The sequence below is a fragment of the Argentina silus genome, assembly GCF_951799395.1.
Source record: "Argentina silus genome assembly, chromosome: 7".
Lineage (NCBI taxonomy): Eukaryota > Metazoa > Chordata > Actinopteri > Argentiniformes > Argentinidae > Argentina > Argentina silus.
This window is the reverse complement of record NC_139661.1, coordinates 5616154-5687616: the sequence shown is the minus strand read 5'-3', so window position 1 is coordinate 5687616 and position 71463 is coordinate 5616154. Positions and strand designations below refer to the sequence as shown.

The 71463-nt window shown below is 43.7% G+C and overlaps 3 protein-coding genes across 4 annotated transcripts; 1 reads left to right on the top strand and 2 right to left on the bottom strand.

The window, feature by feature from the left end:
• Positions 1-35501: 35501 nt before the first annotated feature.
• sec14l8 (SEC14-like lipid binding 8) lies at positions 35502-54885 on the bottom strand. 2 transcript variants are annotated; one of them, XM_083673202.1, is made up of 12 exons: positions 54749-54885; positions 53695-53770; positions 47206-47249; positions 46263-46325; positions 45741-45929; positions 45476-45571; positions 45267-45327; positions 45053-45136; positions 43959-44065; positions 39050-39189; positions 38667-38836; positions 35502-37543 (listed from the first exon to the last, which is right to left on the bottom strand). In XM_083673202.1, exons 1-12 carry the CDS (start codon positions 54800-54802, stop codon positions 37404-37406), a joined length of 1224 nt encoding a protein of 407 aa, XP_083529328.1. In that variant the 5' UTR covers positions 54803-54885; the 3' UTR covers positions 35502-37403. The 2 variants fall into 2 exon arrangements, with proteins under 2 accessions (XP_083529328.1, XP_083529329.1); XM_083673203.1 differs by lacking the exons at positions 53695-53770; positions 54749-54885 and adding an exon at positions 51620-51756.
• A 551-nt stretch (positions 54886-55436) lies between these two features.
• Positions 55437-58614, top strand: rnf215 (ring finger protein 215). Its single transcript, XM_083673196.1, has 10 exons — positions 55437-55707; positions 55924-56079; positions 56186-56257; positions 56805-56890; positions 57000-57054; positions 57246-57350; positions 57527-57643; positions 57801-57944; positions 58209-58311; positions 58479-58614. The coding sequence occupies exons 1-10, from the start codon at positions 55468-55470 to the stop codon at positions 58499-58501; spliced, it is 1101 nt and encodes a 366-aa protein (XP_083529322.1). The 5' UTR covers positions 55437-55467; the 3' UTR covers positions 58502-58614.
• A 2740-nt stretch (positions 58615-61354) lies between these two features.
• ascc2 (activating signal cointegrator 1 complex subunit 2) lies at positions 61355-69472 on the bottom strand. Its single transcript, XM_083673195.1, has 19 exons — positions 69332-69472; positions 68626-68733; positions 68309-68467; positions 67811-67984; positions 67234-67363; positions 67018-67085; positions 66814-66927; positions 66517-66629; positions 66088-66162; positions 65867-65971; positions 65679-65747; positions 65457-65531; positions 64885-65134; positions 64324-64520; positions 63923-64042; positions 63083-63307; positions 62075-62162; positions 61724-61818; positions 61355-61536 (listed from the first exon to the last, which is right to left on the bottom strand). Exons 2-19 carry the CDS (start codon positions 68710-68712, stop codon positions 61365-61367), a joined length of 2316 nt encoding a protein of 771 aa, XP_083529321.1. The 5' UTR covers positions 68713-68733; positions 69332-69472; the 3' UTR covers positions 61355-61364.
• Positions 69473-71463: the final 1991 nt, after the last annotated feature.

Below are 71463 nucleotides of genomic sequence, written 5' to 3'. Positions count from 1 at the left end.
CGCGTATCTAGTAGAATGTTCCTTGAGTTTTTCAGTTGGCTTTTGCTTGCAAAATGATACAGAATTCCAAGAAAGGTGTGAAGAAATGAAGGCAGAGTACAGTGCAAGTTTTCAGGGGTCACGACTAATTCATATTCACACTGGCATTGCAAAGCACTGTGGGTAAAAAGCACCACTAATCCCAGCGGTGGGAAACTGAAAGGGTTCGAGGCCCATGCCATCATCGCCTGGTCGAATCCCACTTGACAGAGACTAGGAATTCCTTCTCACTTGACCATATGGATTTGGAGGCAACGCTCCAGGATCCCCGCTTGACAGATCTCGGCGGGTTCAAGGTTCGGTTCCCAGCACCTTTTCTTCACAGATTAGCAGTCTCATGTGAGACTATCAAAAATTGTCAAAGACAACTGTATTTCAAGTCATCCCGACGGGGTATTGGGTTAAGTTTTCAACTAGCAATAATCACACCTCAGGTAGACTTCATAGGTTACGATATTGCCTCTGCGAAAGGATGACTGAACGGCGTATCACCATTTTGAGGTCAATTCCCAGCAAGGCGGCATGGCTAACGGTGTTCTTTTAAGGTTTCGCGTATCTAGTAGAATGTTCCTTGAGTTTTTCAGTTGGCTTTTGCTTGCAAACTGATACAGAATTCCAAGAAAGGTGTGAAGAAATGAAGGCAGAGTACAGTGCAAGTTTTCAGGGGTCACGACTAATTCATATTCACACTGGCATTGCAAAGCACTGTGGGTAAAAAGCACCACTAATCCCAGCGGTGGGAAACTGAAAGGGTTCGAGGCCCATGCCATCATCGCCTGGTCGAATCCCACTTGACAGAGACTAGGAATTCCTTCTCACTTGACCATATGGATTTGGAGGCAACGCTCCAGGATCCCCGCTTGACAGATCTCGGCGGGTTCAAGGTTCGGTTCCCAGCACCTTTTCTTCACAGATTAGCAGTCTCATGTGAGACTATCAAAAATTGTCAAAGACAACTGTATTTCAAGTCATCCCGACGGGGTATTGGGTTAAGTTTTCAACTAGCAATAATCACACCTCAGGTAGACTTCATAGGTTACGATATTGCCTCTGCGAAAGGATGACTAAACGGCGTATCACCATTTTGAGGTCAATTCCCAGCAAGGCGGCATGGCTAACGGTGTTCTTTTAAGGTTTCGCGTATCTAGTAGAATGTTCCTTGAGTTTTTCAGTTGGCTTTTGCTTGCAAAATGATACAGAATTCCAAGAAAGGTGTGAAGAAATGAAGGCAGAGTACAGTGCAAGTTTTCAGGGGTCACGACTAATTCATATTCACACTGGCATTGCAAAGCACTGTGGGTAAAAAGCACCACTAATCCCAGCGGTGGGAAACTGAAAGGGTTCGAGGCCCATGCCATCATCGCCTGGTCGAATCCCACTTGACAGAGACTAGGAATTCCTTCTCACTTGACCATATGGATTTGGAGGCAACGCTCCAGGATCCCCGCTTGACAGATCTCGGCGGGTTCAAGGTTCGGTTCCCAGCACCTTTTCTTCACAGATTAGCAGTCTCATGTGAGACTATCAAAAATTGTCAAAGACAACTGTATTTCAAGTCATCCCGACGGGGTATTGGGTTAAGTTTTCAACTAGCAATAATCACACCTCAGGTAGACTTCATAGGTTACGATATTGCCTCTGCGAAAGGATGACTAAACGGCGTATCACCATTTTGAGGTCAATTCCCAGCAAGGCGGCATGGCTAACGGTGTTCTTTTAAGGTTTCGCGTATCTAGTAGAATGTTCCTTGAGTTTTTCAGTTGGCTTTTGCTTGCAAAATGATACAGAATTCCAAGAAAGGTGTGAAGAAATGAAGGCAGAGTACAGTGCAAGTTTTCAGGGGTCACGACTAATTCATATTCACACTGGCATTGCAAAGCACTGTGGGTAAAAAGCACCACTAATCCCAGCGGTGGGAAACTGAAAGGGTTCGAGGCCCATGCCATCATCGCCTGGTCGAATCCCACTTGACAGAGACTAGGAATTCCTTCTCACTTGACCATATGGATTTGGAGGCAACGCTCCAGGATCCCCGCTTGACAGATCTCGGCGGGTTCAAGGTTCGGTTCCCAGCACCTTTTCTTCACAGATTAGCAGTCTCATGTGAGACTATCAAAAATTGTCAAAGACAACTGTATTTCAAGTCATCCCGACGGGGTATTGGGTTAAGTTTTCAACTAGCAATAATCACACCTCAGGTAGACTTCATAGGTTACGATATCGCCTCTGCGAAAGGATGACTAAACGGCGTATCACCATTTTGAGGTCAATTCCCAGCAAGGCGGCATGGCTAACGGTGTTCTTTTAAGGTTTCGCGTATCTAGTAGAATGTTCCTTGAGTTTTTCAGTTGGCTTTTGCTTGCAAAATGATACAGAATTCCAAGAAAGGTGTGAAGAAATGAAGGCAGAGTACAGTGCAAGTTTTCAGGGGTCACGACTAATTCATATTCACACTGGCATTGCAAAGCACTGTGGGTAAAAAGCACCACTAATCCCAGCGGTGGGAAACTGAAAGGGTTCGAGGCCCATGCCATCATCGCCTGGTCGAATCCCACTTGACAGAGACTAGGAATTCCTTCTCACTTGACCATATGGATTTGGAGGCAACGCTCCAGGATCCCCGCTTGACAGATCTCGGCGGGTTCAAGGTTCGGTTCCCAGCACCTTTTCTTCACAGATTAGCAGTCTCATGTGAGACTATCAAAAATTGTCAAAGACAACTGTATTTCAAGTCATCCCGACGGGGTATTGGGTTAAGTTTTCAACTAGCAATAATCACACCTCAGGTAGACTTCATAGGTTACGATATTGCCTCTGCGAAAGGATGACTAAACGGCGTATCACCATTTTGAGGTCAATTCCCAGCAAGGCGGCATGGCTAACGGTGTTCTTTTAAGGTTTCGCGTATCTAGTAGAATGTTCCTTGAGTTTTTCAGTTGGCTTTTGCTTGCAAAATGATACAGAATTCCAAGAAAGGTGTGAAGAAATGAAGGCAGAGTACAGTGCAAGTTTTCAGGGGTCACGACTAATTCATATTCACACTGGCATTGCAAAGCACTGTGGGTAAAAAGCACCACTAATCCCAGCGGTGGGAAACTGAAAGGGTTCGAGGCCCATGCCATCATCGCCTGGTCGAATCCCACTTGACAGAGACTAGGAATTCCTTCTCACTTGACCATATGGATTTGGAGGCAACGCTCCAGGATCCCCGCTTGACAGATCTCGGCGGGTTCAAGGTTCGGTTCCCAGCACCTTTTCTTCACAGATTAGCAGTCTCATGTGAGACTATCAAAAATTGTCAAAGACAACTGTATTTCAAGTCATCCCGACGGGGTATTGGGTTAAGTTTTCAACTAGCAATAATCACACCTCAGGTAGACTTCATAGGTTACGATATTGCCTCTGCGAAAGGATGACTAAACGGCGTATCACCATTTTGAGGTCAATTCCCAGCAAGGCGGCATGGCTAACGGTGTTCTTTTAAGGTTTCGCGTATCTAGTAGAATGTTCCTTGAGTTTTTCAGTTGGCTTTTGCTTGCAAAATGATACAGAATTCCAAGAAAGGTGTGAAGAAATGAAGGCAGAGTACAGTGCAAGTTTTCAGGGGTCACGACTAATTCATATTCACACTGGCATTGCAAAGCACTGTGGGTAAAAAGCACCACTAATCCCAGCGGTGGGAAACTGAAAGGGTTCGAGGCCCATGCCATCATCGCCTGGTCGAATCCCACTTGACAGAGACTAGGAATTCCTTCTCACTTGACCATATGGATTTGGAGGCAACGCTCCAGGATCCCCGCTTGACAGATCTCGGCGGGTTCAAGGTTCGGTTCCCAGCACCTTTTCTTCACAGATTAGCAGTCTCATGTGAGACTATCAAAAATTGTCAAAGACAACTGTATTTCAAGTCATCCCGACGGGGTATTGGGTTAAGTTTTCAACTAGCAATAATCACACCTCAGGTAGACTTCATAGGTTACGATATTGCCTCTGCGAAAGGATGACTAAACGGCGTATCACCATTTTGAGGTCAATTCCCAGCAAGGCGGCATGGCTAACGGTGTTCTTTTAAGGTTTCGCGTATCTAGTAGAATGTTCCTTGAGTTTTTCAGTTGGCTTTTGCTTGCAAAATGATACAGAATTCCAAGAAAGGTGTGAAGAAATGAAGGCAGAGTACAGTGCAAGTTTTCAGGGGTCACGACTAATTCATATTCACACTGGCATTGCAAAGCACTGTGGGTAAAAAGCACCACTAATCCCAGCGGTGGGAAACTGAAAGGGTTCGAGGCCCATGCCATCATCGCCTGGTCGAATCCCACTTGACAGAGACTAGGAATTCCTTCTCACTTGACCATATGGATTTGGAGGCAACGCTCCAGGATCCCCGCTTGACAGATCTCGGCGGGTTCAAGGTTCGGTTCCCAGCACCTTTTCTTCACAGATTAGCAGTCTCATGTGAGACTATCAAAAATTGTCAAAGACAACTGTATTTCAAGTCATCCCGACGGGGTATTGGGTTAAGTTTTCAACTAGCAATAATCACACCTCAGGTAGACTTCATAGGTTACGATATTGCCTCTGCGAAAGGATGACTAAACGGCGTATCACCATTTTGAGGTCAATTCCCAGCAAGGCGGCATGGCTAACGGTGTTCTTTTAAGGTTTCGCGTATCTAGTAGAATGTTCCTTGAGTTTTTCAGTTGGCTTTTGCTTGCAAAATGATACAGAATTCCAAGAAAGGTGTGAAGAAATGAAGGCAGAGTACAGTGCAAGTTTTCAGGGGTCACGACTAATTCATATTCACACTGGCATTGCAAAGCACTGTGGGTAAAAAGCACCACTAATCCCAGCGGTGGGAAACTGAAAGGGTTCGAGGCCCATGCCATCATCGCCTGGTCGAATCCCACTTGACAGAGACTAGGAATTCCTTCTCACTTGACCATATGGATTTGGAGGCAACGCTCCAGGATCCCCGCTTGACAGATCTCGGCGGGTTCAAGGTTCGGTTCCCAGCACCTTTTCTTCACAGATTAGCAGTCTCATGTGAGACTATCAAAAATTGTCAAAGACAACTGTATTTCAAGTCATCCCGACGGGGTATTGGGTTAAGTTTTCAACTAGCAATAATCACACCTCAGGTAGACTTCATAGGTTACGATATTGCCTCTGCGAAAGGATGACTGAACGGCGTATCACCATTTTGAGGTCAATTCCCAGCAAGGCGGCATGGCTAACGGTGTTCTTTTAAGGTTTCGCGTATCTAGTAGAATGTTCCTTGAGTTTTTCAGTTGGCTTTTGCTTGCAAAATGATACAGAATTCCAAGAAAGGTGTGAAGAAATGAAGGCAGAGTACAGTGCAAGTTTTCAGGGGTCACGACTAATTCATATTCACACTGGCATTGCAAAGCACTGTGGGTAAAAAGCACCACTAATCCCAGCGGTGGGAAACTGAAAGGGTTCGAGGCCCATGCCATCATCGCCTGGTCGAATCCCACTTGACAGAGACTAGGAATTCCTTCTCACTTGACCATATGGATTTGGAGGCAACGCTCCAGGATCCCCGCTTGACAGATCTCGGCGGGTTCAAGGTTCGGTTCCCAGCACCTTTTCTTCACAGATTAGCAGTCTCATGTGAGACTATCAAAAATTGTCAAAGACAACTGTATTTCAAGTCATCCCGACGGGGTATTGGGTTAAGTTTTCAACTAGCAATAATCACACCTCAGGTAGACTTCATAGGTTACGATATCGCCTCTGCGAAAGGATGACTAAACGGCGTATCACCATTTTGAGGTCAATTCCCAGCAAGGCGGCATGGCTAACGGTGTTCTTTTAAGGTTTCGCGTATCTAGTAGAATGTTCCTTGAGTTTTTCAGTTGGCTTTTGCTTGCAAAATGATACAGAATTCCAAGAAAGGTGTGAAGAAATGAAGGCAGAGTACAGTGCAAGTTTTCAGGGGTCACGACTAATTCATATTCACACTGGCATTGCAAAGCACTGTGGGTAAAAAGCACCACTAATCCCAGCGGTGGGAAACTGAAAGGGTTCGAGGCCCATGCCATCATCGCCTGGTCGAATCCCACTTGACAGAGACTAGGAATTCCTTCTCACTTGACCATATGGATTTGGAGGCAACGCTCCAGGATCCCCGCTTGACAGATCTCGGCGGGTTCAAGGTTCGGTTCCCAGCACCTTTTCTTCACAGATTAGCAGTCTCATGTGAGACTATCAAAAATTGTCAAAGACAACTGTATTTCAAGTCATCCCGACGGGGTATTGGGTTAAGTTTTCAACTAGCAATAATCACACCTCAGGTAGACTTCATAGGTTACGATATTGCCTCTGCGAAAGGATGACTAAACGGCGTATCACCATTTTGAGGTCAATTCCCAGCAAGGCGGCATGGCTAACGGTGTTCTTTTAAGGTTTCGCGTATCTAGTAGAATGTTCCTTGAGTTTTTCAGTTGGCTTTTGCTTGCAAAATGATACAGAATTCCAAGAAAGGTGTGAAGAAATGAAGGCAGAGTACAGTGCAAGTTTTCAGGGGTCACGACTAATTCATATTCACACTGGCATTGCAAAGCACTGTGGGTAAAAAGCACCACTAATCCCAGCGGTGGGAAACTGAAAGGGTTCGAGGCCCATGCCATCATCGCCTGGTCGAATCCCACTTGACAGAGACTAGGAATTCCTTCTCACTTGACCATATGGATTTGGAGGCAACGCTCCAGGATCCCCGCTTGACAGATCTCGGCGGGTTCAAGGTTCGGTTCCCAGCACCTTTTCTTCACAGATTAGCAGTCTCATGTGAGACTATCAAAAATTGTCAAAGACAACTGTATTTCAAGTCATCCCGACGGGGTATTGGGTTAAGTTTTCAACTAGCAATAATCACACCTCAGGTAGACTTCATAGGTTACGATATTGCCTCTGCGAAAGGATGACTAAACGGCGTATCACCATTTTGAGGTCAATTCCCAGCAAGGCGGCATGGCTAACGGTGTTCTTTTAAGGTTTCGCGTATCTAGTAGAATGTTCCTTGAGTTTTTCAGTTGGCTTTTGCTTGCAAAATGATACAGAATTCCAAGAAAGGTGTGAAGAAATGAAGGCAGAGTACAGTGCAAGTTTTCAGGGGTCACGACTAATTCATATTCACACTGGCATTGCAAAGCACTGTGGGTAAAAAGCACCACTAATCCCAGCGGTGGGAAACTGAAAGGGTTCGAGGCCCATGCCATCATCGCCTGGTCGAATCCCACTTGACAGAGACTAGGAATTCCTTCTCACTTGACCATATGGATTTGGAGGCAACGCTCCAGGATCCCCGCTTGACAGATCTCGGCGGGTTCAAGGTTCGGTTCCCAGCACCTTTTCTTCACAGATTAGCAGTCTCATGTGAGACTATCAAAAATTGTCAAAGACAACTGTATTTCAAGTCATCCCGACGGGGTATTGGGTTAAGTTTTCAACTAGCAATAATCACACCTCAGGTAGACTTCATAGGTTACGATATCGCCTCTGCGAAAGGATGACTAAACGGCGTATCACCATTTTGAGGTCAATTCCCAGCAAGGCGGCATGGCTAACGGTGTTCTTTTAAGGTTTCGCGTATCTAGTAGAATGTTCCTTGAGTTTTTCAGTTGGCTTTTGCTTGCAAAATGATACAGAATTCCAAGAAAGGTGTGAAGAAATGAAGGCAGAGTACAGTGCAAGTTTTCAGGGGTCACGACTAATTCATATTCACACTGGCATTGCAAAGCACTGTGGGTAAAAAGCACCACTAATCCCAGCGGTGGGAAACTGAAAGGGTTCGAGGCCCATGCCATCATCGCCTGGTCGAATCCCACTTGACAGAGACTAGGAATTCCTTCTCACTTGACCATATGGATTTGGAGGCAACGCTCCAGGATCCCCGCTTGACAGATCTCGGCGGGTTCAAGGTTCGGTTCCCAGCACCTTTTCTTCACAGATTAGCAGTCTCATGTGAGACTATCAAAAATTGTCAAAGACAACTGTATTTCAAGTCATCCCGACGGGGTATTGGGTTAAGTTTTCAACTAGCAATAATCACACCTCAGGTAGACTTCATAGGTTACGATATTGCCTCTGCGAAAGGATGACTAAACGGCGTATCACCATTTTGAGGTCAATTCCCAGCAAGGCGGCATGGCTAACGGTGTTCTTTTAAGGTTTCGCGTATCTAGTAGAATGTTCCTTGAGTTTTTCAGTTGGCTTTTGCTTGCAAAATGATACAGAATTCCAAGAAAGGTGTGAAGAAATGAAGGCAGAGTACAGTGCAAGTTTTCAGGGGTCACGACTAATTCATATTCACACTGGCATTGCAAAGCACTGTGGGTAAAAAGCACCACTAATCCCAGCGGTGGGAAACTGAAAGGGTTCGAGGCCCATGCCATCATCGCCTGGTCGAATCCCACTTGACAGAGACTAGGAATTCCTTCTCACTTGACCATATGGATTTGGAGGCAACGCTCCAGGATCCCCGCTTGACAGATCTCGGCGGGTTCAAGGTTCGGTTCCCAGCACCTTTTCTTCACAGATTAGCAGTCTCATGTGAGACTATCAAAAATTGTCAAAGACAACTGTATTTCAAGTCATCCCGACGGGGTATTGGGTTAAGTTTTCAACTAGCAATAATCACACCTCAGGTAGACTTCATAGGTTACGATATTGCCTCTGCGAAAGGATGACTAAACGGCGTATCACCATTTTGAGGTCAATTCCCAGCAAGGCGGCATGGCTAACGGTGTTCTTTTAAGGTTTCGCGTATCTAGTAGAATGTTCCTTGAGTTTTTCAGTTGGCTTTTGCTTGCAAAATGATACAGAATTCCAAGAAAGGTGTGAAGAAATGAAGGCAGAGTACAGTGCAAGTTTTCAGGGGTCACGACTAATTCATATTCACACTGGCATTGCAAAGCACTGTGGGTAAAAAGCACCACTAATCCCAGCGGTGGGAAACTGAAAGGGTTCGAGGCCCATGCCATCATCGCCTGGTCGAATCCCACTTGACAGAGACTAGGAATTCCTTCTCACTTGACCATATGGATTTGGAGGCAACGCTCCAGGATCCCCGCTTGACAGATCTCGGCGGGTTCAAGGTTCGGTTCCCAGCACCTTTTCTTCACAGATTAGCAGTCTCATGTGAGACTATCAAAAATTGTCAAAGACAACTGTATTTCAAGTCATCCCGACGGGGTATTGGGTTAAGTTTTCAACTAGCAATAATCACACCTCAGGTAGACTTCATAGGTTACGATATTGCCTCTGCGAAAGGATGACTGAACGGCGTATCACCATTTTGAGGTCAATTCCCAGCAAGGCGGCATGGCTAACGGTGTTCTTTTAAGGTTTCGCGTATCTAGTAGAATGTTCCTTGAGTTGTTCAGTTGGCTTTTGCTTGCAAAATGATACAGAATTCCAAGAAAGGTGTGAAGAAATGAAGGCAGAGTACAGTGCAAGTTTTCAGGGGTCACGACTAATTCATATTCACACTGGCATTGCAAAGCACTGTGGGTAAAAAGCACCACTAATCCCAGCGGTGGGAAACTGAAAGGGTTCGAGGCCCATGCCATCATCGCCTGGTCGAATCCCACTTGACAGAGACTAGGAATTCCTTCTCACTTGACCATATGGATTTGGAGGCAACGCTCCAGGATCCCCGCTTGACAGATCTCGGCGGGTTCAAGGTTCGGTTCCCAGCACCTTTTCTTCACAGATTAGCAGTCTCATGTGAGACTATCAAAAATTGTCAAAGACAACTGTATTTCAAGTCATCCCGACGGGGTATTGGGTTAAGTTTTCAACTAGCAATAATCACACCTCAGGTAGACTTCATAGGTTACGATATTGCCTCTGCGAAAGGATGACTGAACGGCGTATCACCATTTTGAGGTCAATTCCCAGCAAGGCGGCATGGCTAACGGTGTTCTTTTAAGGTTTCGCGTATCTAGTAGAATGTTCCTTGAGTTTTTCAGTTGGCTTTTGCTTGCAAACTGATACAGAATTCCAAGAAAGGTGTGAAGAAATGAAGGCAGAGTACAGTGCAAGTTTTCAGGGGTCACGACTAATTCATATTCACACTGGCATTGCAAAGCACTGTGGGTAAAAAGCACCACTAATCCCAGCGGTGGGAAACTGAAAGGGTTCGAGGCCCATGCCATCATCGCCTGGTCGAATCCCACTTGACAGAGACTAGGAATTCCTTCTCACTTGACCATATGGATTTGGAGGCAACGCTCCAGGATCCCCGCTTGACAGATCTCGGCGGGTTCAAGGTTCGGTTCCCAGCACCTTTTCTTCACAGATTAGCAGTCTCATGTGAGACTATCAAAAATTGTCAAAGACAACTGTATTTCAAGTCATCCCGACGGGGTATTGGGTTAAGTTTTCAACTAGCAATAATCACACCTCAGGTAGACTTCATAGGTTACGATATTGCCTCTGCGAAAGGATGACTGAACGGCGTATCACCATTTTGAGGTCAATTCCCAGCAAGGCGGCATGGCTAACGGTGTTCTTTTAAGGTTTCGCGTATCTAGTAGAATGTTCCTTGAGTTTTTCAGTTGGCTTTTGCTTGCAAAATGATACAGAATTCCAAGAAAGGTGTGAAGAAATGAAGGCAGAGTACAGTGCAAGTTTTCAGGGGTCACGACTAATTCATATTCACACTGGCATTGCAAAGCACTGTGGGTAAAAAGCACCACTAATCCCAGCGGTGGGAAACTGAAAGGGTTCGAGGCCCATGCCATCATCGCCTGGTCGAATCCCACTTGACAGAGACTAGGAATTCCTTCTCACTTGACCATATGGATTTGGAGGCAACGCTCCAGGATCCCGGCTTGACAGATCTCGGCGGGTTCAAGGTTCGGTTCCCAGCACCTTTTCTTCACAGATTAGCAGTCTCATGTGAGACTATCAAAAATTGTCAAAGACAACTGTATTTCAAGTCATCCCGACGGGGTATTGGGTTAAGTTTTCAACTAGCAATAATCACACCTCAGGTAGACTTCATAGGTTACGATATTGCCTCTGCGAAAGGATGACTAAACGGCGTATCACCATTTTGAGGTCAATTCCCAGCAAGGCGGCATGGCTAACGGTGTTCTTTTAAGGTTTCGCGTATCTAGTAGAATGTTCCTTGAGTTTTTCAGTTGGCTTTTGCTTGCAAAATGATACAGAATTCCAAGAAAGGTGTGAAGAAATGAAGGCAGAGTACAGTGCAAGTTTTCAGGGGTCACGACTAATTCATATTCACACTGGCATTGCAAAGCACTGTGGGTAAAAAGCACCACTAATCCCAGCGGTGGGAAACTGAAAGGGTTCGAGGCCCATGCCATCATCGCCTGGTCGAATCCCACTTGACAGAGACTAGGAATTCCTTCTCACTTGACCATATGGATTTGGAGGCAACGCTCCAGGATCCCCGCTTGACAGATCTCGGCGGGTTCAAGGTTCGGTTCCCAGCACCTTTTCTTCACAGATTAGCAGTCTCATGTGAGACTATCAAAAATTGTCAAAGACAACTGTATTTCAAGTCATCCCGACGGGGTATTGGGTTAAGTTTTCAACTAGCAATAATCACACCTCAGGTAGACTTCATAGGTTACGATATTGCCTCTGCGAAAGGATGACTAAACGGCGTATCACCATTTTGAGGTCAATTCCCAGCAAGGCGGCATGGCTAACGGTGTTCTTTTAAGGTTTCGCGTATCTAGTAGAATGTTCCTTGAGTTTTTCAGTTGGCTTTTGCTTGCAAAATGATACAGAATTCCAAGAAAGGTGTGAAGAAATGAAGGCAGAGTACAGTGCAAGTTTTCAGGGGTCACGACTAATTCATATTCACACTGGCATTGCAAAGCACTGTGGGTAAAAAGCACCACTAATCCCAGCGGTGGGAAACTGAAAGGGTTCGAGGCCCATGCCATCATCGCCTGGTCGAATCCCACTTGACAGAGACTAGGAATTCCTTCTCACTTGACCATATGGATTTGGAGGCAACGCTCCAGGATCCCCGCTTGACAGATCTCGGCGGGTTCAAGGTTCGGTTCCCAGCACCTTTTCTTCACAGATTAGCAGTCTCATGTGAGACTATCAAAAATTGTCAAAGACAACTGTATTTCAAGTCATCCCGACGGGGTATTGGGTTAAGTTTTCAACTAGCAATAATCACACCTCAGGTAGACTTCATAGGTTACGATATTGCCTCTGCGAAAGGATGACTAAACGGCGTATCACCATTTTGAGGTCAATTCCCAGCAAGGCGGCATGGCTAACGGTGTTCTTTTAAGGTTTCGCGTATCTAGTAGAATGTTCCTTGAGTTTTTCAGTTGGCTTTTGCTTGCAAAATGATACAGAATTCCAAGAAAGGTGTGAAGAAATGAAGGCAGAGTACAGTGCAAGTTTTCAGGGGTCACGACTAATTCATATTCACACTGGCATTGCAAAGCACTGTGGGTAAAAAGCACCACTAATCCCAGCGGTGGGAAACTGAAAGGGTTCGAGGCCCATGCCATCATCGCCTGGTCGAATCCCACTTGACAGAGACTAGGAATTCCTTCTCACTTGACCATATGGATTTGGAGGCAACGCTCCAGGATCCCCGCTTGACAGATCTCGGCGGGTTCAAGGTTCGGTTCCCAGCACCTTTTCTTCACAGATTAGCAGTCTCATGTGAGACTATCAAAAATTGTCAAAGACAACTGTATTTCAAGTCATCCCGACGGGGTATTGGGTTAAGTTTTCAACTAGCAATAATCACACCTCAGGTAGACTTCATAGGTTACGATATTGCCTCTGCGAAAGGATGACTAAACGGCGTATCACCATTTTGAGGTCAATTCCCAGCAAGGCGGCATGGCTAACGGTGTTCTTTTAAGGTTTCGCGTATCTAGTAGAATGTTCCTTGAGTTTTTCAGTTGGCTTTTGCTTGCAAAATGATACAGAATTCCAAGAAAGGTGTGAAGAAATGAAGGCAGAGTACAGTGCAAGTTTTCAGGGGTCACGACTAATTCATATTCACACTGGCATTGCAAAGCACTGTGGGTAAAAAGCACCACTAATCCCAGCGGTGGGAAACTGAAAGGGTTCGAGGCCCATGCCATCATCGCCTGGTCGAATCCCACTTGACAGAGACTAGGAATTCCTTCTCACTTGACCATATGGATTTGGAGGCAACGCTCCAGGATCCCCGCTTGACAGATCTCGGCGGGTTCAAGGTTCGGTTCCCAGCACCTTTTCTTCACAGATTAGCAGTCTCATGTGAGACTATCAAAAATTGTCAAAGACAACTGTATTTCAAGTCATCCCGACGGGGTATTGGGTTAAGTTTTCAACTAGCAATAATCACACCTCAGGTAGACTTCATAGGTTACGATATTGCCTCTGCGAAAGGATGACTAAACGGCGTATCACCATTTTGAGGTCAATTCCCAGCAAGGCGGCATGGCTAACGGTGTTCTTTTAAGGTTTCGCGTATCTAGTAGAATGTTCCTTGAGTTTTTCAGTTGGCTTTTGCTTGCAAAATGATACAGAATTCCAAGAAAGGTGTGAAGAAATGAAGGCAGAGTACAGTGCAAGTTTTCAGGGGTCACGACTAATTCATATTCACACTGGCATTGCAAAGCACTGTGGGTAAAAAGCACCACTAATCCCAGCGGTGGGAAACTGAAAGGGTTCGAGGCCCATGCCATCATCGCCTGGTCGAATCCCACTTGACAGAGACTAGGAATTCCTTCTCACTTGACCATATGGATTTGGAGGCAACGCTCCAGGATCCCCGCTTGACAGATCTCGGCGGGTTCAAGGTTCGGTTCCCAGCACCTTTTCTTCACAGATTAGCAGTCTCATGTGAGACTATCAAAAATTGTCAAAGACAACTGTATTTCAAGTCATCCCGACGGGGTATTGGGTTAAGTTTTCAACTAGCAATAATCACACCTCAGGTAGACTTCATAGGTTACGATATTGCCTCTGCGAAAGGATGACTAAACGGCGTATCACCATTTTGAGGTCAATTCCCAGCAAGGCGGCATGGCTAACGGTGTTCTTTTAAGGTTTCGCGTATCTAGTAGAATGTTCCTTGAGTTTTTCAGTTGGCTTTTGCTTGCAAAATGATACAGAATTCCAAGAAAGGTGTGAAGAAATGAAGGCAGAGTACAGTGCAAGTTTTCAGGGGTCACGACTAATTCATATTCACACTGGCATTGCAAAGCACTGTGGGTAAAAAGCACCACTAATCCCAGCGGTGGGAAACTGAAAGGGTTCGAGGCCCATGCCATCATCGCCTGGTCGAATCCCACTTGACAGAGACTAGGAATTCCTTCTCACTTGACCATATGGATTTGGAGGCAACGCTCCAGGACCCCCGCTTGACAGATCTCGGAGGGTTCAAGGTTCGGTTCCCAGCACCTCTTCTTCACAGATTAGCAGTCTCATGTGAGACTATCAAAAATTGTCAAAGACAACTGTATTTCAAGTCATCCCGACGGGGTATTGGGTTAAGTTTTCAACTAGCAATAATCACACCTCAGGTAGACTTCATAGGTTACGATATTGCCTCTGCGAAAGGATGACTAAACGGCGTATCACCATTTTGAGGTCAATTCCCAGCAAGGCGGCATGGCTAACGGTGTTCTTTTAAGGTTTCGCGTATCTAGTAGAATGTTCCTTGAGTTTTTCAGTTGGCTTTTGCTTGCAAAATGATACAGAATTCCAAGAAAGGTGTGAAGAAATGAAGGCAGAGTACAGTGCAAGTTTTCAGGGGTCACGACTAATTCATATTCACACTGGCATTGCAAAGCACTGTGGGTAAAAAGCACCACTAATCCCAGCGGTGGGAAACTGAAAGGGTTCGAGGCCCATGCCATCATCGCCTGGTCGAATCCCACTTGACAGAGACTAGGAATTCCTTCTCACTTGACCATATGGATTTGGAGGCAACGCTCCAGGATCCCCGCTTGACAGATCTCGGCGGGTTCAAGGTTCGGCTCCCAGCACCTTTTCTTCACAGATTAGCAGTCTCATGTGAGACTATCAAAAATTGTCAAAGACAACTGTATTTCAAGTCATCCCGACGGGGTATTGGGTTAAGTTTTCAACTAGCAATAATCACACCTCAGGTAGACTTCATAGGTTACGATATTGCCTCTGCGAAAGGATGACTAAACGGCGTATCACCATTTTGAGGTCAATTCCCAGCAAGGCGGCATGGCTAACGGTGTTCTTTTAAGGTTTCGCGTATCTAGTAGAATGTTCCTTGAGTTGTTCAGTTGGCTTTTGCTTGCAAAATGATACAGAATTCCAAGAAAGGTGTGAAGAAATGAAGGCAGAGTACAGTGCAAGTTTTCAGGGGTCACGACTAATTCATATTCACACTGGCATTGCAAAGCACTGTGGGTAAAAAGCACCACTAATCCCAGCGGTGGGAAACTGAAAGGGTTCGAGGCCCATGCCATCATCGCCTGGTCGAATCCCACTTGACAGACTAGGAATTCCTTCTCACTTGACCATATGGATTTGGAGGCAACGCTCCAGGATCCCCGCTTGACAGATCTCGGCGGGTTCAAGGTTCGGTTCCCAGCACCTTTTCTTCACAGATTAGCAGTCTCATGTGAGACTATCAAAAATTGTCAAAGACAACTGTATTTCAAGTCATCCCGACGGGGTATTGGGTTAAGTTTTCAACTAGCAATAATCACACCTCAGGTAGACTTCATAGGTTACGATATTGCCTCTGCGAAAGGATGACTAAACGGCGTATCACCATTTTGAGGTCAATTCCCAGCAAGGCGGCATGGCTAACGGTGTTCTTTTAAGGTTTCGCGTATCTAGTAGAATGTTCCTTGAGTTTTTCAGTTGGCTTTTGCTTGCAAAATGATACAGAATTCCAAGAAAGGTGTGAAGAAATGAAGGCAGAGTACAGTGCAGGTTTTCAGGGGTCACGACTAATTCATATTCACACTGGCATTGCAAAGCACTGTGGGTAAAAAGCACCACTAATCCCAGCGGTGGGAAACTGAAAGGGTTCGAGGCCCATGCCATCATCGCCTGGTCGAATCCCACTTGACAGAGACTAGGAATTCCTTCTCACTTGACCATATGGATTTGGAGGCAACGCTCCAGGATCCCCGCTTGACAGATCTCGGCGGGTTCAAGGTTCGGTTCCCAGCACCTTTTCTTCACAGATTAGCAGTCTCATGTGAGACTATCAAAAATTGTCAAAGACAACTGTATTTCAAGTCATCCCGACGGGGTATTGGGTTAAGTTTTCAACTAGCAATAATCACACCTCAGGTAGACTTCATAGGTTACGATATTGCCTCTGCGAAAGGATGACTAAACGGCGTATCACCATTTTGAGGTCAATTCCCAGCAAGGCGGCATGGCTAACGGTGTTCTTTTAAGGTTTCGCGTATCTAGTAGAATGTTCCTTGAGTTTTTCAGTTGGCTTTTGCTTGCAAAATGATACAGAATTCCAAGAAAGGTGTGAAGAAATGAAGGCAGAGTACAGTGCAAGTTTTCAGGGGTCACGACTAATTCATATTCACACTGGCATTGCAAAGCACTGTGGGTAAAAAGCACCACTAATCCCAGCGGTGGGAAACTGAAAGGGTTCGAGGCCCATGCCATCATCGCCTGGTCGAATCCCACTTGACAGAGACTAGGAATTCCTTCTCACTTGACCATATGGATTTGGAGGCAACGCTCCAGGATCCCCGCTTGACAGATCTCGGAGGGTTCAAGGTTCGGCTCCCAGCACCTTTGCTTCACAGATTAGCAGTCTCATGTGAGACTATCAAAAATTGTCAAAGACAACTGTATTTCAAGTCATCCCGACGGGGTATTGGGTTAAGTTTTCAACTAGCAATAATCACACCTCAGGTAGACTTCATAGGTTACGATATTGCCTCTGCGAAAGGATGACTAAACGGCGTATCACCATTTTGAGGTCAATTCCCAGCAAGGCGGCATGGCTAACGGTGTTCTTTTAAGGTTTCGCGTATCTAGTAGAATGTTCCTTGAGTTTTTCAGTTGGCTTTTGCTTGCAAAATGATACAGAATTCCAAGAAAGGTGTGAAGAAATGAAGGCAGAGTACAGTGCAAGTTTTCAGGGGTCACGACTAATTCATATTCACACTGGCATTGCAAAGCACTGTGGGTAAAAAGCACCACTAATCCCAGCGGTGGGAAACTGAAAGGGTTCGAGGCCCATGCCATCATCGCCTGGTCGAATCCCACTTGACAGAGACTAGGAATTCCTTCTCACTTGACCATATGGATTTGGAGGCAACGCTCCAGGATCCCCGCTTGACAGATCTCGGCGGGTTCAAGGTTCGGTTCCCAGCACCTTTTCTTCACAGATTAGCAGTCTCATGTGAGACTATCAAAAATTGTCAAAGACAACTGTATTTCAAGTCATCCCGACGGGGTATTGGGTTAAGTTTTCAACTAGCAATAATCACACCTCAGGTAGACTTCATAGGTTACGATATTGCCTCTGCGAAAGGATGACTAAACGGCGTATCACCATTTTGAGGTCAATTCCCAGCAAGGCGGCATGGCTAACGGTGTTCTTTTAAGGTTTCGCGTATCTAGTAGAATGTTCCTTGAGTTTTTCAGTTGGCTTTTGCTTGCAAAATGATACAGAATTCCAAGAAAGGTGTGAAGAAATGAAGGCAGAGTACAGTGCAAGTTTTCAGGGGTCACGACTAATTCATATTCACACTGGCATTGCAAAGCACTGTGGGTAAAAAGCACCACTAATCCCAGCGGTGGGAAACTGAAAGGGTTCGAGGCCCATGCCATCATCGCCTGGTCGAATCCCACTTGACAGAGACTAGGAATTCCTTCTCACTTGACCATATGGATTTGGAGGCAACGCTCCAGGATCCCCGCTTGACAGATCTCGGCGGGTTCAAGGTTCGGTTCCCAGCACCTTTTCTTCACAGATTAGCAGTCTCATGTGAGACTATCAAAAATTGTCAAAGACAACTGTATTTCAAGTCATCCCGACGGGGTATTGGGTTAAGTTTTCAACTAGCAATAATCACACCTCAGGTAGACTTCATAGGTTACGATATTGCCTCTGCGAAAGGATGACTAAACGGCGTATCACCATTTTGAGGTCAATTCCCAGCAAGGCGGCATGGCTAACGGTGTTCTTTTAAGGTTTCGCGTATCTAGTAGAATGTTCCTTGAGTTTTTCAGTTGGCTTTTGCTTGCAAAATGATACAGAATTCCAAGAAAGGTGTGAAGAAATGAAGGCAGAGTACAGTGCAAGTTTTCAGGGGTCACGACTAATTCATATTCACACTGGCATTGCAAAGCACTGTGGGTAAAAAGCACCACTAATCCCAGCGGTGGGAAACTGAAAGGGTTCGAGGCCCATGCCATCATCGCCTGGTCGAATCCCACTTGACAGAGACTAGGAATTCCTTCTCACTTGACCATATGGATTTGGAGGCAACGCTCCAGGACCCCCGCTTGACAGATCTCGGAGGGTTCAAGGTTCGGTTCCCAGCACCTCTTCTTCACAGATTAGCAGTCTCATGTGAGACTATCAAAAATTGTCAAAGACAACTGTATTTCAAGTCATCCCGACGGGGTATTGGGTTAAGTTTTCAACTAGCAATAATCACACCTCAGGTAGACTTCATAGGTTACGATATTGCCTCTGCGAAAGGATGACTAAACGGCGTATCACCATTTTGAGGTCAATTCCCAGCAAGGCGGCATGGCTAACGGTGTTCTTTTAAGGTTTCGCGTATCTAGTAGAATGTTCCTTGAGTTTTTCAGTTGGCTTTTGCTTGCAAAATGATACAGAATTCCAAGAAAGGTGTGAAGAAATGAAGGCAGAGTACAGTGCAAGTTTTCAGGGGTCACGACTAATTCATATTCACACTGGCATTGCAAAGCACTGTGGGTAAAAAGCACCACTAATCCCAGCGGTGGGAAACTGAAAGGGTTCGAGGCCCATGCCATCATCGCCTGGTCGAATCCCACTTGACAGAGACTAGGAATTCCTTCTCACTTGACCATATGGATTTGGAGGCAACGCTCCAGGATCCCCGCTTGACAGATCTCGGCGGGTTCAAGGTTCGGCTCCCAGCACCTTTTCTTCACAGATTAGCAGTCTCATGTGAGACTATCAAAAATTGTCAAAGACAACTGTATTTCAAGTCATCCCGACGGGGTATTGGGTTAAGTTTTCAACTAGCAATAATCACACCTCAGGTAGACTTCATAGGTTACGATATTGCCTCTGCGAAAGGATGACTAAACGGCGTATCACCATTTTGAGGTCAATTCCCAGCAAGGCGGCATGGCTAACGGTGTTCTTTTAAGGTTTCGCGTATCTAGTAGAATGTTCCTTGAGTTGTTCAGTTGGCTTTTGCTTGCAAAATGATACAGAATTCCAAGAAAGGTGTGAAGAAATGAAGGCAGAGTACAGTGCAAGTTTTCAGGGGTCACGACTAATTCATATTCACACTGGCATTGCAAAGCACTGTGGGTAAAAAGCACCACTAATCCCAGCGGTGGGAAACTGAAAGGGTTCGAGGCCCATGCCATCATCGCCTGGTCGAATCCCACTTGACAGACTAGGAATTCCTTCTCACTTGACCATATGGATTTGGAGGCAACGCTCCAGGATCCCCGCTTGACAGATCTCGGCGGGTTCAAGGTTCGGTTCCCAGCACCTTTTCTTCACAGATTAGCAGTCTCATGTGAGACTATCAAAAATTGTCAAAGACAACTGTATTTCAAGTCATCCCGACGGGGTATTGGGTTAAGTTTTCAACTAGCAATAATCACACCTCAGGTAGACTTCATAGGTTACGATATTGCCTCTGCGAAAGGATGACTAAACGGCGTATCACCATTTTGAGGTCAATTCCCAGCAAGGCGGCATGGCTAACGGTGTTCTTTTAAGGTTTCGCGTATCTAGTAGAATGTTCCTTGAGTTTTTCAGTTGGCTTTTGCTTGCAAAATGATACAGAATTCCAAGAAAGGTGTGAAGAAATGAAGGCAGAGTACAGTGCAGGTTTTCAGGGGTCACGACTAATTCATATTCACACTGGCATTGCAAAGCACTGTGGGTAAAAAGCACCACTAATCCCAGCGGTGGGAAACTGAAAGGGTTCGAGGCCCATGCCATCATCGCCTGGTCGAATCCCACTTGACAGAGACTAGGAATTCCTTCTCACTTGACCATATGGATTTGGAGGCAACGCTCCAGGATCCCCGCTTGACAGATCTCGGCGGGTTCAAGGTTCGGTTCCCAGCACCTTTTCTTCACAGATTAGCAGTCTCATGTGAGACTATCAAAAATTGTCAAAGACAACTGTATTTCAAGTCATCCCGACGGGGTATTGGGTTAAGTTTTCAACTAGCAATAATCACACCTCAGGTAGACTTCATAGGTTACGATATTGCCTCTGCGAAAGGATGACTAAACGGCGTATCACCATTTTGAGGTCAATTCCCAGCAAGGCGGCATGGCTAACGGTGTTCTTTTAAGGTTTCGCGTATCTAGTAGAATGTTCCTTGAGTTTTTCAGTTGGCTTTTGCTTGCAAAATGATACAGAATTCCAAGAAAGGTGTGAAGAAATGAAGGCAGAGTACAGTGCAAGTTTTCAGGGGTCACGACTAATTCATATTCACACTGGCATTGCAAAGCACTGTGGGTAAAAAGCACCACTAATCCCAGCGGTGGGAAACTGAAAGGGTTCGAGGCCCATGCCATCATCGCCTGGTCGAATCCCACTTGACAGAGACTAGGAATTCCTTCTCACTTGACCATATGGATTTGGAGGCAACGCTCCAGGATCCCCGCTTGACAGATCTCGGAGGGTTCAAGGTTCGGCTCCCAGCACCTTTGCTTCACAGATTAGCAGTCTCATGTGAGACTATCAAAAATTGTCAAAGACAACTGTATTTCAAGTCATCCCGACGGGGTATTGGGTTAAGTTTTCAACTAGCAATAATCACACCTCAGGTAGACTTCATAGGTTACGATATTGCCTCTGCGAAAGGATGACTAAACGGCGTATCACCATTTTGAGGTCAATTCCCAGCAAGGCGGCATGGCTAACGGTGTTCTTTTAAGGTTTCGCGTATCTAGTAGAATGTTCCTTGAGTTTTTCAGTTGGCTTTTGCTTGCAAAATGATACAGAATTCCAAGAAAGGTGTGAAGAAATGAAGGCAGAGTACAGTGCAAGTTTTCAGGGGTCACGACTAATTCATATTCACACTGGCATTGCAAAGCACTGTGGGTAAAAAGCACCACTAATCCCAGCGGTGGGAAACTGAAAGGGTTCGAGGCCCATGCCATCATCGCCTGGTCGAATCCCACTTGACAGAGACTAGGAATTCCTTCTCACTTGACCATATGGATTTGGAGGCAACGCTCCAGGATCCCCGCTTGACAGATCTCGGCGGGTTCAAGGTTCGGTTCCCAGCACCTTTTCTTCACAGATTAGCAGTCTCATGTGAGACTATCAAAAATTGTCAAAGACAACTGTATTTCAAGTCATCCCGACGGGGTATTGGGTTAAGTTTTCAACTAGCAATAATCACACCTCAGGTAGACTTCATAGGTTACGATATTGCCTCTGCGAAAGGATGACTAAACGGCGTATCACCATTTTGAGGTCAATTCCCAGCAAGGCGGCATGGCTAACGGTGTTCTTTTAAGGTTTCGCGTATCTAGTAGAATGTTCCTTGAGTTTTTCAGTTGGCTTTTGCTTGCAAAATGATACAGAATTCCAAGAAAGGTGTGAAGAAATGAAGGCAGAGTACAGTGCAAGTTTTCAGGGGTCACGACTAATTCATATTCACACTGGCATTGCAAAGCACTGTGGGTAAAAAGCACCACTAATCCCAGCGGTGGGAAACTGAAAGGGTTCGAGGCCCATGCCATCATCGCCTGGTCGAATCCCACTTGACAGAGACTAGGAATTCCTTCTCACTTGACCATATGGATTTGGAGGCAACGCTCCAGGATCCCCGCTTGACAGATCTCGGAGGGTTCAAGGTTCGGCTCCCAGCACCTTTGCTTCACAGATTAGCAGTCTCATGTGAGACTATCAAAAATTGTCAAAGACAACTGTATTTCAAGTCATCCCGACGGGGTATTGGGTTAAGTTTTCAACTAGCAATAATCACACCTCAGGTAGACTTCATAGGTTACGATATTGCCTCTGCGAAAGGATGACTAAACGGCGTATCACCATTTTGAGGTCAATTCCCAGCAAGGCGGCATGGCTAACGGTGTTCTTTTAAGGTTTCGCGTATCTAGTAGAATGTTCCTTGAGTTTTTCAGTTGGCTTTTGCTTGCAAAATGATACAGAATTCCAAGAAAGGTGTGAAGAAATGAAGGCAGAGTACAGTGCAAGTTTTCAGGGGTCACGACTAATTCATATTCACACTGGCATTGCAAAGCACTGTGGGTAAAAAGCACCACTAATCCCAGCGGTGGGAAACTGAAAGGGTTCGAGGCCCATGCCATCATCGCCTGGTCGAATCCCACTTGACAGAGACTAGGAATTCCTTCTCACTTGACCATATGGATTTGGAGGCAACGCTCCAGGATCCCCGCTTGACAGATCTCGGCGGGTTCAAGGTTCGGTTCCCAGCACCTTTTCTTCACAGATTAGCAGTCTCATGTGAGACTATCAAAAATTGTCAAAGACAACTGTATTTCAAGTCATCCCGACGGGGTATTGGGTTAAGTTTTCAACTAGCAATAATCACACCTCAGGTAGACTTCATAGGTTACGATATTGCCTCTGCGAAAGGATGACTAAACGGCGTATCACCATTTTGAGGTCAATTCCCAGCAAGGCGGCATGGCTAACGGTGTTCTTTTAAGGTTTCGCGTATCTAGTAGAATGTTCCTTGAGTTTTTCAGTTGGCTTTTGCTTGCAAAATGATACAGAATTCCAAGAAAGGTGTGAAGAAATGAAGGCAGAGTACAGTGCAAGTTTTCAGGGGTCACGACTAATTCATATTCACACTGGCATTGCAAAGCACTGTGGGTAAAAAGCACCACTAATCCCAGCGGTGGGAAACTGAAAGGGTTCGAGGCCCATGCCATCATCGCCTGGTCGAATCCCACTTGACAGAGACTAGGAATTCCTTCTCACTTGACCATATGGATTTGGAGGCAACGCTCCAGGATCCCCGCTTGACAGATCTCGGCGGGTTCAAGGTTCGGTTCCCAGCACCTTTTCTTCACAGATTAGCAGTCTCATGTGAGACTATCAAAAATTGTCAAAGACAACTGTATTTCAAGTCATCCCGACGGGGTATTGGGTTAAGTTTTCAACTAGCAATAATCACACCTCAGGTAGACTTCATAGGTTACGATATTGCCTCTGCGAAAGGATGACTAAACGGCGTATCACCATTTTGAGGTCAATTCCCAGCAAGGCGGCATGGCTAACGGTGTTCTTTTAAGGTTTCGCGTATCTAGTAGAATGTTCCTTGAGTTTTTCAGTTGGCTTTTGCTTGCAAAATGATACAGAATTCCAAGAAAGGTGTGAAGAAATGAAGGCAGAGTACAGTGCAAGTTTTCAGGGGTCACGACTAATTCATATTCACACTGGCATTGCAAAGCACTGTGGGTAAAAAGCACCACTAATCCCAGCGGTGGGAAACTGAAAGGGTTCGAGGCCCATGCCATCATCGCCTGGTCGAATCCCACTTGACAGAGACTAGGAATTCCTTCTCACTTGACCATATGGATTTGGAGGCAACGCTCCAGGATCCCCGCTTGACAGATCTCGGCGGGTTCAAGGTTCGGTTCCCAGCACCTTTTCTTCACAGATTAGCAGTCTCATGTGAGACTATCAAAAATTGTCAAAGACAACTGTATTTCAAGTCATCCCGACGGGGTATTGGGTTAAGTTTTCAACTAGCAATAATCACACCTCAGGTAGACTTCATAGGTTACGATATTGCCTCTGCGAAAGGATGACTAAACGGCGTATCACCATTTTGAGGTCAATTCCCAGCAAGGCGGCATGGCTAACGGTGTTCTTTTAAGGTTTCGCGTATCTAGTAGAATGTTCCTTGAGTTTTTCAGTTGGCTTTTGCTTGCAAAATGATACAGAATTCCAAGAAAGGTGTGAAGAAATGAAGGCAGAGTACAGTGCAAGTTTTCAGGGGTCACGACTAATTCATATTCACACTGGCATTGCAAAGCACTGTGGGTAAAAAGCACCACTAATCCCAGCGGTGGGAAACTGAAAGGGTTCGAGGCCCATGCCATCATCGCCTGGTCGAATCCCACTTGACAGAGACTAGGAATTCCTTCTCACTTGACCATATGGATTTGGAGGCAACGCTCCAGGATCCCCGCTTGACAGATCTCGGCGGGTTCAAGGTTCGGTTCCCAGCACCTTTTCTTCACAGATTAGCAGTCTCATGTGAGACTATCAAAAATTGTCAAAGACAACTGTATTTCAAGTCATCCCGACGGGGTATTGGGTTAAGTTTTCAACTAGCAATAATCACACCTCAGGTAGACTTCATAGGTTACGATATTGCCTCTGCGAAAGGATGACTAAACGGCGTATCACCATTTTGAGGTCAATTCCCAGCAAGGCGGCATGGCTAACGGTGTTCTTTTAAGGTTTCGCGTATCTAGTAGAATGTTCCTTGAGTTTTTCAGTTGGCTTTTGCTTGCAAAATGATACAGAATTCCAAGAAAGGTGTGAAGAAATGAAGGCAGAGTACAGTGCAGGTTTTCAGGGGTCACGACTAATTCATATTCACACTGGCATTGCAAAGCACTGTGGGTAAAAAGCACCACTAATCCCAGCGGTGGGAAACTGAAAGGGTTCGAGGCCCATGCCATCATCGCCTGGTCGAATCCCACTTGACAGAGACTAGGAATTCCTTCTCACTTGACCATATGGATTTGGAGGCAACGCTCCAGGATCCCCGCTTGACAGATCTCGGCGGGTTCAAGGTTCGGTTCCCAGCACCTTTTCTTCACAGATTAGCAGTCTCATGTGAGACTATCAAAAATTGTCAAAGACAACTGTATTTCAAGTCATCCCGACGGGGTATTGGGTTAAGTTTTCAACTAGCAATAATCACACCTCAGGTAGACTTCATAGGTTACGATATTGCCTCTGCGAAAGGATGACTAAACGGCGTATCACCATTTTGAGGTCAATTCCCAGCAAGGCGGCATGGCTAACGGTGTTCTTTTAAGGTTTCGCGTATCTAGTAGAATGTTCCTTGAGTTTTTCAGTTGGCTTTTGCTTGCAAAATGATACAGAATTCCAAGAAAGGTGTGAAGAAATGAAGGCAGAGTACAGTGCAAGTTTTCAGGGGTCACGACTAATTCATATTCACACTGGCATTGCAAAGCACTGTGGGTAAAAAGCACCACTAATCCCAGCGGTGGGAAACTGAAAGGGTTCGAGGCCCATGCCATCATCGCCTGGTCGAATCCCACTTGACAGAGACTAGGAATTCCTTCTCACTTGACCATATGGATTTGGAGGCAACGCTCCAGGATCCCCGCTTGACAGATCTCGGCGGGTTCAAGGTTCGGTTCCCAGCACCTTTTCTTCACAGATTAGCAGTCTCATGTGAGACTATCAAAAATTGTCAAAGACAACTGTATTTCAAGTCATCCCGACGGGGTATTGGGTTAAGTTTTCAACTAGCAATAATCACACCTCAGGTAGACTTCATAGGTTACGATATTGCCTCTGCGAAAGGATGACTAAACGGCGTATCACCATTTTGAGGTCAATTCCCAGCAAGGCGGCATGGCTAACGGTGTTCTTTTAAGGTTTCGCGTATCTAGTAGAATGTTCCTTGAGTTTTTCAGTTGGCTTTTGCTTGCAAAATGATACAGAATTCCAAGAAAGGTGTGAAGAAATGAAGGCAGAGTACAGTGCAGGTTTTCAGGGGTCACGACTAATTCATATTCACACTGGCATTGCAAAGCACTGTGGGTAAAAAGCACCACTAATCCCAGCGGTGGGAAACTGAAAGGGTTCGAGGCCCATGCCATCATCGCCTGGTCGAATCCCACTTGACAGAGACTAGGAATTCCTTCTCACTTGACCATATGGATTTGGAGGCAACGCTCCAGGATCCCCGCTTGACAGATCTCGGCGGGTTCAAGGTTCGGTTCCCAGCACCTTTTCTTCACAGATTAGCAGTCTCATGTGAGACTATCAAAAATTGTCAAAGACAACTGTATTTCAAGTCATCCCGACGGGGTATTGGGTTAAGTTTTCAACTAGCAATAATCACACCTCAGGTAGACTTCATAGGTTACGATATTGCCTCTGCGAAAGGATGACTAAACGGCGTATCACCATTTTGAGGTCAATTCCCAGCAAGGCGGCATGGCTAACGGTGTTCTTTTAAGGTTTCGCGTATCTAGTAGAATGTTCCTTGAGTTTTTCAGTTGGCTTTTGCTTGCAAAATGATACAGAATTCCAAGAAAGGTGTGAAGAAATGAAGGCAGAGTACAGTGCAAGTTTTCAGGGGTCACGACTAATTCATATTCACACTGGCATTGCAAAGCACTGTGGGTAAAAAGCACCACTAATCCCAGCGGTGGGAAACTGAAAGGGTTCGAGGCCCATGCCATCATCGCCTGGTCGAATCCCACTTGACAGAGACTAGGAATTCCTTCTCACTTGACCATATGGATTTGGAGGCAACGCTCCAGGATCCCCGCTTGACAGATCTCGGCGGGTTCAAGGTTCGGTTCCCAGCACCTTTTCTTCACAGATTAGCAGTCTCATGTGAGACTATCAAAAATTGTCAAAGACAACTGTATTTCAAGTCATCCCGACGGGGTATTGGGTTAAGTTTTCAACTAGCAATAATCACACCTCAGGTAGACTTCATAGGTTACGATATTGCCTCTGCGAAAGGATGACTAAACGGCGTATCACCATTTTGAGGTCAATTCCCAGCAAGGCGGCATGGCTAACGGTGTTCTTTTAAGGTTTCGCGTATCTAGTAGAATGTTCCTTGAGTTTTTCAGTTGGCTTTTGCTTGCAAAATGATACAGAATTCCAAGAAAGGTGTGAAGAAATGAAGGCAGAGTACAGTGCAGGTTTTCAGGGGTCACGACTAATTCATATTCACACTGGCATTGCAAAGCACTGTGGGTAAAAAGCACCACTAATCCCAGCGGTGGGAAACTGAAAGGGTTCGAGGCCCATGCCATCATCGCCTGGTCGAATCCCACTTGACAGAGACTAGGAATTCCTTCTCACTTGACCATATGGATTTGGAGGCAACGCTCCAGGATCCCCGCTTGACAGATCTCGGCGGGTTCAAGGTTCGGTTCCCAGCACCTTTTCTTCACAGATTAGCAGTCTCATGTGAGACTATCAAAAATTGTCAAAGACAACTGTATTTCAAGTCATCCCGACGGGGTATTGGGTTAAGTTTTCAACTAGCAATAATCACACCTCAGGTAGACTTCATAGGTTACGATATTGCCTCTGCGAAAGGATGACTAAACGGCGTATCACCATTTTGAGGTCAATTCCCAGCAAGGCGGCATGGCTAACGGTGTTCTTTTAAGGTTTCGCGTATCTAGTAGAATGTTCCTTGAGTTTTTCAGTTGGCTTTTGCTTGCAAAATGATACAGAATTCCAAGAAAGGTGTGAAGAAATGAAGGCAGAGTACAGTGCAAGTTTTCAGGGGTCACGACTAATTCATATTCACACTGGCATTGCAAAGCACTGTGGGTAAAAAGCACCACTAATCCCAGCGGTGGGAAACTGAAAGGGTTCGAGGCCCATGCCATCATCGCCTGGTCGAATCCCACTTGACAGAGACTAGGAATTCCTTCTCACTTGACCATATGGATTTGGAGGCAACGCTCCAGGATCCCCGCTTGACAGATCTCGGCGGGTTCAAGGTTCGGTTCCCAGCACCTTTTCTTCACAGATTAGCAGTCTCATGTGAGACTATCAAAAATTGTCAAAGACAACTGTATTTCAAGTCATCCCGACGGGGTATTGGGTTAAGTTTTCAACTAGCAATAATCACACCTCAGGTAGACTTCATAGGTTACGATATTGCCTCTGCGAAAGGATGACTAAACGGCGTATCACCATTTTGAGGTCAATTCCCAGCAAGGCGGCATGGCTAACGGTGTTCTTTTAAGGTTTCGCGTATCTAGTAGAATGTTCCTTGAGTTTTTCAGTTGGCTTTTGCTTGCAAAATGATACAGAATTCCAAGAAAGGTGTGAAGAAATGAAGGCAGAGTACAGTGCAAGTTTTCAGGGGTCACGACTAATTCATATTCACACTGGCATTGCAAAGCACTGTGGGTAAAAAGCACCACTAATCCCAGCGGTGGGAAACTGAAAGGGTTCGAGGCCCATGCCATCATCGCCTGGTCGAATCCCACTTGACAGAGACTAGGAATTCCTTCTCACTTGACCATATGGATTTGGAGGCAACGCTCCAGGATCCCCGCTTGACAGATCTCGGCGGGTTCAAGGTTCGGTTCCCAGCACCTTTTCTTCACAGATTAGCAGTCTCATGTGAGACTATCAAAAATTGTCAAAGACAACTGTATTTCAAGTCATCCCGACGGGGTATTGGGTTAAGTTTTCAACTAGCAATAATCACACCTCAGGTAGACTTCATAGGTTACGATATTGCCTCTGCGAAAGGATGACTAAACGGCGTATCACCATTTTGAGGTCAATTCCCAGCAAGGCGGCATGGCTAACGGTGTTCTTTTAAGGTTTCGCGTATCTAGTAGAATGTTCCTTGAGTTTTTCAGTTGGCTTTTGCTTGCAAAATGATACAGAATTCCAAGAAAGGTGTGAAGAAATGAAGGCAGAGTACAGTGCAAGTTTTCAGGGGTCACGACTAATTCATATTCACACTGGCATTGCAAAGCACTGTGGGTAAAAAGCACCACTAATCCCAGCGGTGGGAAACTGAAAGGGTTCGAGGCCCATGCCATCATCGCCTGGTCGAATCCCACTTGACAGAGACTAGGAATTCCTTCTCACTTGACCATATGGATTTGGAGGCAACGCTCCAGGATCCCCGCTTGACAGATCTCGGCGGGTTCAAGGTTCGGTTCCCAGCACCTTTTCTTCACAGATTAGCAGTCTCATGTGAGACTATCAAAAATTGTCAAAGACAACTGTATTTCAAGTCATCCCGACGGGGTATTGGGTTAAGTTTTCAACTAGCAATAATCACACCTCAGGTAGACTTCATAGGTTACGATATTGCCTCTGCGAAAGGATGACTAAACGGCGTATCACCATTTTGAGGTCAATTCCCAGCAAGGCGGCATGGCTAACGGTGTTCTTTTAAGGTTTCGCGTATCTAGTAGAATGTTCCTTGAGTTTTTCAGTTGGCTTTTGCTTGCAAAATGATACAGAATTCCAAGAAAGGTGTGAAGAAATGAAGGCAGAGTACAGTGCAGGTTTTCAGGGGTCACGACTAATTCATATTCACACTGGCATTGCAAAGCACTGTGGGTAAAAAGCACCACTAATCCCAGCGGTGGGAAACTGAAAGGGTTCGAGGCCCATGCCATCATCGCCTGGTCGAATCCCACTTGACAGAGACTAGGAATTCCTTCTCACTTGACCATATGGATTTGGAGGCAACGCTCCAGGATCCCCGCTTGACAGATCTCGGCGGGTTCAAGGTTCGGTTCCCAGCACCTTTTCTTCACAGATTAGCAGTCTCATGTGAGACTATCAAAAATTGTCAAAGACAACTGTATTTCAAGTCATCCCGACGGGGTATTGGGTTAAGTTTTCAACTAGCAATAATCACACCTCAGGTAGACTTCATAGGTTACGATATTGCCTCTGCGAAAGGATGACTAAACGGCGTATCACCATTTTGAGGTCAATTCCCAGCAAGGCGGCATGGCTAACGGTGTTCTTTTAAGGTTTCGCGTATCTAGTAGAATGTTCCTTGAGTTTTTCAGTTGGCTTTTGCTTGCAAAATGATACAGAATTCCAAGAAAGGTGTGAAGAAATGAAGGCAGAGTACAGTGCAAGTTTTCAGGGGTCACGACTAATTCATATTCACACTGGCATTGCAAAGCACTGTGGGTAAAAAGCACCACTAATCCCAGCGGTGGGAAACTGAAAGGGTTCGAGGCCCATGCCATCATCGCCTGGTCGAATCCCACTTGACAGAGACTAGGAATTCCTTCTCACTTGACCATATGGATTTGGAGGCAACGCTCCAGGATCCCCGCTTGACAGATCTCGGCGGGTTCAAGGTTCGGTTCCCAGCACCTTTTCTTCACAGATTAGCAGTCTCATGTGAGACTATCAAAAATTGTCAAAGACAACTGTATTTCAAGTCATCCCGACGGGGTATTGGGTTAAGTTTTCAACTAGCAATAATCACACCTCAGGTAGACTTCATAGGTTACGATATTGCCTCTGCGAAAGGATGACTAAACGGCGTATCACCATTTTGAGGTCAATTCCCAGCAAGGCGGCATGGCTAACGGTGTTCTTTTAAGGTTTCGCGTATCTAGTAGAATGTTCCTTGAGTTTTTCAGTTGGCTTTTGCTTGCAAAATGATACAGAATTCCAAGAAAGGTGTGAAGAAATGAAGGCAGAGTACAGTGCAAGTTTTCAGGGGTCACGACTAATTCATATTCACACTGGCATTGCAAAGCACTGTGGGTAAAAAGCACCACTAATCCCAGCGGTGGGAAACTGAAAGGGTTCGAGGCCCATGCCATCATCGCCTGGTCGAATCCCACTTGACAGAGACTAGGAATTCCTTCTCACTTGACCATATGGATTTGGAGGCAACGCTCCAGGATCCCCGCTTGACAGATCTCGGCGGGTTCAAGGTTCGGTTCCCAGCACCTTTTCTTCACAGATTAGCAGTCTCATGTGAGACTATCAAAAATTGTCAAAGACAACTGTATTTCAAGTCATCCCGACGGGGTATTGGGTTAAGTTTTCAACTAGCAATAATCACACCTCAGGTAGACTTCATAGGTTACGATATTGCCTCTGCGAAAGGATGACTAAACGGCGTATCACCATTTTGAGGTCAATTCCCAGCAAGGCGGCATGGCTAACGGTGTTCTTTTAAGGTTTCGCGTATCTAGTAGAATGTTCCTTGAGTTTTTCAGTTGGCTTTTGCTTGCAAAATGATACAGAATTCCAAGAAAGGTGTGAAGAAATGAAGGCAGAGTACAGTGCAAGTTTTCAGGGGTCACGACTAATTCATATTCACACTGGCATTGCAAAGCACTGTGGGTAAAAAGCACCACTAATCCCAGCGGTGGGAAACTGAAAGGGTTCGAGGCCCATGCCATCATCGCCTGGTCGAATCCCACTTGACAGAGACTAGGAATTCCTTCTCACTTGACCATATGGATTTGGAGGCAACGCTCCAGGATCCCCGCTTGACAGATCTCGGCGGGTTCAAGGTTCGGTTCCCAGCACCTTTTCTTCACAGATTAGCAGTCTCACGTGAGACTATCAAAAATTGTCAAAGACAACTGTATTTCAAGTCATCCCGACGGGGTATTGGGTTAAGTTTTCAACTAGCAATAATCACACCTCAGGTAGACTTCATAGGTTACGATATTGCCTCTGCGAAAGGATGACTAAACGGCGTATCACCATTTTGAGGTCAATTCCCAGCAAGGCGGCATGGCTAACGGTGTTCTTTTAAGGTTTCGCGTATCTAGTAGAATGTTCCTTGAGTTTTTCAGTTGGCTTTTGCTTGCAAAATGATACAGAATTCCAAGAAAGGTGTGAAGAAATGAAGGCAGAGTACAGTGCAAGTTTTCAGGGGTCACGACTAATTCATATTCACACTGGCATTGCAAAGCACTGTGGGTAAAAAGCACCACTAATCCCAGCGGTGGGAAACTGAAAGGGTTCGAGGCCCATGCCATCATCGCCTGGTCGAATCCCACTTGACAGAGACTAGGAATTCCTTCTCACTTGACCATATGGATTTGGAGGCAACGCTCCAGGATCCCCGCTTGACAGATCTCGGCGGGTTCAAGGTTCGGTTCCCAGCACCTTTTCTTCACAGATTAGCAGTCTCATGTGAGACTATCAAAAATTGTCAAAGACAACTGTATTTCAAGTCATCCCGACGGGGTATTGGGTTAAGTTTTCAACTAGCAATAATCACACCTCAGGTAGACTTCATAGGTTACGATATTGCCTCTGCGAAAGGATGACTAAACTGCGTATCACCATTTTGAGGTCAATTCCCAGCAAGGCGGCATGGCTAACGGTGTTCTTTTAAGGTTTCGGGTATCTAGTAGAATGTTCCTTGAGTTTTTCAGTTGGCTTTTGCTTGCAAAATGATACAGAATTCCAAGAAAGGTGTGAAGAAATGAAGGCAGAGTACAGTGCAAGTTTTCAGGGGTCACGACTAATTCATATTCACACTGGCATTGCAAAGCACTGTGGGTAAAAAGCACCACTAATCCCAGCGGTGGGAAACTGAAAGGGTTCGAGGCCCATGCCATCATCGCCTGGTCGAATCCCACTTGACAGAGACTAGGAATTCCTTCTTACTTGACCATATGGATTTGGAGGCAACGCTCCAGGATCCCCGCTTGACAGATCTCGGCGGGTTCAAGGTTCGGCTCCCAGCACCTTTTCTTCACAGATTTGCAGTCTCATGTGAGACTATCAAAAATTGTCAAAGACAACTGTATTTCAAGTCATCCCGACGGGGTATTGGGTTAAGTTTTCAACTAGCAATAATCACACCTCAGGTAGACTTCATAGGTTACAATATTGCCTCTGCGAAAGGATGACTAAACTGCGTATCACCATTTTGAGGTCAATTCCCAGCAAGGCGGCAAGGCTAACGGTGTTCTTTTAAGGTTTCGGGTATCTAGTAGAATGTTCCTTGAGTTTTTCAGTTGGCTTTTGCTTGCAAAATGATACAGAATTCCAAGAAAGGTGTGAAGAAATGAAGGCAGAGTACAGTGCAAGTTTTCAGGGGTCACGACTAATTCATATTCACACTGGCATTGCAAAGCACTGTGGGTAAAAAGCACCACTAATCCCAGCGGTGGGAAACTGAAAGGGTTCGAGGCCCATGCCATCATCGCCTGGTCGAATCCCACTTGACAGAGACTAGGAATTCCTTCTTACTTGACCATATGGATTTGGAGGCAACGCTCCAGGATCCCCGCTTGACAGATCTCGGCGGGTTCAAGGTTCGGCTCCCAGCACCTTTTCTTCACAGATTAGCAGTCTCATGTGAGACTATCAAAAATTGTCAAAGACAACTGTATTTCAAGTCATCCCGACGGGGTATTGGGTTAAGTTTTCAACTAGCAATAATCACACCTCAGGTAGACTTCATAGGTTACGATATTGCCTCTGCGAAAGGATGACTAAACGGCGTATCACCATTTTGAGGTCAATTCCCAGCAAGGCGGCATGGCTAACGGTGTTCTTTTAAGGTTTCGCGTATCTAGTAGAATGTTCCTTGAGTTTTTCAGTTGGCTTTTGCTTGCAAAATGATACAGAATTCCAAGAAAGGTGTGAAGAAATGAAGGCAGAGTACAGTGCAAGTTTTCAGGGGTCACGACTAATTCATATTCACACTGGCATTGCAAAGCACTGTGGGTAAAAAGCACCACTAATCCCAGCGGTGGGAAACTGAAAGGGTTCAAGGCCCATGCCATCATCGCCTGGTCGAATCGCACTTGACAGAGACTAGGAATTCCTTCTCACTTGACCATATGGATTTGGAGGCAACGCTCCAGGATCCCCGCTTGACAGATCTCGGCGGGTTCAAGGTTCGGTTCCCAGCACCTTTTCTTCACAGATTAGCAGTCTCATGTGAGACTATCAAAAATTGTCAAAGACAACTGTATTTCAAGTCATCCCGACGGGGTATTGGGTTAAGTTTTCAACTAGCAATAATCACACCTCAGGTAGACTTCATAGGTTACGATATTGCCTCTGCGAAAGGATGACTAAACGGCGTATCACCATTTTGAGGTCAATTCCCAGCAAGGCGGCATGGCTAACGGTGTTCTTTTAAGGTTTCGCGTATCTAGTAGAATGTTCCTTGAGTTTTTCAGTTGGCTTTTGCTTGCAAAATGATACAGAATTCCAAGAAAGGTGTGAAGAAATGAAGGCAGAGTACAGTGCAAGTTTTCAGGGGTCACGACTAATTCATATTCACACTGGCATTGCAAAGCATTGTGGGTAAAAAGCACCACTAATCCCAGCGGTGGGAAACTGAAAGGGTTCGAGGCCCATGCCATCATCGCCTGGTCGAATCCCACTTGACAGAGACTAGGAATTCCTTCTCACTTGACCATATGGATTTGGAGGCAACGCTCCAGGATCCCCGCTTGACAGATCTCGGCGGGTTCAAGGTTAGGTTCCCAGCACCTTTTCTTCACAGATTAGCAGTCTCATGTGAGACTATCAAAAATTGTCAAAGACAACTGTATTTCAAGTCATCCCGACGGGGTATTGGGTTAAGTTTTCAACTAGCAATAATCACACCTCAGGTAGATTTCATAGGTTACGATATTGCCTCTGCGAAAGGATGACTAAACGGCGTATCACCATTTTGAGGTCAATTCCCAGCAAGGCGGCATGGCTAACGGTGTTCTTTTAAGGTTTCGCGTATCTAGTAGACCCAGTGGTTTGTACCTTGCAGTGAAGTATCTGCAGTTTGGCTGGTGACGTATTCTTCGGATGGTAGTCTCTGACACATTCACACCTCCCTCCTGGAGAGAGTTCCTGATCTATGGGACAGTTGTTTTGGGGGTTTTCTTAATTTTGTTGAGTATTCTTCTGTCATCCACTATAGAAGTCTTCCTTGAGGTACCAGCCTGTTTCCGATTGCTGAGCAGTGCTTTCTTTCTTTTTGAATGATGTTACAAATTGTTGATTTTGGTATGTCTAAGGTTTTGGCTATGTTTTTTATTGATTTTTCATCCTGCAAACTCCAAAGGCAAATGCAAAGCCTAGAATCAATACTAGACATTGACAGCTCTCTTATGCCTGCACAAATGGTTTGACGAAACATCCCTGACTTACCAGAAACACCTGTCAAGCCAATTGTCCCATTACTTTTGGGTACCCTAAAATCGGGTGACTATGCATTAAAAGTGTTGTAATTCTGAATGGTGAAACCAATTACAAAATACCATCAAATAGAAGCTGAGAATCTCTTTACTCTTGACTTTACCTCATAGTAATTGTCTGATTTAAAATGCAAACTTTTGGAGTGTAGAGCCAAAAGAAGAACAAATGCTTCACTAACCCATTACTTACGCAGGGCACTGTAATTTTCTCATAACGTAAGCGTGAGACTGCCAAATTAGAACTATGCAGAACTATTCTGGACACTCAGGAGTACTCTCTATACTACTGTACTTAATTTGAATTTAATAATAAAAAAAGAAGAAGACACAAACACACTTTTGCTATATTACAATACATCAAAGCACCTGTTTAATTAGTATGTATGATAACACATTGCACATTAAAAGCACATTTACATTTCAAGTATAAGTATGAAAACTGGACATCAAATAAAGCCTTCAGACTGTAAGACTATGTATAGAGTAGCATTAATAATGATATAAACTTAAAGTCCCACTAAAGTCACTTTGATTTTCATATCAAATAAAGAAACAATAAGTAGCTTTTGTGCTAACCACAATTTCTCAAGCCAACAGACTGACAGAATTGACTGAGCGTGTTGCTCCCCTTTTTGATTGACAGTTGTCTTTTGAGTCGTTCCTAGATTCAGTGTTATTCAGCTGCCAGCCTTTCTTTAGCAGCCTACAGTGTTTCTTATGTGGATTCATGCAACATTTCTGTTTGTAGTTGGATGCTTTTTTTGAACCTAGGAACGACTTGTCTTTTATGCTACATTCTTGGTGAGTTTCTTTGGAGCTAGCGAATGGGATGGATGTAAAACTAATTATATTATTGGTTTATTTGATTGAGTTGTACTACTAATACTACTGTATTACATGAACAGGCCTCGCTGACAACACTGAAACCTCACACCCATTGAAAACGGAGCGTTTGAGCGAAATTAAACATGGCTGGATATATAAGAAACCTCATTTTTCATATTTGGATGATGCTGATTTGATGAAGCCCAAATTCAAACCAAAATACTGGATGTGCTGATTTTCACTTGAGTGGGCCTTTAAGGTAATTCAATCACAAATATTTTCCCATCAGATTGACCATACCAGCCTTTTGTCACATATGAATACAGTACTGCCTTTAAAAATAAATATTCTTATTTTTGATCACCCATTCACAAAAGACAAAATATTACACAAATATTGAAATGTTTTGAAGTTGAGGTATTGCCTATTTCTCACTTTCATCTGATGTAAGATACACTGACATTCAGTGAACAAGTAACACAAACCAACATCAATTACGGCTATAGCTAGCAATCCCCCCCAAAAGCACACAAAAAACAAAGACCTACAATCCATGATCTTCATAAAGTGCAATATACTTTACCAAGATGCTGACACCACAATCATAAACAATCAAAAAGTATGTGAAATGTTTTCAAACTGGCCATTCATAAGGGGCCAGTACATTAAGTGCTGCATATTCTTCAGACAGTTAGGACACATTTAAGGCAAGCATTTATCAGGGCAAATGTCTTATGCATGATATTTATATATTTACCTTGAGAAATGGAGATGAGGTAAAAACTGCTGCTGTGGCAAAAGCAGACTTAACTATATGAGAAAATGGAATGTCATTCTAGTGCATTAATCCACATATACTGAAGGCCTATGTTTTGTTCATTAATATATTAACATTCTCACAGATAATACTAAGGTAGATGTGTTTCCTCTGGAAAAAAGGTATGGAAGGGAAAATAAAATGCCAACATATGGTAATAATATTTTTTGATCCTTAAAAGGCATGGATATCTAAAATAGCCTTATATTTCCTTGAACTCCTGAAGCCTCAACCTGTCATCTGAAAATTCTCCCACATCATCAGTGCCATTCAGATACACATACCTATATAAAATACTGTTTTTCTCTCTTTGGAACATCATAATGGGGCAGAAAATGTTCAAGTAAACCAGTTTATTACATCTGTAGGACTGAATAAACTTCTCCATTCCAGGGACCCTGAGATTTGAGCTCTATGTTTTTCTTTCCTTCTGAGTTTGTGAGCAGCATTTGGTCCATGGTCACAGTTCAGTTCTTAGTGCACCGAAGTTCCTCAATGCATATAAGTGGAGGTCTATTCAGTGCTGGGCCAGTCTTATCATGGGCTGTGGATGAGGCTGAGGCCAGCTCTGATACAGAATGTAGGCTGGCCACTCCTTCATCTCCATCACGATTGGCCACTGGCCCCCAGTTCTGACCCGCTTCTGTTCTTCGGAGACTGCAATTGGCCCGGAAGCAGGACCTCCACGGTGAAGCTGATGCGTTTGGACAGGAAGATGCTGTAGGTGTTGTCGAAACGTAGAACATCTGGAAAAGAGATAAACAATTAAACAAATCAACATCTTTCTCTGCCTTGGTGTTAGAAACTGAAAATAACTGATAGCATCACACTCATATAATAATGAGACCTTATATAGTGTGTAAAACCAGTAAAAGGTACATCTCAAACCAGGAGTGGATGACGAAGAAGATTGTTCACCATGACTAAGAATGTGAATGTGTGAGAGACTACCATCCACAGAATATGTCATCAGCCAAATTACGGAGGCTTCACTGCAAGGTGCAAACTACTAGTTATCCTCAGATAGGATGGTAAGTTTAAAGTTAGCTAAAAAGTACCTAAAAGCCTGCAGAGGTCTGTAAAATAGTCTTGTGGACAGATAATATGAATATTATCATGTACCAGAGTGATTTCAAGAGGACAGTTTGGAGAAAAAGGGATCTGTGGAAGGGGGTGTTATGGATTGGGCGTGTATAGCTGTCACTAGAACCGGCTAACTTGTCTTAATTGATGATGTAACTGCTGACGGCAGCAGCAGAATGTTTTCTGAAGTGTACAGAAACATCTTGTCTGCTCGAGTATAAGCCAATGCCTCCAAATTCATTGGATGGCTTTTCATCATACAGTAAGACAATGACCCAAAACATGCTGCCATAGCAACTAGGGAGTTTTTCAGAACCAAAAAGTGGAAGGTTCTTGACTGGACTCGATCACCAGAGAAGGTACCCAGCGTTTAGAGGATCAACGGGTTGCAGACTTCAGGCAGTTATTGCATGCAAAGGATTGTCAACCAAATACTAAACATAACTGCTTAATTGGAAATTGTATGAATCTGTACCATTAGTTTTGGCGCCCTGAAATAGGGTGCAGTTCATCAAGGATCTCAGCTCACATGGAATGCATTTCCCACCCCTGTCAATCATGTCTCTGAACGCATTATTGTGGGAGTGTGCGGAAGGTTGGGTCCTTCCACTTACAGGCTGCTGATCCCAGGGGACATATATATATTGTCAGGTTGGATGTGGCTATGTCTGGGACAATGAAGACGCATCTTTAATTGTATTTGAACTATACATTATGGTCTGTCACACCCCTGTACACAATGAATGAGAGGAATTGGCACAAACAGATCTTTCTGACGGTACTCACACACTCCAGGATTGGTGCAGGTGAGAGATCCGTCCTCGGGCACTAGGTGGGTGTTGTAGCGCTGGCTGGGCACCACCTCCTGCATCTGGCCTGCCTTCTGCCTGTCACCCATCTTCGCCTTCATGAAGATACCAAAGCCAATGTCTGCCCCCTCACTGGCAAACTGCCACCTGGGACAAATGTTTACATACCTTACACCCTACAGTAAATGTGAGAATCAAATAGAGTGGGGGACAGGGAGAGAGGGAGACAGAGAGATGGGGACTTGAGACAGTTGCATCTTAAGCTTTTCTCGAAGGAAAGAGAGAGACAGGTGAAGCAGAGAAAGAGTGGGAGTGAAGCGGGGAGAGACAAAGAGATAGAGACTCCAGCGGTTTACTCACCTCAGCACACAGCCAGGGAAGAGGATCTCATAGTCAAGTTGTTGTGAGGACCCTCGACTGACAGTGAGACACTGCTCATAGTCCACTTTGACAGACTCCCGCACATAGTATGAACGAGGCACCGTCCCTGCATACTGTATCTAGAATCCAGAAACACAGACATAGACACAGACACAGACACACACACGCACAGAGAGACAGAGAGAGGTTGGGTGCTGTAAAGCTGTCTCATGCTATGACAATCAGCGGTATATGTTGGAATTAGGTTGAAATGATCAGGGAGAAAAAGATGAAGGCTTCACTTACTGTGGATCTGCAGCAGTTATAGATTTTATCACAGGCAAAAACATTATTATGATTCTTCTCATGCAAGGGTTTAATCTTAGATATGTAGGTGTGTGTGTGTGTGTGTGTGTGTGTGTGTGTATTGGGATGCTCCTTAACCTGGCATAGAGCAGCCTCTCTCTAGCCCCTCCAAAAACATGCGACAACATCCATGGCTCTAAATGAGAGTAGAATCATTCACTGCCAGGTTCTGAGATTCAAAAACGTTCATGGTTCTACCTCTGCTTTGGAAATAAGAGTCCAGAATAGTCCTCTGAGGTCCATGTTTTATTTTATTTGCTTAAAAAACGACACCAACAATTTAGCTAACTGCTCCTTTAATGGCTAATCTTACTTGTAGTACCTGAAACAAACATGAGAGGGAACCCTTGCTCAATCTAAACAAAGAGAAGTACTGGTAAGTAAAATGAAGTGACACTTCGGCACTGATCTGGGGTGAGATTTACATTTTGCCCACTAAAGTTTAAGGTTAGGCTTTAGGGAAGGACAGTAATCCTAAATCTGGGTGTATACACATTTACCCAAAGCTATATTATCCTCACCTGCATAAATGTTGATGGTAATTGGAAAGCACCAACAGGGGGCTGTAGAAAGTGACATACACTCACTGAACACTTTATTAGGAACACTTGTACACCTTCTCATGGTGGAGGTGGTGTAATGGTGTGGGGAATGTTTTCTTGGCACACTTTGGGCCTGTTAATACCAATCAATCATCGCTTGAATGCCACAGCCTATTTGATTATTGTTGCTGACCATATGCATCCCTTTATGGTCACAATTTACCCATCTTCTAATGGCTACTTCCAGCATGATAATGCACCTTGTCACAAAGCAAGAGTCGTCTTAAACTGGTTTCATGAACATGACAATGAGTTCAGTGTTCTTCAGTGGCCTTCCTAGTCACTGGATCTGAATCCAATAGAACACCTTTGGGATGTGGTAGAACGGGGGATTCACAGCTTGAAAGTGCACCTGAAAAATCATGCAATCATGCTATCATGGACCAGAATCTCAAAGGAATGTTTCCATCATCTTCAATCAATGCCACGAAGAATTGAGGTTGTTTTGGGAGGCCCTACCCAGTATTAGTATAGTGTTCCTAATAAAGTGCACAGTGAGTATATTCCATGGTAGTTGAGGCAGATAAGGAGAGGGCAATTAACATTAGTCCAAAGTAAATTCACACAGGGCCCTTGAATGCCAGGGATACTAGCGAGCCAAATTTTAATTGGACACACATTCACTCAAACACACTTCATGTCACACTCATTCCACAAGTACAGTACATATGCATGCACAAACACTCAAATGCTAATAAGCATCACACCAACACCAACACACACACCATCATCTTCTCCCTTTGGACGACTCATAGATAAAACTACCATGACAAAACTACCGGGGGGACGACGACGACTTACATAATATACCTTATCATATCTTACATAAGTCTGTGCATGTCTCTGGGCTTACTCAATATACCTCATCATATCTCACTCTACAGTAAACATGGATATCAGCAAGACATCTTGCCGTGCCTTGCACAAGAAGTTGCAATATGACCCCTGAGGTATGAGACAGCATGGTACAGTATCACTAATAAAATGTGTCCTCTGAACAAGTAAAAAAGTGAGCCTAGGATTTCAACGTGTCACAAAGAAAAGCTAAGATAGTTCCAACTTCTACCAAGACCTAAAATCTACCAAAAGAACATAGGCTACCAATGACAAACATCTAAGTAAGTCCCATTTTGTTGAAAACTACTCAAAATCAAATTGAAGTTGAGCATCTCAGTCCATAGAATCTTAGTCTTCCAGAGGATTCCAAAAGTGAAAAGTGAGATTTCCTTCTTCTCACAGGGCTGACCAAGAACTCTCTTCTTCCTCTCCGGGGGTTAGGGAGACGCCTCTACCTATGTATCTACAGAGACATTAGACCTGGGGTCAGTTGTTCTAGATAAAAAAAAATAAACATTGTGTCTTCATATGGTGGGTCACATAGGCCGAAGCATGTAGCCTATGAGGTCCAGCTTGGCAACTCCTATGTATTAGGCATCTACTGGCAAGCAAATGGATTGAAGACTACTGGTGTAGCAGCAGAAGAGGGCAGATCTCTGTTGATGCTGCAAGGCAGGAATGTGTCAAGGAAAAGGACTGAGAGGAGGGGAGGATCCTAATGTCTAGGATCCGACACTACTGAGAGTCAACAAGAAAGGCATACCTGTCGAAGCTGATGTAGACTATGGCGGGATCTGCAGTTCCGATATCATCTCAATAATGAAAAGGAATAACCTCTCAAGACTCAGTGAGCAAACATGCTGCTTATATTACATTACATGTCACACAACACTGAGTATGACACATTGTGGACCACCAAAACAACAATACAACACCAAATGGTAAGTCTCTGTAATCACATTCCTTATAATCAGGGTTTCCCAAATGATTGGTCAAGTCCCATTGGTGGGTTAAGCCATCTATATGAATACAAGTAATCCCATTAAGATTACATTTGTTATTTTTTTACAACAGGGAGACCTGTTCCAAAAAGACAACAGGTTGGTTGTCTTATATACAGCCATGTACGTCTTTTCCACAGTTAAGTACCGCTACTGTATAACAGAGATGAGACCAAGTCACAATTTAGCAAGTCCAAAGTAAGTCTCAAGCCTTAAACTTCAAGTCTCGAGTCATGTCCCAAGTAATAATGGGCAAGTCTCAAGTCAAGTCCCAAGTTCCAGAGCTCAGGTCAAGTATTTTGGTTTGTGTGAAGTGTTTTATATCAATTTCAATACAATGTTTCATTCATATTTTCGGTTTTCCATACACTAGGCCTACTAGTAAATCGGCCAACATAATAAACTTCACAAATCATGTTAGAAATGGTATTATTTAAAATGATCATTACTAATAGACAGGCCATTGACTGACATTGTGAAATCTCCAATTAGAATTGAGTGTTGTTGTTTCTCCCCTGCCCACAAGATGCATGTTGGGACAAAGCAATGGAGTACTGAGAACAGAACATTTGCTGAAACTCTTGTCCTATTATATTGCATTGACAATATAATAGGACAGTGCTGCATTTCCCCCTTGCTGTTCTGCAACAGAATTTAACAGTAATTTCGGTAATCCCAGCCTTGAAGTTAGGCTGTGGTGAGGTTGTGGTGAAGTTGGTGCTAACATAACCTAATGACTACCCCTGTTAACATAGCCTTGTGGTGGCATAAAGGTTTGTTTGTTTACAAAACAAAAAAGGTTGGTGCCATCCTGGTGCCAACAAAACAGCATTACAACTTGTAATGCCAAATCACACACCTGAATCAAGCTGATACTAATTGGGTGCTAGTTGTGATAAGGTAGCCTCCGACTGGACCCACTGGGCATTCTGATGGGGTGCAGCAAACAGCAAGCTAACAGAACAGTCAGGTCTGAAGAAGCAATGTTCAAATAAAAATGTATTTCTTCTACTAATTCTGTTGTTCTGCCTATATTAGGCTAAACAGCAATTTACCAAAGTGATATAGTCTGTTGTGTTAATATGCTAGCTTGAAGACAATTTGAAGGCTTACTGGCACAGCCCTTTTTGTACAGTATCTAGTTTTATCTATAGGTATCCTTTATTTAACCAGGGAAGACACATTGAGATTCTCATTTCTTTTGCAAGTGAGCCCTGGCCAAGAAGGCAGCATACACAAAAAATTGCAAATACACAGAAAACACAACGCATGTGCACTCCATTGTCAACAGCCCTTCGAATCAATCGAATTAAATTGTCAGGTTTTAAATCAGTTTGTAAAATGTTCCATGATGATGAGGCAGCATAGCTAAACGCACTTTTACCAAATTCAGTTTGTGTGTTTGGAACATTATATAAGATACAGTTGTGATCTCAGTCTATACTGACCATGTCTTGGTAGGCTGAGTAAGGTGCTAATTTAAGACAGCAACTACCCTAGAATGGCTTTATACACAAACATATACAAATGTGTCTGTTGTCTTACAGTTAAAGATGGCCATGTCATGAGTCATAGTCACGTGACTCGAGTCCACATCTCTGCTGTACAAGCAAGCAATCTGGATGGTAACAAAATAACTCCACAAGCATAGAGTAGGTCACAGCTCAAACATTTTTGAGAACCACTGCTTTAGACCACTGCCAAATGGAGTAAGCCGACTGTACAATCTAGCCAAAAGAAACTTCTCATCTAACTCCAATGTAGTCTAGGAGTAATAGCACCTGAACTTGTGGCCTAAGCAAAGCTACTGCTTATGACACACTGCCTGGCTACAGTACATATTGATGCATTATTTGCCCAAGGGTAAAATCACTAGGGTTGGTTTAGAGCAACTACAAAACGGCGATGTCAGGACAGGAATTGCAAGTCATAAGCATGTTTGTGTGTGAAAACAATGAAACAGCGTAAACTACTCAAAAGCTGCATTGCCTACCATAGCATTTGACTCCGCAGTCTATCGATCCAGCTGAGGCGATATACATGAAGCCCCCTCCCTACTGTAATGTTTGTGACCCACTACTTCCTGTGTGGTTGTGTACTCACCCTGGTCCTACAGCGAGGGTCTCCATCCGGGTCGGTCAGTTTACCCCCGTACACTGCAGGTAGCTCCTCTGGGTCTATGTACTTCAGTAGCACCTCCTGCCAGTTGCCTGAGGAGAACCAGGGAAAAGAGAGAGATGAGTTTTAACTGTATCAGGTAATTTGACTGAGAACACACACATTATTATTTAACGACAGAAGTTGAGGGCTAGTTTGGAAAAGTAGCTTTTCCATGCAATGGGAACTTTAAAGGTGCACTACGGAAGTTTAATTGCTAATTGTTTAGCTAAAATTGAGTGTTGGACTACATGGTTATCATATTCCTATGATATCATATAAATGACCCCATTTAGTCGACTCGTCTATTTGGTCATTTGGCTCTCACTCGACTGAGTTTTTTTTGTTGAGCAGTCACTAATTGCATGAAGCACAAGCTACAGTACACACAAAAGTCTCGCCTGTCTTAGCAGACTTAACTAACACATGCTGGTACTGCAGTTATATCCTGTTATATTGTGTTCGAAAAATGGTGAACATATCAACAACCGTCCAAGGCGACATCCAATATAACTATATGAAAGTACTTCATTTGTAGCCAACTATGATACATAATATGACGGATATGGGCGAAAAAGAACAGTAAAAATACAGACAGTAGGCAACTACAAATGACTCGTTGGATACGGGTGACATTGTCACGCCAGCAGCTAACTTTTAAACCCTGGCCTACTGTATACATATTTTGAGTTCTGATTGCTGTTTTAAAGATAAGAATCTCATGTGTCTCAACTCCCAATAATGAGAGAGAAAGAGTCAGTTAGTATTACTGAACACTAATTTGGAGAAATCCACTCCCGAAGTTCGAAGATAACGTTTAGCAAAATGCATTGCTATCTAGTTAGCTGGCTGTGTTCACATTTCAGCTAATGTGTGTGTTAGCTTGCTTTTAGCTAAACTGTAATGCAAGCCAGCCAGTTATCTAGTCAGTGAGTTTACTGTTGCAGTACAGTTACTGTAAGCTGAGTGGTAAAATTTTAGGGTTAGGGTTATGGTCAGGAGGGAAGTACGGTAGCTGTGCTGAGTGCACTCTCTCTCACCCCCCAGGATGATGATCTTGTTGCGGGTGATCTCACTTAGAAAGTGCTTGACAAGGTTGTAGGCCACAGGGAAGAGTTTAGGGGCTGAGGGGGTAGAAAGAGAAGAGACTTAAGATACACATATTTGGTGTCATCGTGAGGCACATATCTGTTTGTAACACCTCCCTTTATGATGTGTTCTGGGACTTGATAACACAGTAGAGGTCAAACTTACCTTTTATAACAAATAGTCTTTTGAGCCCCTCAGGGTAGTTGTCCTCAAACATAGTCAGGATCTGCTGATACAAGATTATGATCAGGTAATAAATCTTATCTTGCAGTCTCAGTTCACACATTCCCCTTGAGTTTCATGACTCACATAAGTGTGTGTGTGTGTGTGTGTGTGTGTGTGTGTGTGTGTGCACGTGCGTGCGTGTACCTCACCTCTCCATATGTGTCAATGGCAGGCTTCCACATATGTTTCAGACCCAGGCCCTCACAATCATAGATCATAGTGATGGCCTCTACATGCCTCCCCAACTGGAAGAAAGAGAGAGAGTGGAGGCAGAAAAGAGAAAGCTTGAGCATAGGTGAAATTGGGGTTTGGGTGTACATTGCAACATCTCAAGGAGGACAATAATCCAGATAAGGACACTAACTTGATAGGCCTGATAGGGTGATAAGCCTACATAATGCAACACTCCCGTACCCTCTCGGACTGCAGGTCACACTCCTTGTGTAGCATCTCACAGTCACGGATCTTGGACTTGATGAAGTCCTGCTTGGAGGCAGATAGGAAGAGGCCCTTGGGGTCTACAGGCCCGATGACATCATACCAGATGGGGCTTCCCTCCCGGTCATACCCACACATCCCACCAGACAGATACTTCTCTATCACCTGGACACAAATACAATATTAATGCTCTACTTTACAGTCAAGTTACAGCTAGTGTTTACATAGCAGTTACCAAGGCATTATGCGGTCATAATGCTTTCTAGTACTGCCACAGTGTTGTCAGGTACTGATACTGTACAGTATATGGTATCAAATTGTAGAGTAGTTGAATCGCAAAGAAGTTCAAAAAGAATTACTAGGTAACTTTTATGTAATTACTATTATACTAAGTAAATACCAGGTAAACAGTTAACTGTAAAACAGCCAAGAATGATGAATAAAATTACTGCTGCCATTCAAAGTAAATTGTATGATGATTGTAATTGACTCACACACCTCTGGAGCTTGCCATTCCGTGGTTATTGTGTCTGCTTTCATGTGTTTCCGGAACTCCAAATGCTGAAAAGAAATATAGGCAGCACATTGTTGGCCACTGGTAAACATGTCACATCAGGTTAGGTCCTAGGAGTAATAATAATAATAACAATAATAATAACAATAATAATAATAATACATTGAATTTGTTATACGCTTTTCAAACTCAAAGTGTTAATGTCACCCATAAATGTCAATCTGTTTGCCAATGGTTTCTCCTTCCCTCCCAACACAGTTTTTACATTAACGGCATAAATTAGACAAATGCATACACGTGTGTGTATGCACACACACACACACACACACACACACACACACACACACACACACACACACACACACACACACACACACACACACAGTGTGTGTGAGGAACAGAGTTAAGTGGATCAGGAGGTTTAGACGCCTGCCCCATAAGCCACACACACTCACCTCCTCTGGAGCTAAGGATTGGTAAACACCTTTGTTTTGTAAAAAGCGTTTACCCAACTTTTACAGAAATTAGCAGATATAAACATTAGCGTTTAGATTTGGCATTTTTCTGGTGTCCAACGTTTACCTCTGATGGGGAACTTTAATACATAATCATGATATGGTATGTTCTTGCGACATTCCCATTAAAAGTGCTAGTCTCATTTCTGTAGTGGAACAGTGCATTGAAGAGTGTATATAAGGACATCATGCAGTTTTTCAAATTCTCCATCAGATGAATAGGATGGATTAATTGCTGTTCTGTAAGTAACACTTTAATGCAACGGGAAAACACTCTTTGAAAGAGCCTGCATTGTAGAAAACCAGTTTGCAAGGGAATTGGTCACACTAGCTCAAGAGTGTGTTCATAGAATTACATTAATATAAATATAAATCTATTGGTATGATTAAAGAAACATAGAAGGACAGGTACCTTTCGCAGCATAGCCTCTGCTTTCTGGACATTGAAGTTTCTGGCTGAGAGGAGAGAGAAAAATGAGAGGGATTATAAAGAGAGACAGAGGGAGAGAATTAATCATGGATCCATCCAGCACTGCTGAAGGTGAGTGAGTGTTTGTGTTATTTAACATGCAAGGGACACGATAACATGGCATTTGAACACATTGGGTCAGCTATTTCAGAAACACAGAGCCTCTTTGTCCTCCTAACAAAACAAAAAAAAACACCTAACATTGGAAACGTTACATGACCATCAGTTAATTGTCGGCAAACAAGCAGATGTCCCCATTTCATTCTTAAGGAGACTTGGGGTAGACTAACATAAGACTATAGCATGCTAGGTTTCCGGACGACCTCAAGACATCCCAGACGCTCTCCTCTTTCAATTAAGGACTAAAACTCACCTCTTCAGATAGGCCTTCCTATAGTCTTCTTTGTTGTTTATAGTGTATTGTTTGTTTTTCTGTTGCACTCAGTTCTATGCGGTTTGAGATTGTACACATTGTAACCCCAACCCTAATACAACAAAACATGTATTATTATTATTACTTATTATTATTATTATCATGGATTGAAGTAAACTGAATTGAACTGGAATTTAGCATAATTTCTTCAGTTTCTGCATAAGGCTCTCCAAACATATTTTCTATTGAGTAGGTACGCATATTTTCCAATAATCTACAGTAAAATGTTTAAGATATATGGTATATTTTATACCGTATCAAAAGCAATCACGGTTGCATGATTTCTGAGCTAGTAATTGGCATTAATTTGGACAAGTCAAGTCCTCCGAACACCATTTACTGCTCCTCCGTCTATATTGGTGCAAAGTTTGTGGTCAGATCAGACCAAGATGACACCAAATTATCCAACAGGCACATGTTTTTTTGCGCTGCCCGGCACGGTTTAGCGGAAGCAAATTGGAGCTCTAAGGGTACAATTCAATCACTTGTAGATACTGGGGTTCCAGGATAACACAAAAAACAAGATTCCTCTCGAGGGTTAATATGAGTGTATGGATTTATGTGCTCAACAAAACAATGTCTACAGTTTACATTACAGAAATAATGTGACCGAGCTGCATTTTAAACTGAACGTGAGTCATATTTTCTTAGTTATCATGGAACTTAGTTACCATGAACCCTCCAACTCCTCCTTTAGAAGATTTTATCAGCCAGTATGGAATATCAGTTCTCTCTCTGACAAGTAATATGAAGCTGCGGCATGGAGTTGTGTTTCTTCATATTATGTCATGTATTTAATCTGTGTTAATCGGGGTGTTGCCTTGTCCAAATACAGTGCCCTGTGTTAGTAATGGGACAGCATTTTTTCTTCTTTTGGCTCAAACAATTACTATGAGGTTGTAACTGTCCCATTACTTAAGGAGAGCACTGTATTTTAGTCATTGAAGTCGTGTGTCTAATGTCCTAGTGCGATAGTACCAGATTCTGTCCACTAGATGGTGCTGTCCCTGCTATTAGGTGAATAAAGTGTGAAATAGTTTTATTGTTCTCAGTGTTAATACCTTCAAATTATAATTATTTATACATGTAGAGTGAAGAGTTAAAGTTTATTCATGTTAATCTTCAACAGCTGAAGCAAAATTCATAGGAAAGCAAAACATGCAACATTAAGGACTACTCATTGAGAGTGATTGTGGGGCTTGTGTGAGTGTGACTCAGGGGAGTGACCAGAACTTTCCAAGTGGGGTAGCTGGCCAGGACGGGACAAAGATTTGTTGCCATTGGGTGGCCAATGATGATTTTAGAAAATGGACAGAGATTGAATATATAGGCAGCAAAGCGTTTACTCCAACATCAGTTGCTGATGACACCACTGTTCACCTGTTGTCTGATCACTAAAAATGACGAGTCAGCCTACAGGGAGGAGGTAAGAGTCCTGGCGGACTGGTGCAAGGATAACAACCTCTCTCTGAATATCAGTAAAACTAAGGAGCTGATCATGGACTTTAGAAGGAAGAAGGGGGGGGACCACGCCCCCATCTGCATCGGAGGGGCCGAAGTGGAGTCGACAGCTTCAAGTTTCTTGGTTTCCACATCACTAAGGACCTAATATGGTCACACCACACCCACTCTGTGATCAAGACAGCGTGTCAGCGCCTGTTTTTCCTCAGACGGCTGACCACCCCCTACACTGCCCACACCGGTTCTCTGTTACCATTTCACTCAAAATTGATGCTCTCAAACACTGAACAAACGTCCCTGTAGCTCCACCCCTGCATGACTCATTTTAGTAGTGCTCTAAGAGGACACACTAGGCCTGCAAATCACATACGATTCAACTGTTCTCACTTGAACTCTTCACTCTACATGTATACATGATTATGATTTAAAGGTTACATTGTGTATTAACACTGAGATCAATTAATTTTATTTGCACTATTTTCACCTAATAGCAGGGACAGTGCAATCTAGTGGACAGAATCTGGTACTATCACACTATCATGGGACATTACACACACAATTTGAATTACTATATATTTGGACAGGGCAACACCCAGATTACCAGATTAACCAGAAATACATTACATAGTATGAAGAAAACTCAAAGCCGCAGCTTCATATTACTCAGACATAGAGAACTGATATTTCATTCTGGCAAATAAAATCTTCCAAAGGAGGGGTTCGGAGGGTTCATGGGTGACTTTTTACCAATGTTTTGAATGATTGAATATTATATGAATTCCACAAAATGAAAATGGTGAATTTGGGTAAACTCAATGATCTTATTCCTCAGGGATTCAACTATATTTTTACAAAACAATTAAGCAGAAATACTTATCCTCTCTGTTTCTAACAGAAACCATATCAGAACAATCTGAGATGGTGGGTGTCGAAATCCTCTTTTGTCCATTTATTTGACATGGACTGACCCATGATTGAATTGGGGCCTGGAACCGCTTTTGTATGTATAGTAGTTTCCATCCCTCTTTATGACACTGGATATCACATGTCTTCAGTACTGTAGAGGTGAATTTTGAGATTACTAGTTTATGTTCTATTGATGAATCTAGCTGACCAGCTGATGTTCAGGGCCAAAATGTCCCTGACAATCTGTTAATAGTAATTCATGTACTGAATGTGTCATCAACAATCATTTGTACTAACTGATTCTATACTGTACTGTGAACTGTGTCCCTCCTATTGGAGGTTGGACAATTTCTCTGCTCTGATGCTGGATATCGTTCCCCTGTTGCAACTTGTTGCAACTCCATTGTAATAAACCTAATGGCTGATACATCTGCTGTTGCTCATTCCTGCACCTGAGATTCAACTGTAACAACTACCTCCATAAATCAACATGGCAGGGTGTGGCAGGATGGGGTGGTGCCACCATGACAACCCTCCATTATGGCTCCATAAGAGGATTAAGCAGCAGTCAGCTGAATGACTTCCACCACTGTGCCACCGTCTTGCTTCAGACTTTCCTCCTACGGTAGCAGTACTGACTCAGAATGGAGAGGACACTAAGTATCTAATACTCTGCCTAAGGTGATTAACTAACAACAGCTGTCAGGTTGACCGTGCTGAGTTCAAGTGGCCCAGACACTGGCTATTACCGCTGATATTCAGCGATGTAATGGAGGGTAAAACACTTGTAAATGCTGTTTATGCACCTTTTTTTGTGGTGAAAAGCTATGCATGCAACTGACCTGAACTGACCCCCATGCCCCCATGTTGGTTCTTCAATTGTAGCCACAAGGGGGACAGAATGTCTCCCAGTTAGAGAATGTATACTGGTAATGATATGTTTGGTCAAGTAACAACATCACAGAGGTTAATAAGAATGTGTCTTGCAACAAGTCAACCATCAACTAAGGTGGATGTTTGCACAGAGGAGATACATAATCAATGATGTTACGAGGCATACTGTATATCTATAAAAGGCCTAATCGATTTGAATCTCATATCACACTACTATTGCTGCTGCTGCTGCTGCTGTTGAATACACTTAGTCCCCCTATTTCAGGGTTCCAAAATGATTGGAAAAAATCATAGTGTCCAAATAAAGTATATCAGCAGTAACATCAATGACAGTAACAACATCAATGAAAATAAGTTAGCCAGTTCTTGTGGCATCTATTCATGCCAAAAACCATAGCAACCCCTCCACCATGTTTCACAGATGAGGTGGTATGATGTAAATCTTGGACAGATTTCCTCTTCCAATCACTCTGGTATATATGATAATAGACATCTTATCTATCCACAAGACCATTTTCCAGACCTCTGCAAAGCTTTTTAGGAAACTGTAACCTGACTATCCTTTTTGAGGATAACTAGTGGTTTGCTCCTTGAAGTGAAGCCTCTGTAGTTCAGCTGGTGACATATTCTACAGATGGTATTCTCTGACACATTCACACCTACCTCCTGGAGAGTGTTCCTGATCTGTAGGACAGTTGTTGTTGTTTTTTTCTTAATTACAGTGAGCATTCTTCGGTCATCCACGGTAGAAGTCTTCCTTGGCCTACTAGCCCGTTTGCGATTACTGAGCTCACCAGTGCTTTCTTTCTTTTTTAGTGATGTTACACACTGTAGATGTTGGTATCTAAGGTTTTGGCTACGTTTCCTTTGGCTACGGCTTCCTTGACTTTTATTGACACCTCTTTGGTCCTCATGTTGACAGACACCAATGGCAAATGCAAAGCCTAGAATCAATGGTAGACATTGACAGCTCTCTTATGCCTGCACAAATGATGTGACCGAACACACCTGACTAACCACAAACACCTGTCAAGCCAATTTTCCAATACTTTTGGTGGCCTGAAATAGGGGGCTATGTATAAAAAGGGTTGAAATAATGAATTAAAGCTGAGAAACTAACCTCATAGTAATTGTTTCACTTCAAACTGGAGTATAGAACTAAAATAAGACAAAAAGCTTCCTTTCCAAAACTTATTGAGGGCACTGTAGCTTGGAGCCTTTCGATCACACAACAGCTGCTTGAATCACAACCTTCCTTGCTCATCGTTTCCTCTTTGTATCTAATTAAAGAAGAAGGTCAATGACTTCTGGATTCCCTGGTCTTCCTGTCACATGAGCCACAGTTAAGAAAGACACAGGCAGTCACAGCAAAGACTATACTGTACATTGTGGGCTTACTGTGGGATCTATGACATTTCCCATTTGTAGTGGAGTTTTCTCAGTTTTTCTCATTCTCTTCTTATCCTGGGTGATTCCAGGAGCATACAGTGTTACCACTCCTACTTATCTTGAATTTTCTGATTAAATATGCAGCAGGCATACTATAAGTTATTATCGTATACCTAAGTCATTTGATAAGAATTGATTACACTTCTTCTAAAACAAAATGTCACTCTGACCCAACTGATTTTATGTTATAGCAATCTATTACACAGGCAACCGGTGCAATGATTTGCCTAGGGATGCAAATATTTTTCCAACACCTCCTTTCTAACAATCACAGTGACGTGAAACATGAAATTTGCAGGGGAACAGACATTCAAGGTGAGAGGGACATAACAGAATGCATTCAGAGTGCATAATGTGCAAACAAGCCCTCATTGTCCTGACTTGGACCTCTCTCACCGGTCCTTGAAACGGGAAGGGTGCTTTCCACCAACTCTGTAGCCATCAAACATGGACCCTTATTGGACGGCACTAAAATTCAAACATGCCCTGTTACCTATTATTATTATTAAGACCAATGGATTTCCATGTATCGGCGCAGCTCTGAGATGATTAGATTTCTTAGAATCTACAAAGGATAGATGAATAAATAGATGGTAAATAGTGAAGACCTTTCTAATACCAAATGTTGGACAGAAAACAGAGTGATACTGACCACCAGAGAGGGAGATATGACCAACTCAATGGCCAAGTGTAGACTGGGTACCATTACAAATAACAGATGCATTGGCCATTGTTTAACAGCTTTAATGAGATTAGCCCCGAGATTACACTGATTCACAGAAAGCTTGCCTTTGTATCAGTCCAGTCTAGAACAAGACCTCCTTTATAATGCCTGCCTCTATCCCTCTCACTCAGAGTGTAGGACTAGAACCTCTCAGGAGAGAGCAGCCAGGCCTATAGGGTCTGGAGGCTGAGTTGACTAGATGACAGAAAATATGGTCCCATTCAGCAGGTCCTGTTCTGTCCACCCTGCCATTTCAGAACCAGCGTGAAGGGTTTAAATGTTCTAACTACATTGATGTCCAAACTTGAGAACAGAATCAACTTCGACTGTCACTTTCTCAACCCACCCACCCCTGTCGCAAACACACACACACACACACACACACACACACACACCTTTTGCAATGGACAAGTGTTGTAATATCCCTTTCAAAAACAGTTGGTAACTTCTCCATATTGCAAAGGCAATTCAACTTGTTTAATGCCTCTCTTTGATAGACCATGGTAGACCATTCCCAGCGCAACACCATGAAGCAACGGCCAGGCAGTTAATTTGTTTGCCTCACCTCTGAGCCAACGCAGCAGGAAGTGGTCATGCTGAGCAGGAAGCTGATGGAGAACATCCTGAATCCTCTCTCGAAACTGCCCAATGGTGAGACAGGTGAGACAGATACAGCATGAGGCAGAGAGAGAGAGAGAGAGAGAGAGAGAGAGAGAGAGAGATGATGGGTTAGTGATGGAAAAGTGGGTTTAAATAAAATGCATGTAGGTATGTGGCATGAATGGTTAATAAGACTACAGACACTTGCAACTATTATTAAAAACACACCTTTAATAAAATCGCATATCCCATGCAAGCGGCCGAGCACAACTGAGAATGGCCTATTCTAAAACATGAAAGGAATTCTCAAATATATAGTTCAACAGAAGAACTTCAGGGGGAAATTACTCTCACTCTTCATATTTCATCAAACGAACTCCACTGGGCTATTTCAACAGTAGGCTACTAATAAATGTGGTTTTATATCTTAAAATACATCTAGAATAGCAGATGGCTCATGTAGTCCACGTGTCTGTCACATGATTACATTGTTGATTTTAAATTATTAAATGCGGCACTGGATATAATTCAAACAACCTTGCTTGTACAGTAGGTGGACTTCCCAAATACATGACTATACGAAACTACATTAACGTGACAAAGCTACATTTTAGACTGCAACAAAATCTTAAAACTTTAATTCAAAAGTCACACCAAATCCGACAGTGCCAACGGTGCCAGAGATATGCACGCAATATATTTTCAAATCGCCTTACGTCGTTGACCCACTCATTTTAATCACCTATGAATTTGTGACTTGCATCACTATCACATAGAAGCTTCAGAGGGAAAGTCTTGATAAAACAATGACCACGAAATGAACTGATGTTTCGAACGACCTTCTCTGTCGGGCGAACGTGGATGATGTTACGCGCGCGTCGTAAAATAATTAATTACATAAATTGTACAACGATTCAACGACGCTAACTCTACACATCGTCAGACGTCGCCTCAACGAACATAAAATAACAACTACGACATACAATTGTAAAAAAAAATATAGAGAGAGAATAATTCACCTCTGCCAATGCCTCAGCCTGTTTAGGGCTCAGATCGCCTACCCTCCCGCTCATCACGTCTAGAAAATAATAATGTTTTAATCCAAAGTTGAAGAAGCACTGTAGAGCGCAGTCCGCCAAGGTATACTGACTGCAGCAATCCGGTGTCGCTGTGTGACCGTCCTCGGTGGCGCTGTTCACCCACCATTTCTGGTATCTGCAAATCGCAAAAAGTGTACACCAGAGGAAAACGCCCATTTAAAGGCGCAGCTTTAAGGGACCAAAGATGAGAGAAAAGATGCCTAGCACAATCCTGCAATGTTTCAATGTAAGTTCAGTGATCATATCATACAACTATTAGAAAAGCACTACAAAAACAAATCGCTGCAATGGCTTCATTCCATAGGACCTGGTGAAAAGATTACTTGCATAACATATTATATTTGCTTTTGGATCTGAAAAAACAGCAAGCACAAATAGAATGCACATTTCATTACAAATTTCATAACAGTATCATCACCATTATTATATTGTTATTTTCAATACCCAGCAGATGGCAGGATTTACAAGAAAACAACATATTCCATTCACGCCTTTTCCTGTTCAGCCAGGAAGCAGTATTCTTGTTTACATTTTTTGGGGTCTATTAAGTATTAGTCAGTGGTCCTTCTGAAGTAATGGTTGACAGTTGATGGGGATTATTTATTTTCTAGGAATTTTAACTTTCGCTTCCTTAGGCCATGGCTGCAAGTTGCTGCTGCTGGTGCTATTTTTCTGTTGTGTTTCTCCTCTCGGTTCCTTCGTTCTTGTCGTGTCTGCTTGTCACGGGTGAACAGGTAGCTTTGGTGGAGGTTTTCCTGCGAGAACGTCGGGACGTCAGTACCGTTTTGCAAGGGGAGGTGATCGAAGCAAGCTGGGAGAGCAACGTCTCCGAAACACCGAATCAATCAGATCATGATCTTGAAGGGAATCTGATACTAGTAAGTGAGCAATTATCAAATGTTATTGTTGGGGAGACATGTTTTGACTTACATATAAAACCACTTAATTTTACACTGCAACGATGGTCACAGAAAATTCTAAATGCAAGTCATAAGAAGTTGTTATTTCATAACAGCTGACATACAGTATTGCAATCATATTCAATCTCTGCATAACTTACTACCGTCACTTTCACTTGTTTTCTTTCTGATCAGGTGCAGGATGAGGAGCCGCAAATGAACCGAGGGGAAAGGGAAGACGTCCAAGCCAAAGAGCAGGAGCCCTGGATAGGCGTGGTGCCTGTCAAAGTAGAGGAGAGCAAGGCAGCCACCGGGAACCAGGAATCCTTTGCTGCTGCAGTTGTCAATAAAGTGAGTTTGGATAGAGGGAACAGCAAAACGGCTTGAGAGTGAATTGGGTGAAATAAATGTTAGAGCATAAAAACACAAGTCTGAAGTAACAATTTCTCCTCGCTAGATGAAGAGAGCGTTGGTTCTGGGAGCATCTGCACTGATCATTCTAGCCCTCAACCAGAACACTGTCAGAGAGGTAAGCATCCTATCTCTCTCCCTTTTTTTTTTTTTTTTTTTTTGTCAGAACCTTCTACAGTGGACACCACCAACTCTGGTCTTGGAGAGAGCCACAGGCTTTTGCTCCAGCCCAGCACAACAACAAACAAACAAACAAACATGATTCATCATATAATCAAAGCCTTGATGATCTTTCGATGAGCCAACTCAGATGTGTTTGTGCTGGGTCGGAAAAAAGCCTGCACAGCCTGTATCTCTCTAAAGGACCATGGTTTGTGAGATTGGCCTAGAAGTAACATTGTCATAATATGCACATCCTGTTGGGTAGGTGATGGGCGACTAGCCATAAAAATAAAAAAAATAAAAAACCTGATGCTTCCCACCACCTCTACTTGTGACTACATTTCGATCCGAGGTGAATCTTCGTCAGGCCAAACAGAACAGACCACTGCCCTCAGCATAAACCATCATAAATTGTAGCATACAGTATTTTACTTAAATTTCATGGGCAGCTAATTACTGCTCTATTGTTGTTGCATAACCTCCCCTTTATTTCCCCACCGTAGATGGATCTCTCCCAAGTCATCTCCAAACCAGTGATTGTCATTCAAACATCTGAAAATGTCACCAAACTAATCGGAGCACTATTAAGGTATAAGGGATTTACACTGTGATCCCTGGCAATAATACCACAACCATTGTTGAATTCATGTAGGCTTGTGATACAGGTGCATATACTTAACTAAATTATTTCTGCCTAGGGGCCTGCATGCAACTGCAAAAATAACATACAAGACCATTCTACAGGACAACTTGGTAAGATAAACAAAAGGGTATGAAAAATGATCTTTCTTCAGTGTAACATGTCAACTTGTGATTATAAACTGCCATCAGCTGTTGGGAGTAACTCTAGGAATCTGCAGTGTCCTGACAGTGCCCTGAGTTTTGTATTGAAATGTCCAAGGAGTGTTGGCTACCAAGTTTCTCTCCTGTCTGCGGTCCTGTAGGGGGCCACCCTGACGTTGTGGTCCAGTTGCGGTCGCTCCAGAGGTGGTCTGTACGGAGAGTGGCAGGGGGTCATCTGCACAGGAGAGACCAACTCCCAGGTCCAGGTAGGGGGTGACACCCTCGTCTCAGATCAAATGAAATTATAGAAAAAGTAAGAAGGCAAGAACTTACAATCCTTGCAACGCATAACAATTTTCATTTCATACATACTTTGAATAATTATGACAATGGTGATCAAATGTTTAGTTATTTACAGTAATAACATTGTTGTTTTTTCCAGAAGTACCTCCAGCAGCTGTGGAACACTGTTCTCCTGGTGGCCCTGATCCTGTGCACAGGAGTGATCGTTCAAGCACGCTGGCAGTACCAGGACAACCAACTCAATGACGAGTTGGAGGTATATGCTTTCCCTGTTTATATTGTCTTTTAATCACAGACGCTCAGGTATAGAACTGAAAGTAAGTGAGAAAAAAAAAAGACTAAAATCCTTCAAAATTGAACCTTTTGTAACTTTCATAATAGTATGCTTAACTACTCTTTTTTGTCACATGCAGTCACTCCCTAAACACGACATAATGAAGATACTGTCGGCCATAAAGACCAGGACGTACCGGCAGCCCAAACCCTGGTGTGACTCAGCGCAGGCAGCAGAGATGGACAACTGTGCTGTCTGTCTGGAGCAGTTCAACAACAACCAGGTTCGCCTTCCCCATGGAGCTACACTATAGCAGATACACACAGTTAGGTTACTTACATCAATCAGGTTTCTACTTGCTGTGGTGAACTTGAAATTTACCCCACACACAATTTAAGTTTACCTACATTTATGCTTTTAATGTGATATGGGTCACATCCATGCATAAACCATTCAATGTAATATTCCTCTTGTATTAAATTAGGCATAAGTGTTACAGGCACGTGAACACACCTGGTGTGTTAACTCATGTGTGTGTGTGTTGCAGTGTCTGCGTGTGCTGCCATGCCTCCATGAGTTCCACAGGGATTGTGTGGATCCTTGGCTGCTCCTGCAGCACACCTGCCCCCTGTGCAAACGCAGCATACTCAGTGAGTCGCCCATCTCTGGGACAGAGATGTACTTACTCCAATAGTTGTACTTACTATAGACAAAAGTATCTGCAACATTCATTATCTACATTGAACAGAAAAAAACATATCAAATAAGAACTTACCAGTGTTTCCCTCTGACATTCCTCTTCACCCTCAATCCACAGGTAACCTCTGTAGAGATAGTTAAGGATAGGCATCAGACCCCCTTCCCCTGACCAGAAGAACATTTGGGATCAAGTATTGTCTCGTCTTTGGTGACTCTTGTTTTCAGTAGCAGTTTCAGACCTCACCTCTTCCTCCTGCACTGGACTGTGGGGCCTGTGATACTTCTCGCAACAGCTGACAACCCTTTGGAACAGTGAATCTGTCTTGTTTTGACCCGACCTTTTGGGGGGACAGCAAATGACGTATGTGGTACTGTAAATAATACTATGATGTACTGTAACAGTACTGTTGTTGAAACAGTCCTTCTTCCTGGAATTACTTAGAATGGTTTTACTGTATTATTCACCACTGCTCTCACTGGTATGTCGTGTGTATGTGTGATAGACCGGTAGGTAGTGGTACCTCATACTGTAGGAGTGTCTGTGTACATGTTGAGTACAGATATAGAGAGAGAACACATTCTAGTGCAGGAGTGGCTATTGCTCAACTAGTTGAAGGGTGTGCAGGCTTTTGTTCAAGCCCTGCACTAACAACACCTGATTCAGGCAATCCAGATACCAAAGGGTAGCTGATGAGCAGAATCAAGTGCTTGTAAGTTCAGGCCTGGAACAAAAGTAGTTTGGTGTGCTTTGTGAATATGTCCAGGAATACAATGCATGTTCTTTCGCTGTAAAGAACATAAGAGTCAAAGGCTTTTTAATGTATGTGAAACTTCGCTAACAATGTCTTTTTGAGTGAAAATATTTGCATGGATGTGTAATGCTTCATGGTGCAAAGCATGGACGTGTGGTACTTACTCTACTTAAAATGCATCTAACCATTTTGAGCCCACATTTATTCTACCCAGGGTCAGAACACTTTATACAGGTGGACTTGTTTGATCTTAAAATTTACTAATTTGATCCTAAGAAATTGGAGGAGGAATTCTGTATGCTCTTAATAGAATTTAGCTGGCTAATCCGGTATTAACTAACATACTAAAAAAGGGAGAGTAGCTTCAAGTGTCAGGCGTCTAGGCTCAAGCTGGAGACAAAAGATAGCAATAGATTTTTTTGTTTTTACTAATTTACCCAAAATGACTCATGAAATCCTTGTGCAGAAAGCGATTGCTCGGTGTAATACATGTCTTATTCACAGCAGTACTTATGAAGCAGCACATAGGTGAAACCGAATGGTTTAGATGATTTAGGTACCTTCCAAAATCCAAATTCAAGTCTGTAGTGCGTCTGAGTTACATTTAGCTTATTTAGTCGTTCTTGTATCAGGGTGGGTGTCAGTGATCATTTTAACTTGCTCAATGCCAGAAGTGAATTGAATGGGTCATCATTCATCAATTGAACTTAATGCATTGAGTGGATTGAAATTCAAATTGACCCCCATCCTTGCTTTGTGTCATTATTTTGTTACAAACTGCAGTGATCTTTCAGCAGAAACTGACATTTGCCAAGACCAGCCAATGGGGAGTTGGTATGGAAAGATCACACAGAGCCAGTTAGTTTTATCGCACTTCTACCACTTTTACTCCATATCCCGTAGGATAATCTAGTAGCAGCACATTGTAGGAATTGGGAAAATGCTTCCTACTTTCAAGTGAGCAATATGGTGATACAGTATGTACTATGATTGGCTTGGACCTATCCAATTCTTTCAGATCAGTGAAAAACTGCAAAGGGTATTCAGCCATTGCCACTGGCACACTTATAGTAATAGATCACAGCTCAACTCACTCAAGAATGTATGCCATTGAGAAAAGATCTCAGACTACAGTATTCATGTATTTATTCTTTTATTTTGATGTTTTTTTTCTTACAGAGAACTTATAAAAGCAGTTGTAAATGTGCTTTTTTTTGTTACAAAAATGCTCTTATAGATCTTGTATCCTCTCTTTAGAAAGTAGTTGCTGTGCATGGAGAGTTGTAGAAGCCACTAGAAGCTTTTCACCACCTGCCTGAGAGATATGTGTCCCTCTATACGGCATGCTCTTCCAAACACACACAACCATATACGACTGTAGCTAATGAGAAACACCATTGTTGTAGCGGCTCGCTTTTTCTGTTGTTGAGGTTGGACCGTGATGGTTGGGGGTTTGGCTGGGTGAGGTGAAGTTTGCACCCGCTAACGCTCGCACGCACACACACCTGCCTGGCCTGCCTTGTTGATGTCAGAACCTGTGACTGAAAGGTTGTGGTTGTTCTTCCAGATACAGCAGGGGTTGTATTCATTTCAGTTGTCTCCTCCTTTTATTCCTATGTTGTACATTTTAATGATGATGATGATGTCAAATAAGCTGTTGATTCCATCACTCTGAATCTTAATAAATGGATTTGTTACATGGCAAAAATAAAGCTCTTATTTGTCCTTCACCCACTCACTTAAGTCAGCACTTTGGTTTTCAAATCAAAATGGGACCAAAACAACTGCAAGTTTTCAGACTCAAACGTTAAAAATAAGTGTTCCAATCCACGTCCCTTTAAAAATTCCAAAAAAAAAAGGTCACCTGGCAACTGAAGTTCTGTTCGTTGAACTATATACCATATGCGGCCTCGCAATTGAAAAATGGAGAACTAAAATGTCTTTAAAGTAAAAAGAACTGAAAAAGGGCAAACAAAAATGGCCTTGGTGACTCTTCTGGGTAGAAGGATGACCTGACTCTTGTAAAGAGGACGATTCTGGAGGACTATGGCACGACCCTGGGAGGGTAGGGGGTCATGATGGGGGGTCACAACCTTTCACCTTTAACCTCTGGAATACCTGAGCCAGTGTCTTCCCCTGCCTGCCTCTATGCATCTTTCTTTCTCTCCTACTTTGGCCACCATCGTCACGTCTTTCTTGCACTGTCCGGTCGGTTGATTCTCTGTGGCAACTGGTTCCTGGTTCCCCGGTCATCAGGAGGGGATCATGCCTTTGTTCCTCTTGCGGTCAGACATGGCCCGGCGGTTGTGGTTGGCTCCACGGCCCTTCGCGGCTTCCTTCTTGCGGCGGTCCTGTGTGGTGTCCTGGGTCTGGCCCTGGCCTTTGGGCTTACCCACCACGTGATTGGCAGGCTCCGGTCTGTACCTGAGGGAGAATAGGGGTTACAAAACTAACTATAATCGAGAGACGGGGTGTGGGTGTGTATGTCTCTTTAAGTTTCTGAGGAGTCCGTCTGACTTTTCATACTCTCTACCTAAACAGGATGTGAGTGTGTGTGTATGAGAGAGAGAGAGATTGTGTGTGTGTGTGTGTGTGTTTTGACTCTCCTTACCCCTTCCTGTGCTGCATAGTCGCTCTTCTGGCCTCGGCCCTCTCTCTCAGCATGGCTGGGTCCTGGACAAACTGATCCCTCTTCACCGCATTGTCCTGGGAACCATCAAACAAACGCTTAACAAATAAAAACCTACAGAGCATATCCATGCAGTGAATCACATGTCAGAGGAAGGAGAGAACCATAGTTAGAGATGTTGGCCTAACTCGTGGACGCTTTTTTCGGAGGAAAGTGTTGAGTATTGCTTTACAGGACATAATTGCATCATCACATTGCGGAGTCTATGGACTTTTATGTACGCCATTGTCTAAGTCGTTCTTGTTCGATAGAATCCATTTCTATAGAACGTACCTTGTCCTCCTCTTCCTCCTCTTCGCCATCCTCTTCCTCCTGGACTGGTCGGCCTCCTGTGCGTAGTACCTGAGGGACGGTGAAAGGCCTGGCGGGAGAAAGGATACAGTCAGTGTGTCAGACAAGACTCAATCAATGATCAATCCATCAATCAATCGTGGTCTTCTGTCGAGACCTGCATCAGATAAGGTGAGTTGGTGATGGGCTGGAACAAAGAATGATTTTCAGACATCTTGGCATGCACTAGCAAGTCTGCTTCACAGGTTTTACAGAAAGTGACCACTAGTTGAGTCTCTCGGCTAAACGTTCGGGCTCGCTCAGATATAGAGTGATGGTGTACAAGCGGCTAATGTCAGTCCATGGCTATGTTGGACCACAGGAGCAAGGTTCATCTAGCCACATACCTACAGTACCCTAGATCAGGGCTCCACATTAACGCTAGTCTTACTCAACTAAAATGCATGATCAGAAGAGTAAAAAAAAAAAAAAAAAAAAGAATCACACTCGCTTTCCTGTGGGAATTGTGAACAAATCATATCAGACCCTTTCAATACACATTTAAAAAAAAAAAAAGAAAATCTAACTTAGCAAGTTGTGAGTGACTTTGATCAAGGCAGTGCACATCACAGTACAATTTAAATTGACAAGAGCAGTTGCGAGACAAGTTCATAGATTTTTTAGATTAAGCCTTTGAGATTAAAGCGATAAAGACCAATTTTAAGTTTAGTATTTTGACACAGGCAATGTAGTAGCCTACATTTTTGTCTGATTCTCTGCATGGTAATAATAATGCTAATGTTTCATATTTTATCTGACAAAAGGCTTTCTTGCACCAAAAACACAACAACACAGTAAGAAAAACACACATTTGGGGAGTTTTCCAAATTTTCAGTCACCTTTTTGGCCCCTGGTGTTTACAGACCATTTTTCATTTGAACAAGTGATTTAAGCTTTTGGACAAGTAAAAGATCAGTCCTACTTGTTGAAGGACTTAGGCCTATACTTTACCTGCGATTCAGTAGGTTGGTGTCCCCATCCAGGTCATTGGCTCCCACTTGGTTTATGTCATAGGTGTCATCGTACTCATCATCATAGTCATCCAGGTCGTAGGCTCCGGATTCGCCAGGGGTGACGATTACCTCCTCCACCACCGTCTCATAAGCCAGGTAGCGTTCTTTCTGCTCTGCTATGTGCTGCTTGTCGTTGAGCATGTCACGGACACTCTCTCCTTTCCTGAGGGGCATGAGGAACACACATTCACATTAGGGTAACCACCAACCACTACCCAAGTCTGCATTTACACTGTGGTGGGGAAATTTGAGATTTTGATTATGTTCTATTGATAAATATCTATAGAGTTTCAGGGCCAAAATGTCCCTGACAAAGTGAAAGGCATGATAAAGTGAGACATTCTCTCTGCTGTATCTGCACGTTCTGTCTTTATCTGTTGATAGTAAGTCCGGCACGGAGTGCGTCATCGACAGGCAATCACATGCAGAAACAAACAGTTATTGTACTGATTCTAGGGTATATAAACTGTGTCCTTCCTCTTGGAGGTTGGGCAATTTCTCGCTCTGATGGTGGATATTGTTCCCTTGCTTCAACTCCATTGTAATAAATCTATTGACTGATCATACCATAGGTGAGTGAGCGAGGCAGACAGAAAAGTAGCCTGCAGCTGTCTACACCTGATCCGTCATGTTGAAAACAAAAAGATATAGATATAGATATAAACAACTCTGATTTCCTGCCTTCAAATAAAGCAAAGGTACATTTTGCCCAATTACATAACCGGACAGGGTTAAAAAACTGTGCCTGTGATAAAGGAAAAAACCCTGAAAATCTCACCTTCTGCCCTTCCAGACACGAGACATGTCTACCTGGTCCCTGTTGAAAACGTCAAACTCGTCGTCGTCAAACACATTGGACCTGGTGCTTAGGACAGGAGGCAGCTCCTCCTTCACCGGCCTGAGGATGAGACAAGGATATTCAGATACAGTCTGCTGCTCCCAGCATCAACTTTCACGGAGCAGAATGACAATTATGTCGAAAAAACATGATTAGTGCCACTTCCAAATGTCAATCATTTGTAAAGTATACTCTATATTTAAACTACCCAGGGCCAGTACTCAGTTCACACGTTCTGTTCCACTTAATCAGACATTTGGTCACGTGATTGTATTCAGTGAACATCCTTCTTTCTCAATTCTACACCCCTGTAGTGTGACTCACTGAGAGCCTTACTTTACCTGGGCATAGCTCTGTCCAGTTTGTCCAGGTTGGGGGTCAGCCTGTTCTCTAGGATGTTGTTGATGACCAGTTCGGAGCTGTAGTTGTACTCGTGCAGGCAGGCCAGGAGGAAGCCCTCTCCCAAGTCGGGCAGCAGGTCTCTGATGAGGCTGAGGAGGGACTCCAGCTCCCCTGTACTCACTGTACATGCAGCACCCTGGGGAGCACACAGGTTACATCAGCAGTAATATAGGCCATTTAGCTGACGCTTTTATCCCAAGCGACTTACATTGCAGTGAGTGCATACATTTCAGTATATATGGTCCCAGCAGGAATCAAACCCACAACCTAAGTGTTGTTTGTGCCATGCTCTACCAACTGAGCCACAGAGGACCACAAGCAAATATAGGGCATTATATTTATGACTATTTTTTTTGGGATAATGAATAATAATAGGTTAATCATTTTTCCCAACTAAATTGATACGGTACCCTCAACAACACAACACATCTGAGGGCAGCAGAGGGCTACTCCACAGCTTGCACATTTGAGCCCCCAACTTATACATTGTTAGAACTCACATTGTCTCCTTGACGGGCCATCTCCAGCATAGCCTCTGCTCCCCTGGGGACCTCCCCACCCTCCCCTGGCTCTCTGACTCCCTGGGGCATCTCTCCACCCCAGGCCCCTGCCTCATCCTCTGCCTCCTCTGCCATCCTCTGAGAGATCTCCCCTGAGTGGGGCTGGGGCCGGGCCTGAGCTCTCCTCCCGCCTACGCTGTCCCAGGCACTCTCCACCCCCTGCAGCAGGTACGACGTCCTGGTCTCGTCACTGACGGGGGTGGTGGGGATAAGGAAAAAAAAAAAACTGGCCAGAGGTAGAGATGGTGGATCTGTTCTATTAGCCTATTAACTAATAAACAAGATAGCTGGCAGCCTGACAAGAGTTTTGAACATTGCTTTTGACATCTCGTGGGACTGCTCTGAACATACTACACTAACACGTAGTTCATGATCATTCATAATCAGATTCTGATCATATAAATCAAGGAGGATAAATGTTTCTATGGATCTGAGGACCCCTTGATTTCCAAGAAAAGTGGATTATCATGATGATGAGGCTGAATAGAATACTGACACCAGGCAGAGGATACATGAGAGGGAAGGCCTGCTGTAGAAGGCTGATGTCATCTGCTATTGGAAACTGCTCGTCATAGTCTGACAAGAATCTGAGAAGAGGAAATCAATATCAAAAATGGTATTCATTAATATAAACTAAAATACACTCAAGCCTATACTCCATATGAAAAATCATTGCAATGTTATGAGTGAGTGAATAAAAAATAAACTGAATGAAAATAAGAACTAAATCATACCTCTTCTCTGGTAGGAAGGCTGTGAAATGCTGTAAAAGTTCCTCCACGAACGTTTGAATGTTCTCTGAGCTGTAAACAAATGATCAATAAATGTCATAAGTAATGGGAAGGCACCTATAGGACACAATGTCACCATATCAATACCATGTAAGATAAACAGTTTAGGGCTGAAAACAGCAGGTTCTCACCCCTCTAGGATGGGCTGAAGGCAGGTGTGTTGGAGGAGCAGATGGGCTACCTCCACCATCCTCCTGCGAGAGTGTGACGCTCTCCTCCATAGGTCTTCCTGAAGACTGACAAGGCACAGGCGAGGATGAGGGGAGAGGGCAGAAAAACTAAACAGAATCTCTCTGGCACACGCCTGCCCTTTTGTCTCCATTGTCTTTTTTTCTATATGTCATATACTCACCTTTTATCGTCAAAGTTTCTCTTCCTCAGCGCCTTTTCTATGTCAGGCACAGCTGTCTCGTAGAATGAGGCTAGTCTGAGAAGAGGAGAAGTTACATTGCTTGTATGTTCTGCTATACACAGTACAGCAAAACTCACACTTCAGGAGATGTGCTATAAGGCCCTTGGTCAATATAGAAAGTAAACTAGGGAATGACAAAGAGCAAGACTGAGGCCGTGCTAGAAACAACAGTAGTGTGGATTTTCTAACTCACATAACCATTAACCCAGATGGTAAATTGAGAATCAACAGTTTTGTGTGCTTGCACTTTAGTTATAATACCGCTACTTTTATCCATTCTAGCATGGCTATCCATCCGGTGCGAACAATGAAACTGTTTGACCTCGTAGGGTGTTGTGTAGCATGGTCCCTGGGCACAACCAACAGTACCTGTTGAGGAAACCGTGGGAGTGGAAGGTGGGGGAGGCAGCAGGGAAGATGTCCAGGAAGGCATGGATGGTGGTGCAGGTGTCACACAGGTAGAGGACCAGGTCCACCAGGTCCTGAGAGAGGATACAGAAAGCAGTCACAACCAGTCACTCACTACCAGAGCTTAACTCATTGATGTCACAGTTCTTCATGATGACATAACACCTCATATTAAGAAAGCAATATCTGACATCAGCAGAGACGCACAGAAAACCAATTTGGTAGTAGAGGATGTCGGTGTGTGTGTGTGTCTCTCACCTGCTGAGTCATGGTCATGGCAGTAGGTCGTCCATGTGAACTCAGCTTTAGAGGCTCAATGGCTGTGGCTCCCTCACACTGGAGGCCACACTTATCCAGTATAGTGTCCAACACCTACAGAGAGATCAGGATCGCATTTCTTACACTACATGTCCCCTGAAGACAGACAGACTCTCATTGGATATGTCAATTTGTGCTTCTTACCAGTAAGACGGAGGGCACTGCCTCTTCTAGGTCTCCGTAGTAACAGGGCTGCTGGGTGAAGATGTTTTCTAAAAGATATAAAACCAACATATATATATATATATATATATATATATATAACACCAAACACCATATTGAGAAAAATAAAACTATTCTAGATCCATCTGGGTGGTTGAAGGGAAACACAACACAGCAGAAAGGTAAAGCTGAGCTCACCAATCATTTTATGAAGGAGCTGGGAGTTTCCCTTTCCAAAGAGCACACAGAGGTCCAGGATCTTTGGAATGTCAAAGAGGAAGTTGTTGTAAATGATCTCTCCGAACACGGCCGGTGTTATGTAGTTCTCCTGAGGGGGAGGACAAGACAGACAGAAACTTCAAATGATGGCCATATCATGGCAGACTTCAAATCAAGAGGATGACATGAGAGGGGAATTGAATAAATTACAAAACCAGTGCATAAACAAATGTGACTCTCTCTGTGCACCACATTTGAGATTCATTCTAAAGCAGGATGATACTTTGCTAGCAATAGCCCGGGTACCAGGCTGTTTCAGCATGTGACCCCTCTACATTGCAAAAGCAGAAACAGTTAAGCTGCTGCTATAAGTTATATAGACAGGCATGGTTCGAACCCAGGTCTCCCACATGGAAGACACAAGCATCCACCATTCGACCAAGAGGACTTCCTCAAGGTATGAGGGTGACACTTGAGTTCACATGTCTCAGGCAGAGCTACCTCACCATGAGAGCGTAATTCCAAACCACCTCCACTACATAGGCACAAGTCCTACCTTGGACTCTTTATGTGTGGCCATCCTGAGGAAGGTCATGAAGACTGCTCGGTGGACACAGCGCTGCATGTCAGCCACGGCGGGGGAGGAGGGGAGGGCAGCAGGGTCTAGACCCCGGGGAGCGTGACGCAGGTAGGAGTCCAGACACTTCTGTAGCGACTCATCAAACACCACCTATATCAACACGTGAAAGAGAGAAGGGGTGACAGAGGAAAGAGTGAGGTGTGAGAGAACGTCAACAAAAGTCATAAACCACTACTCCGTTATTAGATGGAAAAGTAGGATCAAACTATTGCGGAGAGTGCTTGAGCACCTAGCAATGCAGAGTTCAGAGATCGCTGAAAGGACTGGTTGAGCTCTTTTATTGTGTATGCCATGACACAACATGTTTATCTGTAATGCAACCATATTAAAATGGCTCACTTAACAAGCAACCAATTTGATTGTTCAAAGTGTTAAATTGATAACGTATGTAGGGCAGCAGAGTCAGACACAGACCTGGCACCAGAACTTGTCATGAGGCAGGGCCAGCAGCCATTCCAGGTCCTCAGTGACGAACTTGCCATGTTCCAAGAACTCCTCCACTAGTGCAGAGGAAGCTTCTACAGGTGGGGGCTTATAAGGCACGAAACCCCTCTCCTCTTTCCTGTCCGGGTGCTTCAATCAAAATATACAACGTGAGTGTGACATTGGTTTGGTGATAACTTAATTAGGTTAAAGTCAAGGCAGACAATCTCTGACAGCAGCATAGCTTTATAATAACATGAAAATCACTACTGAATAGTTCTGTTATGAAAGCAAATATGGGGTCTTACCAGGGCTGGTAGGGTACGATCCTTTCCCATGGGTCCAGCAGGCTCTGTCACCTGTTGTTCGTCAAGTGGCACTCTGGCACTTGCCATCTCTTCACCTCTCTGTGTATTCTGATACAAAGACAGAAACGGTAACGTCATCACACAAATCCTAGAACCAAACAACATCTTGGAATGTGTTCAGTCTTTAGATTAGGCCAGCCTGCATCCGAGCACACATTTTTGTATACAGGTCAAGTCAGTAGTTCAACTGTTCAGCAAATGTAAGATGAAAGAGTAGTTTCAATAGCTGAAAAGTTTCCTCAATGGGATCACAGTAGGCCAGGAGCTAGGTAGCAGCAAGAGATAAATTCAACGCTTTTGAGTTGGTTTGGCTGTTGTCTATCAACCAAAGCGCTAGCTAGCTGACTTTGAATCAAAGTGACAAAAAGGCCACACTGTAGCTAGCAGCTGCTGTAGCCAACTGTAGCTAACCACAGAGAGTTAGCTACTAGCTAGCTAGCTAGTTAGTTAGTTAGTTAACGTTTGCTACTGTAGTGTCGGGAGTAGCGATCTACCTGGTAGTTAGCTTCCACCAGAGCATGCCAAATAGCTAGCTTGCTAGGGCTGATTCAGTCAAGACAGTTGACAGCTAGCTAGCTAGCTACCTAGTAACCTACCTAAGTACAAACGTTAGTGAACTGAAGCATTAGCGAGCTTGTCAACTTACCTCTTACCTAATTCGATGATGAGCTGGAACCGACTAGACCTTTCAAGCCATGAGCTAGTTAAGCCAGGCGATTGTTATGAGGCTAGCAAGAAGAGGAGAGAGCTGCTCTGAGTCTGTTGTTGTAGTGTGGTTGGTTGGTTGCTTGCAGCTGGTTGTCGTTTTCTTCTGACGGGTCAGGAAGTGCCCATGCTTTGCACGTACGCATGCGCGGCACATGAAGCAGCCAGATCACGTGGAACAGCTTGTTTAACCTAGGATCAGCTAAAACACACAGAGACGGAGAAAATACGAAAGCGTGTGTACTTTGGCTACGATCATGTAGTTTATAGCAGGCCGAGCCGCAAGGTAACACAGGTTATTCTGTTTACAATAGCTATCCGATTGGAAGCACAGGTGACGTTTGTGGCACCACCTTTGCGTCAGGGATCTTGAAAGTAACATGAATAGTGAATAGAAATTGGCTGAAGAGGTGCAGAGGTGGAGACATTTGAGGGATGCATTTGTGAAAGCCCAAAAAGTGACTGTAACGCCGACGTGATGCGGGTTGGAACAAAACTGGCCTTGTTTTGTGTAACCTGCTGTCCTGGATGTCCCCATTCTTTCTTTGTTTTTAAAATATATTTATTGGAGTTTTGTTCACATTTGTTACATAATCATCATACACAATTTACATACACACAGTTGACCTCTCACATCGAATACATTTCAGTTTATGAAGACATAGTTTATAGATTTAATAGTGTCCATGAAAGTTTTTGTACAACAGAGTCCAAGGGAACAAATACTTGTTGAATAGTCATAATACTCCTTGTCTTTCAAATGTTACTGTTCACAATGCATATTATCGTCCACCATAATTATTTAGTATTATCATCCATATGAGTATTGAAGACACAGTGAAAGACAGACTTGGCATTTATACATACATCAAGACCAATACTACTAATTTGTTCCCATATTTCTTTAGTTCTGTAACAGTTCAATGAACATTGAGTGAATAATCCCTTCAGATATGAAAGATTGATACAGATACATGTATATAACTATTCACAAAGATGGAGAGTAGATTTCTAAGCATTTCAAAGTAGGCACAGATTAAATGGTGAAAACATTAAGTTTATTATCAAGATGAAGTTTGTCTTCCTCTCCTTGTCTCTTCTCTCCAGTTCCTTAGCCAATCAGGTTGGTAAACCATCTCCTACAACAGAATCACTGTATTCAGGCAGTGCCAATGCAAAGTGAGCTCAGCTGATGAGAACTGCATTATACTAGTATATAGGCTCCACTCCACAGGAAAATAATACTTAAATCTACCTTGATAATGTATACATTTAATGATGCTTAGCAGTAAGTTAGTGACTCTTAGAAGTTGAAGTTGGTAACACTAGTGGCATAGCAAGAAGTAATGGTTTTAACACACACAAACACTCATATAGTGTATGGGATGTATTTTCACACACACACACACACACACACACACTCACATTATCATATAGTGTATGGGATGCATTACCTGAGCCTGCATGGGATTTATCTGAGTAAAGGCTGGCATTCTGGGCCCAGGCTGTGAGGGGGGTTCCCCTTAGTGAGAACATGAGTGGGTTACTGTTAGCTCTTGCTCCAGCCTCTCTCCCTTCTTAGCCAACTCCTCTTTCTCCCTCCTCACAAGTTCCTCCTCTTTCCTGTTCTTCAAATTCTGCTGCTTGTTTTTCTCTCTCTGTCTTTCCATCCTCTTAATTTCCTCACTCTCTCTCATGTTCATCCTGCTCTCCCTCTCCTGCATCTTTTTCAGCTCTATTTCCAACATTCTTTCCTGATGATTCAGGGCATCACTCTCTCTCCATGTTTTGAGCATGTGCTCCTGTCCAGCTCTCTTTAGATCGGCCCACTCTTGCTCCAGCCTCTCTCCCTTCTTCACCATGTCCTCTTTCTCCCTCCTCACAAGTTCTTCCTCTCTCTTGTTCTTCAAATGCTGTTGTTGGGTTTCCTGTCTCTCTTTCCATCACCTCCCTTTCTCTCTCCATCTCCTCACTCCTCCTCTCAACCTCCTCTGCCTTCTTCCAAATGGCCTCCGCCTCTGGCCTCAACTCCTCCCTGTCCTCCAAGAAGGCGTCTGTCTTCTCTTTCAACCA

Bases quoted from the DNA above. Each gene is read 5' to 3' on its own strand.
- sec14l8 (XM_083673202.1), bottom strand. From the start codon at position 54,802: ATGAGCGGGAGGGTAGGCGATCTGAGCCCTAAACAGGCTGAGGCATTG. The intron at 44,066-45,052 runs GTGAGAGAGAGT...GGTTCTCCTCAG, and splicing joins CAAGATCATCATCCTGGGGG to GCAACTGGCAGGAGGTGCTA. The intron at 37,544-38,666 runs GTGAGTACCGTC...TCTCTTTTCCAG, and splicing joins CTGCACCAATCCTGGAGTGT to ATGTTCTACGTTTCGACAAC.
- rnf215 (XM_083673196.1), top strand. From the start codon at position 55,468: ATGGCTGCAAGTTGCTGCTGCTGGTGCTATTTTTCTGTTGTGTTTCTC. The intron at 55,708-55,923 runs GTAAGTGAGCAA...CTTTCTGATCAG, and splicing joins TTGAAGGGAATCTGATACTA to GTGCAGGATGAGGAGCCGCA. The intron at 57,055-57,245 runs GTAAGATAAACA...GCGGTCCTGTAG, and splicing joins CCATTCTACAGGACAACTTG to GGGGCCACCCTGACGTTGTG.
- ascc2 (XM_083673195.1), bottom strand. From the start codon at position 68,712: ATGGCAAGTGCCAGAGTGCCACTTGACGAACAACAGGTGACAGAGCCT. The intron at 67,985-68,308 runs GTCTGTGTCTGA...GTGTTGATATAG, and splicing joins ATGACAAGTTCTGGTGCCAG to GTGGTGTTTGATGAGTCGCT. The intron at 65,135-65,456 runs GTATCCTCTGCC...CACCCCCGTCAG, and splicing joins CAGCAGGCCTTCCCTCTCAT to TGACGAGACCAGGACGTCGT.